Source organism: Anas platyrhynchos, chromosome Z, assembly GCF_047663525.1.
Source record: "Anas platyrhynchos isolate ZD024472 breed Pekin duck chromosome Z, IASCAAS_PekinDuck_T2T, whole genome shotgun sequence".
NCBI lineage: Eukaryota > Metazoa > Chordata > Aves > Anseriformes > Anatidae > Anas > Anas platyrhynchos.
This window is the reverse complement of record NC_092621.1, coordinates 59,878,271-59,950,359: the sequence shown is the minus strand read 5'-3', so window position 1 is coordinate 59,950,359 and position 72,089 is coordinate 59,878,271.

Genomic DNA, 72,089 nt, shown 5'->3' with positions numbered 1-72,089 from the left:
TGAGAAGCTTTACTTCACATTTGTTTTGTGTAATTCATAACTTTTTCCTGCTTCAAGTTAATATTTTGTATTTTGCTGAGTCAAAGTATATATATATATATATATATAAATATATATTAGAGAGAATAATGTATTCAAATGAGAATTATTGTACTATTTATAAACCTACTTGCAAACCAGAAAATACTATGAGAGCTCTTCATTATGATCTAGTTATACCTGCTTTGCAAATTCAGGTATTAGTAGTTCCAATCACTTTGGAAATGTATCTTTGCTTTACTTTTTTTTTTTTTTTTTTTTTTTTTTCCCAATAATAACTACGTATTTTAATCTCAGCACCTCTAAAATAATATTTGTTTTATGTAGTGCTACTCAGGGTCATGTTTGTGGTTCTGTTATGGCACGGACATTAAGAACAACAGACAAGAATCAATAATTTTCTACTGCCATACTAGGAATATATTGAAGTAAAAATTATCTGGCAAAGTATGTAATGAATCAGCAATGGAAACTGGATTTGGGGGAAAAGATATTCATTATTTTATAAATATGGCACAGCAGAGTCTCACAGGCAGCCATCAAATTTAGGATAACACTTTACTCCATCTAGCAAAAGTAGCAAACACTAGTGATGCTTTTCTCAACACAAAAATCCTTCATGTATGGGTATAAACTCATGTGAATTTAAAAGAGCATGGAAAGTGAGGTAGAACATTTTCTACAGTATCACTGATCACAATGACTAACTTCTTCCTTAACCTGATGATAGTTTTTGTATAACTGTGTTTGAAGTGTTACATTTGCTTCTTTAAGAGCTTTCAGCTCAATTATGATGTCTGCTACTAAGCTCTGTCTTTGTTGTAGGCATTGTAGTTAGAGACAAAAATTCACTCTGACTAGAAACTTAAAGTTCAACATAAACATTTGTTAAACATAAAACAAATTTCTTTCTAAAATTCAACATTTGATACCAAGTAAAGAAATAGTATGATATGTCTGATAGCTCCATCTTGTGACATCTCCAAGTTGTATAATTGGAGGTTTTTCTCTGGCATTTTTTTCTGAATGATCTGCTGCAAACGTTAAAGCTAATCATTGTTCACCTTTGGACTGAAGGTGTGCTTGGGCTTAGGGTGTCTGTTCTACCTATGAAAATGGAGTTTCAGCATCAAAGAATGAAATTCTCTTTTCTGCTAAGGTTCTTTTGTAAGATAAGCAATTGGAGCTGTAGAATGAATTTTTATATTATCAGTTTTATGTCTAGGATAGGATAGAATGGGATAGAACAGAAGAGAACAGAATAGCATAGCATAACATCAGAATAGCATAGCGTAGCATGGCATGGCATGGCATAGAAGAATAGAATAGAATAGAATAGAATAGAATAGAATAGAATAGAATAGAATAGAATAGAATAGAATAGAATAGAATAGAATAGAATAGAATAGAATAGAATAGAATAGAATAGAATAGAATAGAATAGAATAGAATAGAACAGAACAGTTCTGTTGGAAAAGACCTAAAATGATCATTGAACCCAACTGCCAGGCCACTGTAGGGTTACTGAAAAGTTAAGCATTTTAATGATGACATTGTCAAAATGCCTCTTGAACACTGACAGGCATGGGGCATCAACCAACTCTCTATGAAGCCTGCTCCAGAGTTCGACTCTCTTCATGATAAATAATTTTTTCCTGCTTTCTAGTCTGAACTTTCCCTGGAGCAGCTTTGTAGTGTTCCAAAGCATCCTGTCATCAATTATAAGGGAGAAGAGACTGTCACCTCCATCACAACTTCCACTTCTCAGGAAGTTTTAGATTGCTATGAGGTCTTCTCTGAACCTTCTTTTCTCTAGACTAGACAACCCAAGTGTCCTCAGCCTCTCCTCACAGGACATGCCTTCCAATCCCTGTACTTTTTTTTTAACTTTCTTCTGGATGCTTTCAAGTGCCTTACCATCCTTTTCATATTGTGGAGCCCAGAACTGGACACAATACTCAAGACAAGGCTTTAGCAATGCTAAATGTAGCAGGAGAATTACCACTTTTGACTGGCTGGCAATGCTGTGTTTAATGAACCTCACAATGTGGTTTGCTCTCTTGGCTGCCAGGGCACACTGCTGGCTCATGCTGAACCTGTTGTCAACCAGCACCCCCAGGTCCCTTTCTGCTGCTCATTAGCCACTCCTCTCCCATTCTGTGCCTGTGTCCATTATTACCCTGCTCCAGATGCAGAAGTTGTCATTTTCTTTTGTTGAACTGTGTGCTGTTGCTGTCTGTTCAGTGCTTCAAAATATCCAGATCCCTCTGTAAGGCCTCTCAACTCTCCAGGGAGTCAACATGTTACACCTTCAAGTTTAGGGAGTGCATTTCATTTCTGTAAGCAGATCATTGATAAAAATGTTGAGCAGGACTGGCCCTAGAACTGAACCCTGGTGAAGATTACTAGTTTTGGAATTGCTCTTTGTTAAAGCAACCTGGAAATTGTCCTGGTTATTTGCTCACAAAAAGATTTTTGAGTTTTCTGTTAATAGCCTTCCTTTAATTTGGGACGAGCTTGAATTACTGAACTTTGATAAATGAGACAAATATTTTGTATGTTTGTAGAGGTTAATATGTGTCAATGTTATCTAAAGAGAGGGGATCTGGCACTACATATATTATTCGTGACACTAGAAAGTCACACTCAGCTTAGGCACAAAAATTGTCAAATAACTCTATAACACTTAGGAGTGCAGTGTTCAACATATGAGCCAGAAGTGTGATCAGGTGGCCAAGAAGGCCAACGGCATCCTGACTTGCATAAGAAACAGAGTGGCCAGCAGGACTAGGGAAGTGATTGTCCCCTTGTACTCGGCTCTGGTGAGACCACACCTCAAGTGCTGTGTTCAGTTTTGGGCCCCTTGCTAGAAGAAGGACATCGAGGTGCTTGAGAGAGTCCAGAGAAGGGCAACGAAGCTGGTGAGGGGTCTGGAGAACAAGTCCTACGAGGAGTGGCTGAGGGAGCTGGGTTTGTTCAGCCTGGAGAGGAGGAGGCTCAGGGGCGACCCTATTGCTCTCTACAGGTACCTTAAAGGAGGCTGTAGTGAGGTGGAAATTGGTCTGTTCTCCCATGTGCCTGGTGATAGGATGAGGAGGAATAGGACAGTTGTGCCAGGGGAGTTTTAGGTTGAATATTAGGAAGAACTTCTTTACTGAAAGGGTTGTTAGGGTTGTTAGGCATTGGAACGGGCTGTCCAGGGAAGTGGTGGAGTCACCATCCCTGGAGGTCTTTAAAATATGTTTAGATGTAGTGCTTAGTGATATGGTTTAATGGAGGAGGTGGTAGTGTTAGGTCAGATGTTGAACTAGGTGATCATGGAGGTCTCTTCCAACCCAGATGATTCTGTGATTCTTTCATAGTAGTGAGTAATGTGCAAAGAATGTGCCTCTAATTTCTGGAGGAGCAGATGAAGGATGCAGGTTTGCAATACATGTTTGAAACTGAACTCTTGGAGAAATTAAGCAAAGTCTTAGATAAAGTATGAGGAAGATGAGATGTCAGATGAAGGAAAATTGCAAATTTAAAGGAATATTTTTTAACTCTTCTTGTTAGGAAAGTTCTCTATTAGCATGTATAATATGTCTAAAACAGACATACCAGAATGTCTGTTTTATTAAACATAAAGTTATTATTCTTAAACCTAATCACATTAAAAACAAAAAGCGTACTTTATGAGTACTTTGTCTTCTAGTGAAATAATTCCTTATTTGAATTACCTGAGTGACTCTTAGAAATGATAGATTGTTTCACAGTCTTTCATGCCTTTATAAATTACTTTAACAAAATCAGTTGATGAGCAATAGTAACACAATAGGATAAATATGATTGGAAAAAGATAATTTTATTTTATTCAAGCTGTAAAGTAATCCTGAATTTGAGATATATTTTCATACATTTGCTGTATATTTGCTGAAAACAGTTGTAGGAAAAAGCTGGAAACGTTCATGATATACATCTGCTTAGGAAACATTTCAAGTATAAGCATCCTTTTATTTGTAACAAAAGAAGAACAACTGGTATTTTTTGTATCCTGGAGAAATGTTGAGATGCTGGTACTAAGAACATATCAAATTCTTTGGATGAAAAGCATTTTAAAATTATACTTTCATTGATCTAAATCTGCATTGTTGAATTAGTGCAACTTTGCTATCTAGAATAGAATCAGGAAGACTTCTCTGCAACTGAGGTTAAGCAAAGGTTGTGATATTACAAATTAGAACTAAATAAGAGAATGATACTAAGAAACTGGAAACTTGTTAGCTATAATAATAGTGAAACAAGTCTATGAGACAAAGGGTCTCTAAGGTGAGGTAGCTGGAGTTTGAATACAAATGGCTGTATTATTAACACATCCTTTCATGAAAACAGGTTTGCAATACATATTTGAAACTGAACTCTTGGAGAAATTAAGCAAAATCTTAGATAAAGTATGTAGGAGGCTAAGATATATTTAATTGTCTGTAGCCACTTTAATTAAATAACTTGACAAAAGTGTATTTCTCCATGAGAAAATCACATTAAAAGAATCTTGTTAAGGCTGCAAAGTCAAACGCTGAAAAACTAGGAAAAGCAGGAAAACAAGATGTTTGATAACTTTAGTGTTGCTCTATAGCACGTGCACAATGGAACAGTTTCTTTTGATGTTAAATATTGAAGTCTTATGCCAGATTATTATTATTATTAATATTTTAATGATGGGTGATATCACTCATTGGAAAGCCATTCAACTTTTTATTTGTGTATTATAGAAGACTGTGATTTATTTACTACACACTCTCTAAATTCAGATTTGATGACCCAGTTTTTATGTCCCTCATTTCTACTGTGTTCTTCACATCAGCTGAAAACTTCACAAATATATTAATGAATTTAAGCTGATATTTATTCTGAAAAAAATATTTCCATGTATGTAGTGGCAGAGAGGCACAGGCATATTAAGAAAAACAGTATCTGTTAAATTGAGATCCATGGTAACATAGGATATATTGGATATATAGGTAATACAGAAACTTTTGGATAAGAGTCCCAAGTTAAGTAATATGATATGATGTCAAGGTTTTATGATGGATGTTGGAGTCTGGCTGTGACACAATTCAGTGATTGCAATTCACTCACAATTAATGTTTGTATGTCCAGCATGCCTGTGAATGTTTCCTGGATGAAGTAGTTTGAAGAAGAGGAGCTAGCAGGACCTTCTTTTTTCGTTCTGAATTGGCAAAACTATGAAGATAGAATATATGAAGGGATTAAACTCTTCTTGGTACGTTTAGTGCTAGGAAGTTGTTAGCTGTAGAAAATTTTAGTTTTCCAAATTCTTAGTTTTTGTACTGGTTATTGCTGACTGCTCAAGTTATGAAACTAACTTTCTTCATAGCAAGGTGTTGTGCTTTACATTTGTGTCTAAAACAGCATTGATAATATGCTAGTGCCTCTCTCTTCACAGCTCACTCTCAAATTTGAATAGGCTGGAGATGAGCAAGAGGTTGGGAAGAGATACAGTCAAAAGAGCTGACACAAACTGACCAAAGGGATATCCCATACTATATGAAATAATAAAAAATCAAAGAAAGAAAGAAGAAGAGATTAGGTTTGTAGTTATGGCATTTGCCTTCCCAGGCAGCTGTTGCAGATGTTGAGGCACTGCTTACCAGGAAGTTGCGGAACATCTCCCTAATAATGGGAAGCAGTGAGCTAATTCCTCTTTTTGGCTTACTTGAGTACATGGCTTTTGCTTTTCTAACTACACTGTCCTTATTATAATTAATGAGACTTCACTTTCCTTCTTATTTTTCTCTCCATGCCCTGGGAGAGGTGAGACAGTGAAAGGAGGGTTTTTCTGCTATCTGGGTAAAGCCACCACAATGCTTAAGATAGAACTTCTGCAAAATTTAAGCATCATAATAATTTTTGTTCCAGTTTTGGAGTTGAGGTGTCAAATTCTCACTTCTCTGCACCTAGATCTAATCAGTTTGAGTTAGGACTCAGTTTTCCATTCAAAATTAGATCTGTAAATCCATATTATGTACAAAAAACTAAAACAAACAAACAAACAAAAAGTTAAATAAAACTTGGCTTCTGCAATGCTTGAAGAACCCTTTTTTTTTTTTTCTTTTCACATTGCCCAAACAGAATCTTATCATTTTCACAAGCAGAAGACTGCTAAAGCCAGCAGTTACAAGCTTTTTTTTTCAGATGAAGAGAGTGAGCCAGCCACAGTGCAAATGAAAACACAAAAGAAGGTATATGTGGTGACATAAACATAACATCATAAGAAGTAGGTGGAATAAAATCTTTCACTAGAGAGAAAAATAGTTTATACATGATCCATGCTATGTACTATCAGTGTGTTGAGAATGTATGTTTTAACAAGGGCTCTCTTTATACAGGCTATGTAGGCAATCTCTCTTCAAATCCTAGTGGAACTCTTTATTCAAAAACTAGCCTTATTATCATACGTTCTCAAATTTCTTGACCTAGATATTCTGAATAATTTTATGGATTTAGAAATATTTTTATTTTTCTGTTATTGTTGTCTTAAAATATTATAGGATAGCTATATGTTAAGAGGTCAAACCTTGTTGTGCATAGCACTGTCAAAATATCTCTCCCCTTAATGCATGCTACTGAAATACAAATTTTAGTACACTACATTGGATTGCTTTAATGATCAATACTCTCACTGCTGTGATTCATATAAGCTAACTAATTCAAATTCACAGTGTTCTGCTTTAATGAACACTGTTTAAAATGTGAATCCAGAAAGTTTTTCTTGAAAGCATTCATTTAGTATTTTATATGCTTTTTATCAGAAGGTTTGTGACACTTGTATTAATATTAAACTTAGAATTTACCAAGATAATTTTCATTGTTTTTACTCAGGAAACATCACAATGCCTCACAATATGAATGTATAGGTCAACCTATATGAATGTAGGTTGCTCAGATGCTGTTATATGTGAAGATGTCATATATTGTGGCTGTCATTATGCAGTTTGCAAGTAAAGCTGAACAGAAACTTGCGTAATTACTCTGCTCATTAGGAGTACCAGGAAAATTATTTTTTCACCAGCTGTACAGTGTCTACTTGACCTACACAAAATAGATGGATTTTTCATTCATTTGGATGGCATAGATCTGTTCTTGCGTGTTTTGCTCTAATTCTGTGTGAGGGTGGGGAGAGCTTCAAGGTTAATAGTCTTTTTTTCTTTTTTTTTTCTTTTTCTTTTTTCTTTTTCCTCCTCCTTCTCCATTTCTCTTTGATTTTTGTTGGAGTAGAAGCATGGAATTAACTTACCTTTTCACATTTACCAGTGTAGCTGGCACGTAACAGAAGTGAGTGAGGATGGATCATCCTGCATGTTTCAACTCTGACAAGCTCATGAACGGGCAAATAAGATGAATCAAAGTTCAGTTTGCTCCATGTGTATGTATGGCATGATTCTGGACCCTGGAAGACCAATTCATCTTTTATCCCTTTCTGGGGGGAAATAGTTATCATTTGTCTTCCAATACTTGATTGACACTGATTGTCATCTATAGTTTACATATTAGTATTCTAACTGATATCAACATGCATAACTTCATCAGGAAATGTCTACTGTAGGTACTAAATTCTGTATGAAAATATTTGCTTCTCATCTTCAATGTAAAAATAGTTATGAAAAATTAGGTTATTTTACATGAACGGGCTCCAACATGCATTTCTTTCTCTGTAAAAACAGCTTCACATAAACTTGTTTACTTTAAATATATTTTGCATATACCTGTATGTATGTTTGAGAAGTGGATACTCAGACAAATTTTGTATAGTGAACAATTGATTAAGAATCAGATACACGTAAAGATTACATTAGCTAAATACTAAGTTTCTATATGCAGTCTATTACCAAACATATCTAAAAAAAACAGTTGTAAAAACTTTAACATTCATTCCTATATATATGTGAAGATGTAATTCATACTCTATGTGCAGTTGAAAACAGCCCAGTCATACATTTAGATTGGCAAATTACAGTGACATGAAGGTTAGAGGTTGATTCAAAATTGCATAGCCTGAAATGGTTCCTTTTTCAAATGAAGTATGACTCAGCTTTCAATTCTAATAACTTATTGCAAGTTTGCATCTGACAGATCACAGGTCAGATCTAAATGGTGATAGTCTAGAATGGACTCAGGAAAGCTAGGCCTGCATATTTCCTGATACTTGGAAAATGTTCCCAGGATAAGTTTAGAATCAACATTGCTAATTGTTCCAGGATTTAACAGTCACTTTGCAAAACAGGCAGATCTGTCATATAAATTTTCATTTATTTATTAAAAAATGAAAGCTTTCAGACTGGTGATAAACATAAATGAGATCTGATTTGTTTGCATGGAAACTGTGAATGAGGAATGCCATAATTGTGGCCCTGGGTCGCAAGGAATTATGCAAATTATTATTTTTTCCTATTTATGAACTACATGAAATGCGTAATATTTACACAATATATAACAAAATAATGTTTGTCTCTGTTTTATGTAATCTTTGTTGTCATCCCCAACCTTTGATTTGAGCCCATTTGATTTGATACTAATGGACATATTCCAGGATAACATGGTGGATGATATACTTACCTTCATTGGGTTATACTACTTGTAATTACAGTTAAGATCTCAGTAAAGAATTCAGTTATAGATATTGCATTGGAAAACTTTTTGATCTTCCATTTTGTTTCTGACATAATTCCCTTCACATTCTTTTCACTGTTTTGAAGAACTATGCAGCTGAAAACTCACACAACTGTAATGCAAACTATTTTGATAGGATAAAGCCATGAATACCTGACTTTCTGATCAGGAAATCCAAGCTGCGACATGGAGTCAAATAGACTACACAATGCTTTAACATCATGAAATGAAAACACACAATATATTGGGCATGTATTAACTTGTTTGAGCAATTTTTTGAGGTTGGAAACCATTAGAATATAATTTGTTCCCATTTTTAGTTTTGAGGATGTTAGAGCTTAATTGTAGTGGGGAGCATTCAATTAGTGATGAGCATCTGCCAGACATTAAGTGCTCTAGTGGCCAACATTCTCACAAAGCTTTGAAACACAGTCCGGGTTTGATAATGATTTGCTATCATTTGATTGCAGCAGTCCACAAAAAATAATAAAAAATATTTGTAAACAAAGTTTTTTATAAGTTAACAAAAACTTCTGACTCAAATATGGGCAAAATGTGCATCAGGGCAAAAAAAAAAATCTCCCTGCTATTCTTCTCTTTTGATTTTATGAATTACAAGCAAATTTATTTCTGTAGGTTTTATATACATGTGTTATATTATTCATATTAGAGTGAATTCTACTCTGGGGAGACACCATATGGAAAATTGCTTGTAGCATTTTTCTCCTTAAAAGATACCAACATTATGCTTTTCCTGGTGTCACAGAAAGCATGAATATCATATAAAATCACACACAATTTGTATTGCAAACTCAGCTTCTTCTGCCATTTTTAGAAAAAAAGCATGGATCAAATTTCTGTCTAATAGAGAGTTTGTTCTCTTCACTGGAAACACTTTTAAACAGCACAAATCTGCAACATAATACAGGAATTCTCTGGGAGTGATTTTGGACTATATGCAGAGGCATGCTCTTTACTGTCTTTTATAAGAAGTTTATTTTTTACAAAAAGTAAAAAACAAGTAAATGTGAAATGACTCAGATAACAGGATAAAAGCAAGTTATTACTCTTTGTGCTATATTTTATTATAGTCTACAATGTATTACCCAAAAGGTCAAGGAATATATCTAATATTTTCAGAAAAATGGAAATGAAGCTTTCCAAAACAATTCCAATTCTGCATGATGTCATTAAATCATCACAACTTAAAGAACTATTTTAAAATAATATATAAGCAAATATTTTTAAAAAACTTTGAGAATTATGACACTCCTTCTATTTCAGAGGAGTTCACTTTTAAGTTGCATTGTACAACCTTTCTCTTTTACTGTGGTTCACACACAGTACAGTTTCTGTGAAAGTCAGGAAACTGCTTGTAGAAGGACATTATAAAAATCAAGATTTCTGAGGGAATTAGCTAAACAGAACTTTCTGCCTCTGTGTTCTACCAATTCAAAGTATTGGAAGTGACACAGTAAGAAAAAACAGAGCAGTAGTATTATGCAGCTATAAAATCTGCCATCTTGCACTTACCATGCCATAACTATAAAACCTCTTGTAATTTATGTATCATATACAAGCTAAATATAAAACAGCAAACTGGTGGCACTTTAATATAACAAAAAAAAATTAGAAAAAGTCATTCTTATCTCAAATAATGTTCTGGGATGAGAAGATACGCTTTTTTTTTTTTTTTTTTTTTTTTTTTGATGTGTTTTTTTAACTATTGTAGCAAACTTTCTGTTCAGTCAAAGGTTTTTCATTTGTTCAAAAACACTTAAGTATTTTTTTTGAAGGACCTCATGTGTCTAGAGCTATAAAAATAACAGAGAACAGAAACCAGTTTTGTTTCACAGCTGGCTGTGAATTGATGAGACTGGGGCTAACATGGAAAGTACATGGGGAGGAAGGACTCCTTTCAGACTTCCTTTTTTTTCTGTTTTCTTGGATGTCCTACCCTCTCCCCACTGAGATTTTGTACAGTATTTGCTCTTAGGTGGTGGTGGTTGCACTTTTCATTCTTACTCATCTTCTTCTCACTCAAAATCAAGATATATACTAAATGAACCCTTATCACACACCTGTAGAATCCAAATTTTACATTTCATACTTTTTTTTTTTGTTTTTTATTTTTGTTTTTGTTTTAAGCATGAAAGCTAGATTTTTATTTTTTTTTCATAATTTGTAGGATGGTTTTGGTTCATCTTCAAGGTATGATGCCTTTTAGCTCCTAGACAAATTTTCTTAAATTTTTTTCCAGATGATGCTAGCTGGTTGCTGTTCAATTAATTTCATTATTATTTATATTTACGTTTTCACACGTCATTACAGAACTGTAGTTCATAGAATCATAGAATCATAGAATATCCTGAATTGGAAGGGACTCATAAGGATAGAATCATAGAATCATAGAATATCCTGAGTTGGAAGGGACCCTTAAGGATCATCAAGTCCAACTCTTGACACCGCACAGGTCTACCCAAAAGTTCAGACCATGTGACTAAGCGCACAGTCCAATCTCTTCTTAAATTCAGTCAGGCTCGGTGCAGTGACCACTTCCCTGGGGAGCCTGTTCCAGTGTGCAACCACTCTCTCTGTGAAGAACTTCCTCCTGATGTCAAGCCTAAACTTCCCCTGCCTCAGCTTAACCCCGTTCCCGCGGGTCCTGTCACTGGTGTTAATGGAGAAAAGGTCTCCTGCCTCTCGACACCCCCTTACAAGGAAGTTGTAGACTGCGATGAGGTCTCCCCTCAGCCTCCTCTTCTCCAGGCTGAACAGGCCCAGTGCCCTCAGCCGTTCCTCGTACGTCTTCCACTCCAGGCCTTTAACCATCTTCGTAGCCCTCCTCTGGACACTCTCCAACAGTTTCATGTCCTTTTTATACTGTGGTGCCCAGAACTGCACACAGTACTCGAGGTGAGGCCGCACCAGCGCAGAGTAGAGCGGGACAATCACCTCCCTCGACCTACTAGCGATGCCATGCTTGATGCACCCCAGGACACGGTTGGCCCTCCTGGCTGCCAGGGCACACTGCCGGCTCATATTCAACTTGTTGTCTACCACGACCCCCAGATCCCTCTCTTCTAGGCTGCTCTCCAGTGTCTCATCGCCCAGTCTGTACGTGCAGCCAGGGTTTCCCCGTCCCAGGTGCAGGACCCGGCACTTGCTCTTCTTGAACTTCATGCGGTTGGCGATCGCCCAGCTCTCCAACCTATCCAGATCCCTCTGCAAGGCCTTTCCACCCTCATTCGAGTCCACAACTCCTCCAAGTTTGGTGTCATCAGCAAACTTGCTCAAAATACCTTCTATTCCTACATCCAGATTGTTTATAAAAACATTGAAAAGTACCGGCCCTAAAATGGAGCCTTGAGGCACCTCACTGGTGACCGCCCGCCAGCCTGATGCAGCCCCATTTACCATAACCCTTTGGGCCCTGCCCGTTAGCCAATTGCTCACCCATCGTATGATGTTTTTATTTAGCTGTATGGTGGAGATTTTGTCCAGTAGGATCCTATGGGAAACTGTGTCAAAAGCCTTGCTGAAGTCCAAAAAAATCACATCAGCTGGTTTCCCTTGGTCCACCATATGGGTGATCTTATCATAAAAGGAAATCAGGTTAGTTAGGCAGGACCTACCCTTCACAAACCCATGCTGGCTGGGACCAATGACTGCTTTGTCCCCCAGGTGCGCCTCAATAAGTTCGAGAACCATCTTCTGCATGATTTTACCAGGCACTGACGTGAGACTGACAGGCCTGTAATTGCTAGGGTCTTCTTTCTGACCCTTCTTGAAAATCGGCACAACATTTGCCAGCTTCCAGTCTACCAGGACCTCTCCAGACTCCCAGGATCGTTGAAAAATAATTGAGAGAGGTTCCGCGATGACGTCCGCCAGCTCTTTCAGCACCCGGGGATGAATCCCATCCGGACCCATGGACTTGTAGGGATCCAGGTGGAGTAGCAAATCCCGCACACGTTCAGGATCGGTTGGGAGTTTGTCATCCCCACTGTCCCGGTCCTCCAGCTCAGGGCACCCTGGGTCCTGAAGCCCATCATCGGCATTGAAGACAGAGGCAAAGAAGGCGTTAAGCGTCTCTGCTTTGCCTATGTCATCGTCTGTGAGAAGACCTTCCCTATCAAGGAGCGGCCCTATGTATTCTTTAGTTCTCCTTTTTCCATTCACATATCTAAAAAAACCCTTTTTATTTTCTCTCACAGACACAGCCAGCTTCAACTCTAGGTGTGCTTTAGCCACACGAATTTTCTTCCTACAAACCCGAACAGCATCCCTGTATTCTTTCCATGACATCTGGCCCTCCTTCCAGTAGCGAAACACTCTCTGTTTCCGCCTAATCTCCATAAGAATGTTCCTGGTCAGCCACGCCGGCCTCCTGCCCCACCTGCCTGACTTGCGATATTTAGGAATTGCCTGATCTTGTGCTTCTAGGAGGCATCGCTTAAAGAATGACCAGCACTGGTGGACATCGAGGCCTTCAAGAGCAGTTTCCCAGGGGACCTTGCTGACTAGTTCCCTGAGCAGCCTGAAGTCCGCTTTCCCCATATCTAGGGATGAGGTTTTGGTGACACTTTTCCTTCTGTCACCGTAAATTTTGAACTCAACCACTTCATGGTCGCTATGATCGAGGCGGCCACCAATCACCACATCTCCCACCAGACCCTCTCTGTTTTCTAGCAACAGGTCTAGGAGGGCACCTTTCTTAGTTGGTTCCGTTAGCACCTGCACCAAGAAGTTATCATCTAGGTGCTTCATGAACCTCCTGGACTTGTTCGTGTCAGCCGTGTGGCACTCCCAGTTAACGTCTGGCAAGTTGAAGTCCCCCATAAGGACAAGGGGAGTTAATCTCGAGACCTCTCTTAGTTGTGTAAAGAATAATTTATCAGCGCTATCGTCCTGGCCAGGCGGTCTGTAATAGACTCCCACAACGACATCCCCTTTATTCGTTCGTCCCTTGATCCTTACCCAGAGGCTCTCAACTTTGCCATCGCCGACTTGAAGTTCCACACAGTCCAGCCCCTGCTTCACATACATCGCCACCCCACCACCTCGCCTATCCTGCCTGTCCCTCCTGAAGAGCCTGTAACCATCTATCGCAACACCCCAGTCACAGGACTCATCCCACCAGGTTTCGCTTATGCCGATGATGTCGTAGTTGCGGGGCTGGGCCAGGACTTCTAGCTCATCCATTTTATTCCTCATACTGCGTGAGTTCGTGTAGAAGCATTTCAGGTGCGTCTCCTTACACTCAGCACCTTGTGGATCTGACCGAAGGACGTCACTGACACACAGCCCCTCTGATTCTAGCGTACCATCCCTTATTTCAAACCACTTTTTCATTTTTTTAAAGGTGATTTTAAAAATTACTTAACTCTCTAGGTGGCTACATCCAGCACAACTTCAGTATGTCAGCACATATAATAAGCAGATCCTGTAGTGTATATAAATATCTAGCTTGATATTTACATGCTTGATATATATAAAGCAGGCTTGGACCGAGACCAGATATGCAGGAGATATATTTATCCTTTCCATTTGCAGAAAAAAAAATAAAATATTGATACAGATTTCTTTTCTTCATCTTGCTTGGTAATTATTTTCCACTATAGTTTATATTTTGCCATAGTTACTAATGAAAACTTTGAACAGAGCTGGACTTTGCATGGACTACTGAAGAAACTTTGTTCATCCTTCCTTGTTGACATTGAAATTTTAACAGAAGCTACGTAGGCAGCTGTTACCCAGTTTTGTACCCTTACCTAGAGTATGCTTTCTTGACTTTCTTCTAGAAAATCATGTGAAACCACAAAAAGACCTTATTAAAGAAAGAATATGTTATATAATCTAATTCTCTGTAATCTGAAAGACCTGCTTCAGATGGTTTGCCGTGATTTGTTCTTGATTTTTCTTTGCCTTGACTTGTCCATGCTTGCTGCCACTAATATTACCATTATCTTCCATGTAGTTGTTCCAGAGTTTCTCAGAAACTGAGTTAACGTGGTCTATAATTCATAACAGCTGTAGCCAAGACTTCTTTTTTTTTACATAAAAATTAAATTTTTAATTTTTAAATTAAATTTTAAATAAAAATTAAAACTAGTCATCCTGTATAATTTGTATGTTAAATATAAAGAACTACCTGCCTTATTTTATCAGTGGAGATGGACACTATTTCCAGCAAATGCATTGGACCAAATAATGTCTGAGGTTAATTTATGAGTGAACAGCCTTTTTGTCCGTTATTTTCCTGTACCTTATTATTTGGTCTTGCCTTTTCCCAGCTCCTGGATTCTTACTCTGTGAGTGCTCAAAGGTAATCAGATGTTGCTCCAGGCATCACTCCACATAATCTGGAGCTGCTTCATTAAGCATGGATAGGTGGAGAACTAAAAACTTTATGGATTTATTTTCCTTCTTACTGCCTTCTGTTATTGATATTTAATTGTCAGATTAAAGCCAACCTTTTAAGTGAAAACTGAAAGAAAAAAGGGCATTACGCATGTCAGACTTCTCAACATCATTTGTCATTAGCCTCCAGTTCCTACAGTGACAAAGACCAATGCTTTGCTTGGGTTTCCTTCTAATCTAATTGTAGAATGCTTTATTGTTGCCCTTTATGTTCCCTGCTACTTGTATCTCATTTTGAGGCTTGACCTTTCTATTTTTGGGCCTATGTGATTCTGATTTTTTTTTATTTTTTTTAATTTATTTTTTTATTTTTCTAGTTTGCCCTTAATCTCTTGGCTTTTCATTATTTATTTATTTATTTATTTATTTTTGGTAAATCTCTGTGCTTTCCTGGTTTTCAGGACATGATACAGTTTGTAAGGACATTTGCTACACTTTCTGTCTTGTTTTGGCTTAGGAAAATTTGTACTTAATATTTAGCATACAAGCCTACTAGCCATTTTGTAAAAGAGCTTCCAACTTTTAAGGAATTGCTGTCCTTCCCCACCCCCTTCCCTCCCCCTCTCCTCCCCACTTGATTCACTTCTGAGGTCCTCTCTAGAGATTCTCCTGTGGTATATTTTTCTTGACTTTTGTCCTGTACATCTCATCACGCTTTTGAACTAGTAATTACTGGGAAGAATTACCTTATATTGTATGGAAGAAGTCTCCTCTAACTCATTTTCTCTGTTTTCCCTTTTTTTCCCAGAGAACACACAAAAGTCTCTCTGATATATATGCATCTGCATTTCCCAGCAAAAGTGTAGATAAAATTTATCTTTAACACTAACCAGTATGCTTTTGACATTTTTCATAGTTGTCAGGCTTTCACATTTTAAGAATTCACAATTAACTTTTCCTGGTTTGTTGGCTTGCAACAGTCATCATTCTGAAATGATTTTGTTCTCTTTTATAGAGACTCTACTTTTACTGCCCACTGCAGTCTGAATTTAGGACTGTCCTGCCTATCCTTCCTGAACATTTAGTTCTCCATGCCCCACTTGTTAACGCTTAAGGAGACAGTGGGTAATTAAGGACAATTAAGAGGCATTACACACTAGATGGATAGATCCTTATAGGTGGAAGGTATTCAGGTCTTGATTCTTTTTCATTTCTGTTACAGTTCATTTTATCATGATACTGTATGGGATTATGTATACAGTATACAGTATACAGATTATGGGAGTAGATATAATTCTTCATATCAGTAGATGATTACCACATCTTAATGCATGTCCTTATCTCTTTCTTTACCTAAATTACTGTGCCTCACTCTTCTCTAAATTCCTTCAATCTCTAAAAGACATGTGCCCATAAAAATATAGCTATTTTCTTCCCTATCACATCATTTAACTTTTTGATCTTTCTTGCTTTCTATTCAATTAATGATACACCTTGGAATAAAATAATGTTTCTACATTAAATATCTGAAATTTAAGATGTCTGAGAACACATCACTGAAATTTCTGAGAACTCCAAGTTTCTTGTTTTGTGTTTATATAAGGAACAGTCACAAGACAAGAGCTAACATATAAATATATCATTACTGAGTAGTAATTAATGGCAGCAGTGACACATTTTTCTTATGCTTTGGCTTTCAGCCAGTCAACACTCAGGGACTTAAATAACTGAGAAATGAATTCACAGTTGTCAGCTGGACACTCTGCACCATCATTGAGTCCTGATTAACTGATATAATTCATTTTATGGTTAGAACAGGTCATTAGTGGGTGTAGTCTCATAACTGTGTTAAACTAGACTGAACTTTCTCACATCCAGAAAAATGAGGCAAAATTCTGTAACTAAGGAGCTACCATTTTGCAAATGCTTTTACTTTTTATTATTACTTTATTTTTAAATTTTATTTACTTTATTATTATTTATTTTTTCATCTCAGAAAGGTTTTTTTTTGGGGTGAAACTTGCTTATATTCTGTATTCTTTGAAAATAAACGTAAGACTGGTCTTCATTTCTTAGTAGGTCCTACATTAACCATTAGGAGCCTGACTCAGTTAGGGTGAGGGTTAGGTTTGCACTTCACAGTACAAACACTTCTAAATCTGTTCTCATTTAACATGTTGCATTGTTAGAGCTGGATATTTAACTTTTCTATTTTCACTGGAATCCATAACATACAGATAAGTTAGCTCACAGGTACTGAAGATAGACAGGGCATGCTTCCATAAAGAGGACAACAGTTCTCTAGCAAAGGTGGACACTTAGAGCCAGATCACTCAACACCTCTCTATCATTTCCTTGGTTTGACAAAATTGAGCTGCTGTCAACCTGTGGAAACATAACAGTTTTCTGAAATGGAGTCATGGGTTAGGCAGAACTGTAGTTTAGAAATGAGACATAATTTAGAAATTAGATCAACCATGGTTTAGGAACATTCTAGCAAGGAAGGATTAGAATTTTGATATAGAATCTCAGGATTAAAAACATGAAGCCCTCTTTAAGAGAAAGAGCAACATATTCTCTCTCTCTCTCCTTCTCTCTTTCTCTTTCCAAAATGCATGTTTTCAATTTACAAGCTGCCTGCAATATCTGAAACTATTTTCTCATGTGCTTTTTTAAATCTCATCACATTTTATTAGTTTCTTTGAACACTGCAATGAGATGCAACAGAAGTTTAACAAAGAATCTCATAGAAGAGAAAAATAAAATCTTTCTTTGCTGTACTGCAGTCTTATTAGTTAACACACTTATTTGAACTCATAATGTACATTCTAAATTATTTCGGAGAACTGAAAACACAAGTAAGTGTCACTTGCTTATAAAAATGTGTTATGTTATATACTGAAGCCACTTTAAACACTGCAGGAGGCATTCATGTCTTGCAATCATTACAACGATACTGAAAGTCTAAGAAGGCTATTAGTGAGAGAAACTGCTGGGTCCATTGTAAAATGAAATTATGATATTATTATAGTCTGTTGCCAATGAAATGCACCAAAACAGAAAGGGGTTTTCAGTTCCTGTTTAACTGGAAAAGCAAAATGAATTGTTTTGGAATGGTTTTCTATTCTCTAAATGAAAAAGAGTGTTCATGGAAATCTGCGTGAGTTTTAGGTTCAGCACCATCATCTCAATTGCAAATGTAGAATAGCTGCATTCACTATGATGTGTCTGTTACAAACATCTCAACTTACATTATGAACATCAGAATATACCAGCAATTTTCATTATAAAAACGCTTAACTTTTATACATACAGAGGGATAACTGGACAAATGATTTTTTTTTTTTTTTTTTTTTTCATAGATTTTACAGCTGTGGTTAGAATTTGTTGTAAATCTCAGTAAATTTATTTAATTGTTCAGAAATGATAAGGAACTATAGTATGATACATTTTTGTCATGTATAAATATACAGAGTAGTATCTCAGATTATGTTCAAACAAATTATTTGCACACATAGCCCAACAACTTAACTTGACTTAAATAAGTGCTAGCAACTTCAGAGCAGAAATGAATTCATTATAATGGATATTCATGGAGTGAACTAAACTTTTGTTCCAGTGGCTTATAAACACTGAGTTTTGTTAGCCTTTTTTTTTTTTTTTTTTTTTTTCTAATTTTATTATTTTATTTTATTTTATTTTTATTTGTTATTTGGCGTGTGGGCATCCTCTCTGAATGTTTCCAAGCTCCCTGTCTGAGTTACATATCATGTTGTTGAGTGGTGTAAAACTCTACTCAAATTCTGTAAATAGGGTATAATAGTGCATCCTGGACTATTTCAAGTATGCTAATGTATTTTCCCAACTTGTTATGTGCCATTTCTATGTCACAGAAAGCAATACTTTGGATATTTTTAGAAAAATAAAAAAAAAATAATAAAAAAGAAAGAAAAAAAATTCTTCTATGATGTCTTACTTGTAATAAAGGTGTGCCTTTGGACCTGTGTATATAAGAAAATTCATTGTGATCACATTAGATAAATTGTACTCTTGTGCTACAGTAAATATGATAACCTTTTCATAATTTAAAATCTTTTCCAGTTCTTCAAAGCAGTAAACATTTCTTACCATATTTTAAATGTGAACTGAGAGTTGTATACAGGTGTGAATAGAAGTACCTGATCATCTATCCCAAACTATTCATTTCTGTTCAAGTAGACAAGTAGATAAAGTAGATAAGTCAAGGGCTTTTTTTTTTTTTTTTCTTTGTTTACACAAGTTTCATGGCTTTACTCCTAAGTAACGGGTTTAAACTTGGATATTTCGTATGGTAAAATGGATCAGTATGTAAACATAAACCATTTTGTAACAGAAGTTATGTTTCTTTCCAGGTAGGTTGTGTACTGACAGAATTCAAATCCTAAATGACATATGGAACAGAGGTAGAAAATCCGATGTGGCAGGAGTTTTATGCATACTTCAAAATAATGAAAAACACTTATTGGGAAAATGTCATGTACTTACAGCTTGCTCTACCTGCTGAATCTAATCTTATTTGTACAAGTATGTGAAAAATCCACTAACAACACAGATCATCTTCTCTTTTGTTAAGCTATGATCTTAACATATCTTAAGTCAAGGTTGATATGGAAACTCTGAATGGCCTTAAATACAAGTATACAAAAATAATTCTCAACCAAGAGGATATGGAACTCTCTTTTCTCTTTTCTAATTTTGGTATCACAGTGGAAGAACATCAATAATAAGAGTGATATAATATCAACAGCATATGTTGTTACAAATCTAGGATTTTAAATATTGAATTTAGAATATATTCATTTGGCATTCATTTTTCTTTTACTAATGTTTTTCATAAAAAAAATGTGACTTTCCTTTTGTGTTATATCATCCTTCCACCCATTGCAGAAAGCTGTGTACACTGCCACTGTTCATTAAATGATGGTAAATTGATTTCCCACGTCATTTGTTATCAAAAGTATTACAAAAGAAAAAAAACACAAAAGAAAAAAAAAAAAGTGACCCCAAATTCTTTATTCAGTGTTGGTCCTTTGAAAGAAATAGGAAAAATAAAGATGCAAAATTAAACAGATCTTTTGAGTAAGTATGAGGATCTCTGTTTAACAGATGAAGAGGCCACTTTATTTATTCTCAAACAGCTTTTATCATCTTTAATACAGAAGGGTTAAAGAATAGTGTGCATTACATCTCTGAGTCAACAGTCTCTCTGAAATTTGTCACTCAGCAAACAATGAAAATGTTCAGATGTGGTTCTGAGTCAGGTGGCCTTGGTTATGTTCTAAGGCACATCAACTGCCAGCAAAAAGTCCATGATTAACAGATATAGGACAAAATAATTGAATAACTCAAGTGCATTAATTTATATTTGAAATAGGAAGATATTTTCTTTTATTCATCTTTTATTCATTTAGTTCTAATTAGCTTTCACCAAATGAAGGAAGTGCAAGACAAAAATGGCATGTTTAGTACCTTAGAAAATCAAAACAAAAGAAGACCAATGCAAAAAGTAAAACAGTACCTTCTTTCATCCAACTTGTTTTTAATTTAAAAAAGAATAAAATTCAAAAGAGACAAAGAGATACAAGTAAAACAAGTCAAAATGTAGGCAGAGTGAAGGGGGGAGGACTGGCACTTGTGATATTGCTGCACTGAGTAGAATGGGCAGGTTATATTGTATACAATAAACCCAGGTTTACCTGGCAAGGTTTTGTGAGCAGAGCCCAGCTGCTGCCCCATGTCAGGGAAGAGCCAGTTCCAGACAGATGCAAAAGTGACCTGTTGCTTGGTCACAGCTGAGACAGGGAGTGACACTGGGTGGGCCTCTGGGAGAGGAGATTAAAGGAGGGAAAAAAAACTGCTGTGCTACAACAGGGTGAGGAGTGAGAAGCAGCCCTGCAGCCCCCCAGGTGAGTGCAGCAGGAGGTGCTGCAGGCAGGCAGCAGCAGTTCCCCTGTGGGCTGTGCAGGGAGAGGCCCCTGGTGGAGCAGGCTGTCCCCCTGCAGCCCATGGGTCCCCCATGGAGCAGGTCTCCACGCTGCAGCCCCCCCATGGGTGGAGGAGCCCCCGGTGGAGCAGGTGGATGTGGCCTGGAGGAGGCTGCGGCCCATGGAGAGTCCCCGCAGGAGCAGGGGGTTTTGGGGGGAGCTGCCACCTGTGGCATCTGTCTGGTAAGAAGCTAGATTGCAGAGGTGTCTGCTGAGGGTAGGATGTTAGGAGGGATTATTTTCTCCAAAGAGCTCTGTTGTATTGCTGGTGTGGGAACGCTGGTGAGTATTACAGATGTAGCCAGACTAGCTCAGTATATGTCCAGAAAACCGTCCAAACAAGCTTTTCTTCTCACAGGCAGGAAGTGTGGCAGCAATGTTTTACATACCACTCTGGGTATAAAGATACCTAGCTGAAAAGGACAAGCTATGAATTTTGGTCACTATTTACAGATCTGTTTCTTGGACATGTTTTTTTTTTTTTTTTTTTTTTTTTTTTTTTTTTCTAATCCATCTGTAATTCATTGCCATACAATACCTCTTCTGCTTGTTTTTTTTTTTTGTTTGTTTTTTTTCTTTTTCCCAGTACCCATAAATTTTGCTTTGTTTTCTGTGCAATGGCACAAAAGAAAAAAAAAAAACATCCTGTGGGAGGGTTTTCTTGCAGGAAAGGGAAGACAGCAGCCAGTTGCACACCCTCATGCCCAGGGGTGCATTTTCCATCCAATTTCGGTTTTCCAGGGAAGTGCTGTAACTTCTGGGCAGATGAATGAAGTATTAATATCTTTTCTTCACATGATCCTTCACAGACAATTACCCCATATGGTAAATGTTAAGTGTGATACGAACCTGCACAATCAAGAAAGCCTCCTGGAGGAGGGGAATGCATCTCTGTCTCGCCCACATGTGGCTGGGCTTCAGCAGCAGGCTATGGGACTTTGCTCGTGAGTTGCAGTAGCCCTGAGAAGGTGAGGCAGTAGCATTGTGAATGCCTTGGGAAGTTGAAGAATAAGCAGAAAAGTGCACTGCAGCTTTGTTGGCCCCACAATTTGATGAGTATGAAACCTAAATCCCAAATTCTTACTCTTACTGACTGGCTCTTTAAGACCTTTCAGCTTACTGAGCTGGTTTTGGGATCCAGACCACCAATGCTTATCTTTTACTTTTCCCCTGAAGATTAGGTGATGAAGGAGTAAGCATAGCTTTGCTCTGTGTTTTATTTATTTATTTTTTCTTTTTCTAATGATTAAATATGAAAAGTCAAAAGTTGAACTTTTGAGAATCTGTTTTCCCTTTTTTTCCCCCCAAAAAATTGTTCGGGCATAGTATAAATTGTCTGGCAGCCTCTCATTGACAGTGGAGGTTTTTGGAATGGGATTTTAGGATATATTAGGAAATGAGCTGGAAGACTTTGGCATGGTTAAGGAGCAAGACTACCGTGTACCTATCTTGTTTTATTCCACTTGGTCAGTGTTGCTTATACCTCCCTATCCAAGAAGCAAATTCTCTTAGAATCCAGAAGAAATACCTAAAACATTTAACTAAAGAATACAGAAAAAAATATAAAAGAAAATACCTCTGACAAAATGCTCCCAAATGCCTTACTGTTGGCAAAGGGTTGGACCTAAAGACCTCAAAAATTCACTTCCAACCAGTTGTGGATTAAACCTGGTAGGCAGCTCAGCCTACCACACAGCTGCTTGCTCACTCAACCCAAGCGGGATGAGGGAGATAATATGAAAGGTAAACATGCAAGAGCTTGTGGGTTGAGACAAAGGCAGTGTAATAGGTAAAGTCAAAAATGTGTATGCAAGCAGAGCAACAGATAGAATTCATTCACTACTTCCCATCAGCCGGCAGGCGTTCAGACACTTCCAGAAAAGCAGGGCCCATTATGTTTAACGGTTTCTTGGGAAGATAAGCACCATTACTCTGAATGTTTCCCCCATTCCCCTCCCTTTTTTTCTCTAGTCATTACTGCCGAGCATATTGTATAGTATGGGACCAGTCTAGGGCCAGTCAAGGGCCAGATGTCCTGGCTCTGCCCCCTCACAGATCCTGGTGCAGCCCCAGCCTCCTCTCTAGCAAGGCAGCACCAGAAGCTGAAATGTCCTTGATTGTGTTGAGCAGTGCTTTGCAACAACTAAACACATCAACATGTTATCAACACTGGCTTCATCCTAAATCCAAAACACAGTACTATATCAGCTACCGTGAAGAAAATTAATTCTATCCCAGCCAAAACCAAGACACAGCCTAAACTATTCCGTGATTGGAACTTCAGTATCAACACAGTAGTAGTATTAACATTTGTGAAGGCACAATTTTATGCAGGTATTATAGAGGCAACTTCACTGTCAAAGAATGGTTGAAGCAGACTTTGTTGGTTGTAATGATACAGGTAGATGACCGTGATATAACAACCAGTTCCAGGTTGCAACTAAAGATTGCCAAAGAGTTGCAGGGGATTTCATACAATTTTAAGGAAGACACATGGTTAAATACTTCACAGTACAATTATGGAGCTAACCTGCCAAGAACATAAAATTTAGATAGTGCAACTGAAATTTAGGCTAGGCCATTATGAATAAAATAAATGCACCATCATTGGTAACTAAGAGTCTGGCTGTATAGCTCATGTAAATAATTAGTGTTGTGGTTTCTATTAAAATGTTGCCAGTGATGAACATAAGGGAACAAATGCCTGATGAAATATTTCTGAGATATGCTGTGTTTAACAGCATAATATGGCAGCTATGGCAGACAGAAGTCACAGTTTTGGTATCACTGAGGCTACCTTTACAATGTCCATTTTATGGAATGTCTGTCTACAGTTACACAGATGATTGGCTAGACAAGAACAACATATTTTGACAACGAGTGAAGATTAGTAATTTCTGGTGGTAGAAGTAGGAATAACCCATCAAACTATTTTAAGGGTTTGTTAAGTCAAGTGCGAGCAAAAGGAAATGGTATATCAGGGCTGTGGTATGCACTTGGGATTGTGACCAGTGCGTTGAACCCCCTGAAGCCCGATGTCTTCCTTATCCTCAGAGCAGTCCCTGCATGTACCTGATGCAGTGGTGCTTCTGCAATAAAGAATAATAAAGCTGGCACATTTACTGGGTAAATGGATGGAGTGGCTGAGAACAAGGCTGAAGTTCCTGCCGTCTTTCAAAAGTAAGGGTGCAAATTGCTTGACCTCTAAGAAAAGTGCCAACCCCCTCCTTTGGCAATAGCTACTGCTCTGATGCCCTGAGAAACATACTACTGGCTTCTGCAAGTAAGAAGCTGCATTTGCTTGCTTGAGTATCCTGTTACTCTCTAGGATAAGATAGGTTTTCTTTGTTGAGGTACTTGACAAAATCTTTGCCTTAGTCTTCACTGCCAATCAGGCTTCCCAAGTATTTTCTTTCCCTGAACCTGCAGACGGAGGCTAGAGGAGCAAAGTTCCTCCAACTATAAGTGAAGACCAGGTTTGAGAACACCTGAAGAAACTGAATAGGTACAAGTCTATGATGCCTGATGCCTCAGGACCACTGCATCCCAGGGTCCTGAGGTAGCTGGCTGACGGGGTTACCAAGCCTCTCTCTATCCTGTTTGAAAAGTACTGGTAGTCAGCTGAAGTCCCTGGTGACTGGAAAAATGGAAATATCACTCCCATTTTTAAAAGAGGTAGAAAGGAAGACTCAGAAAACTGCACTGGTGAGCCTCACCTCTGTGCCTGGCAAGATCATAAAAAAGATCCTTCTGAAAGCAATGTCAAGGCACATACAAGACAAACAGACAGGCAGCATGGCTTCACCAAAGGCAAATTGTACCTGTCCAATCTGTTGGCTTTCTATGATGTAGTGTCTGCATCAGTTGTCAAAGAAAGACCAACAGATGTTATCTATCTGGACATTTTAAAGTAAGGACTTTAAAATGGTCCCACATGACATCCCGGTCTCCAAATTGGAGAGATATGGATTTGATGAGTGGACCATTCAATGGATAAGGAGTTGTCTGGTGATCAATGGCGCTATGTCCAGGTGGAGGCTGGTGATGAGTGGTGTCCCTCAGGGGTCTGTCATGGGACAAGTACTGTTTAATATCCTATGTCTTTAATAGATATTATCCCAAGGAGATAGTGGGATGGAGTGCACCCTCAGCAAGTTTGCAGATAACACCAAGCTGAGTAGTGCAGTCAATACAACAGGAGGAAGGGATGCCATACAAAGGGACCTGGACAAGCTTGAGAAGTCAGCTCACATGAACCTAATGAAGTTCTACAAGTCTAAGTGCAGGGTGCTGCACCTGGGTTGGGCAATCCCAGATATAAGTACAGACTGAAAGATGTCATTGAGAGTTTTATAAGTTGCCCCCTTAATTAATTTTCAGAGAGCATTGCATTAATAATAGAAAGGAATTTATTGAGTAAGCAAAAGCAAGCAAAACAGCGCTGGGCGGCCGGGGAGTCTCGGCTCCACCAACGGCGCGCACCTCACCCCAGCCAGGGTCCCTTTTTATATCTTGGTAATTCCAGGGTTTCGCAGCACATCCTGGTATATTCTGCGACTGTGCGCACTGTTGCTAGGGGGTCGTCTCTGTCCCTCTGTCCTTCTGGTGGTTGTGAAGATGAAGGCCGTAGTCTTCCTCGGCGTTGTGGTTCAACTTCTTTTTTTTTTATTTGGTCATGTTGGCCCAGCGTGAGACAGGAACGCAGGATGTTGATACACTAGGTTAGCAACTTATCAGGAGATGGTTACACGAGCTTTGCAGCAGGGTCTTTGAACAAAAGAGGCAACTGAGATGCAGAAGGAGAGAAGGGGAGGGGGTTCTCTTTTTTTGTTACATTAAGCAAAATAATTTTCATAGTGTCTAGCCAAGCATTATACAGCTTCTTACTTCAGCAGGGAGTTTTCACAACTCCCGTTCCTCAAACAGAACTCCTTGTTTTTATAATACAAAGGACAATGAACAAACATTTATTGTGTATTACAAGAGCAGCCCTGCAGAGAAGGACTTGAGGGTTCTGGTGGATGAAAAGCTCAACATAAGCCAGCAGTGTGTGCTTGCAGCCCAGAAGGCCAACTGTGTCCTGGGCTTCATCAACAGAGGAGTGACCAGCAGGTTGAGGGAAGTGATTGTGCCCCTCTGCTTTGTCCTCGTGAGGCCCTACTTGGAGTGCTGTGTCTGGGACCCCCCAGTACAAGAAGGATGTGGATCTGCTAGTACGGGCTGAGAAGGGCCACAAAGAATAGATGGCTGGAGTACTTCTGCTGTGAGGAAAGGCTAAGAGTGCTGGCTGTGTTCAGCCTGATGAAGAGAAGGCTGTGAGGAAGCCTTATTGCAGCCTTTCAGTAATTAAAAAGGGCTTATAAAAAAGATGGGAAACAACTTTTTGCTCAGGCAGATAATGTTAGGACAAGGGGGAATGGTTTAAAAGAAGGAGGATTTAGGTTAGATGTTAGCAGGAAATTCTTTATTCTGAGGGTGTTGAGGCACTGGATTGGGTAGCCCAAAGAATTTGTGGATACCCCATCCCTGGAGGTGTTCAAGGCCAGGTTCGATGAGGCCCTGACCAAAACAAGAACTGGAGTTGTTGAAATTAAAGCCAAAACATAGAGAAAGCCAAAACATAGAGATAAAATATCATTTAAAAGATGTGGATTTTTAAAAACAATCATTTTATAACATTGTACATTTCAGACTTGCTTGTTGGAGAAGTAAATAGTATTTAGCTGCTGCCCCAAAATACAAATAAAATATTGTAAACAAAACATTTAAACCCCAGATTGACAGGGAGTCACACAGTGGCAAAACTGTTTTTTACTCTACATAGGCTCAATTTCAGTAACATTTTCTATCTATGGAAAATATGGACTATTTAGAGATGAATGATGGTATTTTATAAAGCTAAAGAATTCTCCATGGCTATCGCTTAAAGAAGATTTTGGCTTTACTCCTATTGTTGAAACATGACTTGGCAGATAAACATTTCTAATTTAAAGAACCGAAGAAAACACTAATTCTAAATAACATGGGATGGCTCTGACTCAAGCAGACATTTATTGTTTTGCAGGCAGTCATATTTTTAAGCCTTTCATTCATTATCTGTGGGAAGAAAACGCTGAAACACTTTTATGAGGAAATATTTCTTATTCAGCCATGCATAATTTTGAAGAACACATGTATCTACCTCCTGAAGCTCATGGTTGAATTCTTAAGTTTTACTACAAGTATCTTCTGGCAAAGAAAGACTTTCACATAACTCAGTATTGCTGTGATGTGTATGACGATGATGAGAGTAGGATGTGTCTAACTTCAGAATGTGGTTATTTACAGATGTGCAAGAGAGGTGATGAAGATAGCAAACTATTATATCACAACACATTTGTGAGGCTGTTCCTACTTCCTTCATTAGCTTTATTCCTCTTTATAGAGGAATTATTGCTCTTAATAGTATCAAAATGAGATTCAGATCTTAAACGCCTTCATTTGAAGGCATTGTCTTTCTTCACAAACATCCATGTTGTGATCTCAAAGACAAAATAATTGAATCAGCTTTTCTCTACCATCTAATACAGGACCAATGTACTTGGTGTGTGTGGTTTCTTGCAAAAAGTAGGAAAAAATGAAAAAAAAAGATAAGTTAGCTAAAGCTAGTGTCACTGTACAAGTTATATGTATGTTATAGACTATAAGTCTAGGACTAACTAGAAAACTAGATGAAAAATACAGAGTTTAAAAAAAATAAACTTCAACTAAAATTCAGAAGAGAATTACAAGTTATTTAAATAGTTAATTAAAGTATTAAGTTACTAAAACTAGTTAACAAGTTAACTAATTATTACTTTTTTGAAATCCAAGTAACTTCAGCAAAAATATATTCAGCAAAGGACAAAGAACTGTGTAGAAATATCTTTAGTAAAATGTAAAAGCCGATGGCAAGACTGAAGACTGCATTAGGAATTATTGTTTTAATTATGGAGGCACATATCTAATTAACTGTTGCCCAGAATTCTTTCTTTTGGTATCTGTCATGACAGAGGTCATATATAAATCTGCGTTGATAATTAAAACTGCAGTCAAGGAACAATCTGAATTTCGATTTTAAGGGCCTGCACTGCAGTATACTAGTTAGAAGTCTCTAAATTTAGTTATCTGGTGTATCAGTTACTAAATAGCAGGGGAATGAACATGAATGAAAAATAATTCATGTATTTATTTATCTCACCTGTTAAGGATTTGTACTGTGAGATACTGTTCACATGTAGAGTCAGTTAAAGAATACATGTATGTCCATTATGCCTTAACTGAGAAATTCGTAGAACAGTTCCTGCCATTGTCAGGGCATGCTTCCTTTGTTTGGTTCATATAATACATAACTACTGCATTTTATGGGTAGTGGGAGGAAAACATTCCAGATTACTTGATAAACCCATCAAATATGGCTTTTTTAACTTCTTGATTTCTAAAGTTATGTTGTTCTCTCTCTCTCATCCTTAAATAAATTCCCTTTATTTATTTTCACCATTCCAAGCTTATTATCTTGGATGTTTCTTCTAATTTTCAGCTGATGTTAACAACCATATTAACCCAAGAACATTTATTCTTCTACTCACATTCCATATAGCAGAATAGCACAGTGAAAAAGAGAGCATCTCCTGTCCTGAATGAGTAAAGTGCTGTATGAGTTGCATGAGCTAGATGAGTTGAATGTGTGGGTATCTGAAAGGAGGAACATCAAGGAGATGGATAGCTTCATTCTCTGTAAGCTGCTTTAGATAAACATTCAGGCAAGCAGACAATGGGAGTTTTCTTACTCATTTAAACAGAGAAAAAAAAAAATCACTTCCTTTGCCATTCTTCATTTGACAGCCAGGACTATAATAGCCCAATGGTACTGGAGGGTAAGAGTTTTAGCTTTGCGCTAGTTCTCAGGATTCTGTTTCACAGTTGTGAGAGTAGCTTTTCTTCCAGGGTGTCCCAAGATGGGTGTAGTGGAGCAGAATATCTTGGGACTCTGGGCAGGCAGGGTAGCTCTGCATTTCCTTCAGGGTCACAGTCTGCTGACTTTCTCAATGTGGTACTGTAGTTGTGTGGTTAGGATTTACAGCGCTGCTAGTGTCTGACTGATCTGCAGAGATACACGGAGAGATTCAGGGTGAGCTCCTGACAAACCAAAGTCACAGAATCACGGAATAACAGACTGGTTGAAGTTGGAGGGAACCTCTTGAGGTCATCTGGTCCAGCCACCCTCTTCCAGGAGGTTGCCCAGGATCAGATGGCTTTTGAAGATCTCCAAGGAGAACAACACCACAGCCTCTCTGGGCAATCTGTACCTGTGTTCAGTTACCCACAGACTGAAAAAGAATTTCCTGATAATCAGAGAGACCATCCTGTGTTTCAATTTGTGCCCATTACCTCTTGTCCTTTTGCTGGGCACCACTGGAAAGAGCCTTGGCTCCCTCCTCTTTGCAGCCTCCCTTCAGTATTTGTACACATTGATGGAATTCCCTCTGAGCCTTGTCTTCTCCAGAGTGGTGTGTCCCAGCTCTCTCAGCCTTTCCTCATAAGAGAGTTGCTGCAGTCCCTTCATCATTTTTGTTTCTCTTGTATTGAGGATCCCAGAACTGCGCAGGTGTACTCACCAGTGCTAAGTAGAGGGGAAGGATTGTCTTACGTGACCTGGAAGCAGCACTCCTCCTAATGCAGCCCAGGATACCATTAGACTTTTTAGTTTTCCAGCTGGGTGGCCCGCAGTATGTCCTGTGCCTGAGGTTATTCCTCCACAGGTGTGTGAATTTGTATTTCCCCGTGCTGAACTTCATGAGGTTCCTGTCAGCCCGTTTCTCCAGCCTGTCCAGATCCCTCTGGATGGCATCATGAATCTCTTTCATCGGCCAATCTAGTTTTGTGCAACCTGCAGACTTGCTGAGGATGCCCTCTACCCCCTCATCCAAATCACTAATGAAGATGTTAAATAGGACTGGACAAAGTATCAACCCCCAGGGTGCTAGTTACTGCACTCCAACTCGAATATGTGCCACAGACTACCATCCTCTAGGCTTGACTATTCAACCATTCACTCACATAATCCCCCTGACTGCTGTTAGGGGAGAAGCCATTCATTTGTAGTCTAAGTTCAAGGAAATTTTCATATTTTCCAGACTAATAAGCGCTATTATATCAAATTTCAAAATGCCTGACACAGGTGTGAATGCAAAGTCATTTTTAAGCATCCCCTCTTCTTTGTAAACTTTATTGTAGGGGAATGGAAATTTGAGTTCTAAAATGGCCCAGGGAAAAAAAATCTGTCAATTTTTCAAATACCATAGAGCAAATAAAGCTCTTTTTAAAAACTCCTGAAATGCTGAAGTCTGCACTACGTGAAATGAAACTAAATGAAACATAAATCCACACAGTTTTGCTGTGAAGTGCTAAAAGTTATCTTGGATACGGTCTACTTTGTGATCTCATTCTCCTCCATTGGTACTGTGTTATGTATACACTACATCTGTAAATACAAATAGACAAATTTTCAGCTTTCAAGTTCATTTTTCATCCCAAGTCTAACGCATGAACCAGCAGTATATGTGAATATGTGCAAAGTCTGCCAATCCCTAAAGGGTCTAACTGTAGCTGTAATTTGGATAAAGAATATATAATCAGAGAAAAGCATAATTCAGTAGATTGCATATCTAAATGTCATATCATTTCGTATTTGTAACTGAGACACTACCTAGCCAAAAAGTTTACTGCCTGGAAATATTTTTTTAGTTATTTTGACAGTAGTCCAGGGTTTGTTTCTCTATTTGCATAGAAGCGCTCAGATATAATCTCTGTTTGTCAGCTCCAGTAATTCCTTATTTGTTTAAAAGATCTCCCCTAAATCTTTAAACCCAGCCATGAATCAAAAACTCAAGTCCTACATAATGATCTGAAGAACATGCTGAAACTGCTCAGCTGTGGGAAGGGGTGAACAGAGAGCATAAATTTAAATAGACTTAAACTGATCAGATAATCAGAAGCTTAGATAATGAGTTTACTATTTATTTCATATCCTGTTAGAGAATTGCATGTTATGATATATTCTTTAATTTTAAAACAATTATATTTTTGCCTTTTTTGGGGGGGTGGGGAGGCGGGGAGCGTGGAAGAGTGGAGGGGGAGTGCATAAGAGTAATCCATCTTCAAGATATGAACTGTTATATGAGATCTCAGAAATCATCGTGGACGCTAGGAACATATGACTTAGCCAATGCAGCTTAGTGGGATGTCAAAGCAGATGCTCAATAATTGTAGTCTAAACCCCAATATTGTTAATAATCTTGCTGCAGACATTAGTAGTGTATCTAAATTTGCTTATATAATAATCCTAATCATTGAGATAAAATGAGATACCTTTTTTCCCAAATTATATCTGGCTTCAAGTTCCATCTTCAAGTCTGAAGAAGGGAGATACTTTCTGGTATCAGCTGGCTTAATAACACCAATATCTTTCCCAGTATATCTTGTTGTACTTACTGATTTTGATTGTTCTAGTAACAGTACTTGTTTTGTTTTTTGTTTTTTCTGTCTGATGTCCAGCATGTATCTTAGGTACTTGTGAGCGTAGCTGCGGCTCAAGTAGTATTTCTAGCCTGCTGCACTAGATGACAGACTGAATTTCTGCTTGTCATCGGACAGTGACAACTAATAACATTTCTAGATCCTCCTCCTGATTGAGTCAGAAGTAATACAGGAAACTGCCTGTTCAGAACAACAATCTTGGAAAAGCAAGTTATCCAAAGCAAACCAAATATGTCACTTTTTTATTTTATTTTATTTTATTTTATTTTTTCCTGTAGGAAATTCAGGTGGAAAAGCACTTTGCTTTTTTTCTTGTTTCCACAACTGACAGGTGCTAATAGTGTGTCTGGCATGGTGGAGCTTTATTTGTTCAATGGTATTTGGAAAATTGACAGATTTTTTTTTTTTTTTATTTGGTGATCTCAAAGACCACCAAATGCTGGGAAGAAAATCTTTTTAGAACTGTGTCAATTCTAACAACTTTTAATTGCTTTTAACTCCTCCATGATTACCAACGCAAATTCATAATTACTGAGAATATCTTTAAATCCTAGACAGTAGATGTCTAAAAATGTCTACATTGGCATGAGTCTTCCACATACCCTTTACAAGTCCTCAGTGTTTGTTATGTGGGTTTATGACTAGGAGAGAGCAAATATTTGAATTTTAGATTAGCAGATTGTTTTATTGACTTGTTTCTTTGGGTTCCAATATTATTATTTCCATTTGTTATTTATTTTGAAATGCAGTGCCTTCCTATTTTATTACTTGGACCGGACCTATGCCATGGGAGTTCTAGAAACATAATTTTGGGCTCTGTGCTTGTGTGCTCCTTTTTGAAAATTCAGGATTTAGCTGGGATGGGTTTCCAGGCTGAGCAGTCAATGACTGCTCCCATTCTTAGAGCAGCCTGCTTTACACTGGAACTCGATTAATAACAATATGCATCTCAATTACACTTTTCCATTAAATGCAACTAATTATACTGCATCTACTCTTCAACAGCTAAGCAAAGTGTATCTATAACATCATTTAATGCAGCAGAATTTGCCTTAAATGTAACTTCAGAATTGCCTGTGTAAGTAGGAGAACGTTGAATTAATGACACTTTAAAGTAAATTCTATGTATCTTCCCATTGTCATTGAGAAGACTCTGTCTTGGCAGAGTTCAGAAAATCAGTGAAGGGATGAAAGCAGATTATGAAAAAAACAATAATAATTAAAAGTACCACGTTGTCAGAGTTTCCTACTTTCAGAAGCTAATTTCGAAAGTTAAAACATTACCCTGGTTCTATTTTTTTGCTTTGTTTTGCTTTGGTTTAGTTTTTAAATAAATAGATACATTCATTACCTTATTACAAAACATTACAGTCTTACAGGAAACATCTGCTTTTAGGATTTTCCATAGAGGTATAAAATAAGATTTTTCAAATAAATTGATCTAGATAATTTATTTAACCATTCCTGTGACAGTACACTTCATCGAATAATCTTTTTTGGGCTTTTAGATTATGAAAGTGAGTTCATTTGCCAAAATACAGCAAAAGAGTTGAAAGCATGTTTTTCAGTTAACTTGGCCTTCATCCTGAGTAATGATATGTTTACAGGTCTGTTTTGGTTGGTTGTATTCTTAAATTCTCAAGGCCTGTGTCTGGGTCTTTGTTAAGCCATTTCACAACAAATAATAAAAAAAAAGAGAGTTACATTTAGGTTTCTTGTACTGAGTAATATATATATATGACAATATGGCAATGATGTCACTGACACAGCCCATCCTGCTTCTGTTGCAAGTGTATGTTATTTAATGCATTTCAAAAAGTTTAATGTCCTGCAAAAGCTGGCTTCTGAGAAGAAAGTAGCTGTTTTGACATTGTTTTCTTCACTGATAACTGCTGGGTAAAACTACACAGTCTTTGTGGATAGTCACCTCTCTGGAGTAATGCAAATGAGATTAGGACTGTTCCTTTCCTACAGTATTAGGACTGTTGATGAAATTAGAGACTGTATGAGATTAGGACTGTTCCTTTCCTATGTGTAGCAATATGTATGAGTGATGATCCACGCTAAGATGAGTCGTGCTAAATATGTACGTATATTTAATATGACTGATAGATTTTACTCTTTCTTTTCAAAGATGACATATTTTCCTTTTGATTTTACTATTTGTGTATTTCCTTCAGATATTAGTGTCAATTGAACTATAATACTTTTCTGTGAATACTGAGAACATTACTGTGCATTTAATATTCCTAAGTCACTTTAAAGTTAAGACACATAGCATATTATGCACTGTATATTAATGCTTTATGTAAAAAAAAAGCTAAGATGAATCAGTGAATCTAAGATGACTAATTCATTGCCAATTTGGTCTGTTCTTCCTGACTGAACAAAACAGAATTACTCTGAGTGTATATGCATGACAAAATTGTCCCAAAGACTGAGTCTATATTGTTTAGAAATCGTATCAAATTCTCCTTCTGTTAAATACATATACTTAAATATGTTTTGAATTTTTCAGTCTGTTGAGCCACTGTAGATTTGCCTCAATAGCAAATCACAATGGTGTGTTGGATACATTTTAAATTAAATTATAATAAAAAAAAATGGTGTCTTTACATTAAAAAAAAATAAATTCAAGTGAAGAGCCCCATCCTGCAAACACTAAGCTGGCCAAGTAATGGTTTAAAATGATCACATTTGATCAGAAGTAGCTTTCCCGCTGTCAGGACGTGAGAGAATTTTCATCTCAATGTTTGCCCAGATGCGTCTTCGTCTTACAAGCTGATGGGTCACTCAGACCTGGCTTATTCATGTGATGATGAGGTGGCTCTTCTTTCTGGTGAGGCTAAACTGGTTTGGCTATTTTCCAGTATTATCTCTGCCACTGTGTGGCCGGTCTTGTTCTATTACATCCCATAGCCATAGTAGCAATGAGAAACATTTGCAGCATCTGGAATGTTGACAATCTAACATGTTCAAAACCTATATTGGTTGTACAATTTCTACATTAGTGCCACTTCAATTGCTCTCTGCTCTGCCAAAGAGTTTATAGAACCTGACTGCTTTACTCTTTTCCTTTTCCCTCTCTCTCTCTTTTTATTTATTTATTTATTTATTTTTGTATGTGTGTGTGTCCAGGTTCTCTTTTAGCTGCAAACTGAATTCATGTGTTGCTTTCCAAAGTTAACTTTTGTTTTCTTTGATCTGTTAAATATTACGGCTTAAAGACCTCTATAGTCTTACAAATTTTGAATTGCCGTGAGGTCTTGGCTCAGGGATTCTACTTCTGTTGCTGCTAGATACAAACTCTCTCAAAATACATTGTAATTTGGAGGGAGCCTCCATCAAAACATGCACTGATATGTGCCAAAATATATAGTTTATGGTCCTGCATATATACATAGGTGGTTTAATCCAGAAGGCAATGAAACACCACACACACAGCCATTGTTTACTCCCACCCCAGGGGACTGGGGGAAAAAAAAGGGGTGAAAACAAAAACAGCAACACAATTCATGGGTTTCGATAAATACAGTTTATTAGGAAAGAAAAGAGGGACTCCCCTTCCTCCTCTTCCCTCCCCTCAAATACCAACAACAACAAAAAAAAAGATTGTACAAACCAAGTGATGCACAATGCAATTGATCACTACCAGCTGACCAGTCCTCAGCTACTCCTTGAGCAGCCCTGCCCCTGCCAACTCCCCCCCATTTTTACTGCTGAGCATGAAGACATATGGCATGGGACATCCCTTTGGTCATCTGGGATCATCTGTCCTGGACATGTCCCCTCCCAGCTCCTGGTGCACCCCCAGCCTCCTCACTGGAAGGGCAGCATCAGAAGATCCAAAGTCCTGGGTTCTGTATAAGCTCCGCTCTGCAACAAGCGAGACATCAGTGTGTTATCAGCTCTGGTTTCATCCTAAATCCAAAACACCATACCAGCTACCATGAAGATTATCAGCATCCCAGCCAAAACCCAGGGAGAGTACTAACTTTTGCTGTCACAGTCATTAAGTAGAGCAGTATTGTACTCTCTTCTGATACACTCACTGTATGTGCAGAGTCGCTACATAAATTGTACCAATTTTTAAAGTTGAGGAACTGATTACCAAGAAACTACACTGTTTTGCTGGTATTTGTAGCTCTTGGAAGGTATATTGGTAGTCTTGATGTTTGTTTTCATCAGGTGCCAGTGAATGAAGAAGTGTCCTAAAAACTCTTTTTTGTCATATTACATTTTACTTTTAATTTTAGACATGCCTAGGAAAAAAGAGAAGATTCACATTTCTGTTATGAAGCTCCTAATTTTCTGCAACAACTGAATATCAAAGATTCAAAAGATTTCCTGCATCTTCATTCTTCCTAAAGATGTAAATCTTGTTCTGTTGATTCCAGTTTGGCAGTTGTAGAATCATTTTAAAACAATATAATTTGTTACAAATGCCCAAATCCACGCGTTGCTCCTTCCCTGTATTTTTATATCACTGTTAAAAAAACAGTGGCACAGGATAACCCTTCATTCTCTGGCCTATTGTACTGAAAAATGAGTGAGTGAGAGTCTTGATTACCTTACAGATAAATCTGGTTAACTGTTATATTAATTAAAATGCATGATTTTGAGGCTATTCTGAACTATTTGTATGTGATTTAATTCATATCAGCAGCTAATTTGTATTTAATGCAAACTAATGGGTTTTATGTAAATGGAGCATGTGGCAGTCTATTTAAAAAACAAATTATCTGTAGTTTCATTTCAGTTATTTTAATTAAATTTAGAGCATGTGTGCAGTGGGGAAGGATAAAGGATGTGTTATATATGAAGTGTTGATGATTAAAACTAATTTAAATATATAGAATAAAAAACAAGTGATTCTCTTAGCAGAAACACTGATTCATTTTCTGACATTTGCATTTACTAAAAGAGTAGACATGAAGACAGGCTAGGGCATGTGCCTGGTGGTTTTTGGACTGGAGTACAAATAATTCCAGCAATACTGTGGAGATTAACTAGTTTGCATTTACAAAATGCTTTGAAATTTATGGGTGAATTACATTCTGAGTGTACCTGAGTGGTGAACTTACGAATATGGCATCTCTTTATGTCAGATTGATTTCCTTCCTAAAAATACTACTATGCAAGTTCCCCAAACTCCTGTTCAACCAGTGGAGCCTACTGTGCAACATGATGTCTGTACTGGTTGTTTTAACATCAGCAAGAGATTATTTCAAGATGTTTAGGACTAGTGCAAATACCACTTAGCAGTTTTGAAACCTGAAGTATCATATCTCATGCCCTATTTACTCATATTTGCTGAGCATGGTTGAAGAAATGGAGTCCTTATTTTCCACCGTTCTCAGGAAATTTTGTTCAGCATCAGCTCAACTGCTTGATGATTTTGTCTCATCCACTTTTAACCAGTCTGACATAACTTTGCAGAAGAAATGTAATAGATGAAAATCTTTTTCAAACATTTATCACTTCCAGTGTTTCAGGGCTTTGGCAGGACATGTGCCCTCAGATACTTTTGTTCCTCTGTGAAGTTGCAGAGGTTAGAATATCTTTTCAGGAATTTAGCCTGGATATTCATCAACAATTCTGGTATAGCCCAACAGCTTGTATACAATGTCAGTCAGCTGTTAAACTTAATTAATGTTTTAGTGTCATCAGGGATGGAGATGCCAACTCAAAACAATTGTTTACTAATGTTAATCCTAGTTCCACTTGTTATCTGACAGTTTCTCTAATTTCAGAGGCTGTAGTGGGAGTTTTAACTTTTTTCCTTGCCGAGATTGCAAATAATATGACTTCTGTAGATTCCTCAGCGTGACAGTGCCTGGTCAGCTGAAATGGCAATACATTCTTGGAAGCTTAAGTACTACAGCATTGTTAGGAAACAGGTAATCACATAAAAACTATTCATATATGTTTTATTCCCAAGATACTTTATGGTTCAAATGGGTTATTTTAATAAAAAGCACTTAAAAACTGTGTGATATATATCTGTGGATATATATCTCCACTGACACAGAGACACTGCACAGTCGTAGCATGTCTTCAGTTCAACAAATGCCATAAACTGTTCTTTTACTGAAACAAGACGTAAGCGTAGGATTTGATGAATAAGGAAGATTTAATTCCATTATCAAAATTCAGCAATTGCCTCTGTGATCTGCTGAATCAGGACAGAGATATTGGCATGTTAAACTCTGACTGAATGAGAAAGTTACACATAATATGAAGTAAGAGTGACCTACCTGTTAGAATGGTTATTTACAAAAATCAATGTTCATTTTCTGTCTCTCATATGCCAGCACCAACTTGGCTTTTCCAACAAAGGATGAAGTTATTTAAACGTGATGCTGGAATAATTGCACAGGTGACTTGTGTGATAAATAAGGCAAAACTGGTCGCTAATCAGTGAGATCTTGGACAAAAAGCCAAAAAATGTCAAATAAATAAATAAAAACTATTAAAACAAATACAATATATTCCTCAATGAACTTGACCGAAGCAATGACCTTGGAAATCTCCTACCCTTTTTAATCCTCTCTAGTCTTACTAGTGTAAAATATCATTAGCCAGACGGGTCTTTCTACAGGAATCTGAGCTTTTGCATTTTCTAAAGAAATTTTTTAAGGTCGTATATGTTCCCAAAGCTCCAAATAAAGGAAATCTTTTTAGAAATTGAGAAGAAATCAGTAATCCAATAATGTATCTATGAATTGTGTTGCTTCTGCTGTAATATAGTAAAAAACAGTTGCCTAGACAGATTTTTTTTTTATAATCTCACTGACTACTTCTCACTGACTTCTGCTTGTCCATTCCCCTTCCCCTTCCCCTTCCCCTTCCCCTTCCCCTTCCCCTTCCCCTTCCCCTTCCCCTTCCCCTTCCCCTTCCCCTTCCCCTTCCCCTTCCCCTTCCCCTTCCCCTTCCCCTTCCCCTTCCCCTTCCCCTTCCCCTTCCCCTTCCCCTTCCCCTTCCCCTTCCCCTTCCCCTTCCCCTTCCCCTTCCCCTTCCCCTTCCCCTTCCCCTTCCCCTTCCCCTCTCCCCTTCCCTTTTTCCTTTCTTCCTGCTTCCCTTTCCTTTCTTCCTGCTTCTCCTTTCCCTTTTCCTTTCTTCCTTCTCCTTGTCCTCCTTGTCCTCCTTATCCTCCTCATCTTCCTTCTTCCTTCTTTTTTTTTTTTTTTGTTTGTTTGGTTTGGGTGTACTGCAAAAGGCTGATCTGTTGGAAGCAAACTTATGTTTAACCCAAATGTTTATTTTGGATGTTGGGATTTCTTGAAATCATGCAGTATTTCACAGATTTGCCATCCACACTGAGAAGGAAATACAGCCGTCTGCAGTTATATTTTTGGATTATTTCATACCGCCTTTGCTGACTTGTTTCCAGGGAGATCTTTAGTCATGAATGGGGAAAAAAAAAAGTTGGTTTTTTTTTTTTTTTTTTTTTTTTTTAGATTATGTGTGCATGTATCAGTGTTTGTGAACATGTAGAACAAAGCCTTACGTGCTGTTACACATCTGAGGTCACTGTTTCTACAGCTCATATACTCCTGCATAACTGCAGAACTCCTTAACCCACAGACATTTTTATTTTGTCTGTATTAGACTGTTGTCCTCAGAAAGTGGAGTCTAAGAATTAAACTTTTACTTGGACAGTTTGTGTGTCTTGGTCCTAGCAAAACCACATGGCCAACCCATCTGTATTAAAATACTTTATTTGTATATCTAAATTATTTAAATACTTGTTTCAAATGTAATGTGATAATCGTAGTATCAGAGAATCAGAGAACCAGAGAATGGCTTGGGTTGGAAGGGACCTCAAAGATCACCTAGTTCCAACCCCCCTGCCATGGAAAGAGACACTACCCACTAGATGAGGTTGCTGAGGGCCTCATCTAACCTGGCCTTGAACACCTCTTTCTCTTAGTTTATTTCAAGACGGTCACATATGCTTTTATGACTTTATTTGCACATATGTTTGTTGTATGTATGTTTTTTTTGTCATCTACCTGGATTTCTGTAAGACCTTTGACATGGTCCCACAGGACATCCTGATCTACAAATTGGAGAGATACGGATTTGAAGAGTGGACTGTTCAATGGATAAAGAATTGGCATGACCATCAAAGAGTGGTGATCAATGGCTTGATGTCCAGGTGGAGGCCGATGACAAGTGGTATTCCTCAGAGATTTGTCTTGGAACTGCTGCTGTTTATTATCTTTATCAGTGATGATAAATCAATCAGTGGGATTGAGTGCACCCTCGGCAAGTTTGCAGATAACACCAAGCTGGGTAGTATAGTCAATCCCATTGTCTATGTCACTGATAAAGATATTCACCAGAAGGATGGGATGCCATACAAAGGGACTTGGATAAGCTAGAAAAATGGGTCCATGTCAACCTAAACAAGTTCAACAAATCAAAATGCAAGGTGCTGCACCTGCCTAGGGGTAATCCCAGACATAAGTACAGACTGGGACAAGAACTCATTGAGAGCAGCCCTGCAGAGAAGGACTTGGGGGTTCTGGTCGATGAAAAGCTCAACATCAGCCATCAGTGTGCTCTTGCAGCCCAGAAAGCCAACTGCATCCTGGGCTGTATCAACAGAGATGTAGGCAGCGGGTGGAGGGAGGGGACTGTCTCACTCTGCTCTGTCTTCGTGAGGCACCACTTGGAGTGCTGTGTCCAGATCTGGGACCCCCAGTACAAGAAGGATATAGGGCTGTTAGATCTGGTGCAGATGTGGGCCATGAAGGTAATCAGAGGGCTGGAGCATTTCACCTATGAAGAAAGTCAGAGAGAGATGGGCCTGTTCAGCCTGGCAAAGAGAAGAATCTGAGGAAGCCAACTTTTTGCTCAGGCATATGACGATAGGACAAGGGGAAATGGTTTTAAACTAAAAGAAGAAAGATTTAGGTTAGATGTTAGGAGGAAATTCTTCATTCAAAGGATGTTGAGGCACTGGACCAGGTTGCCCAGAGAAGTTGTGAATGCCCCATCCCTGGAGGTGTTCAAGGCCAGCTTGGATGAGGCCCTCAGCAACCTCATCTAGTGGGTGGCATCCCTGCCTATGGCAAGGGGGTTAAAACTAGATCATCTTTAAGATCCCTTCCAATCTGAGCCTGTCTATGATTCTATGAATCTATAATACAGCTGTTAAGAGGTGTTGGCTTTGAATGTATTTTTACAGTCAGTATACTTGTATACCTTGCTTGCCCTTATTTCTGGGATGTGGAATAACTATTCTTACCTAGTGAGAGATGTTTAAGAAAATCAGTAGTTTTACTTAGTCTCATACACTGGCTGATTTAAAAGAACTGTTATTGTTGTAGCTGCCATTCTGTTCAATTGGAGTTATGCCAATTAAAGACCTTAAAATTAGTTGAATTGTAACTTAGTTGAATTATTAGTTGAATTGTAACTTAAGTTGAATTAGTTGAATTGTAATCAATTAGTTGAATTGTAACTGACACAGCTGATTAGTGAACCTACCAGGGGTGGTGCCCTGCTAGACCTTCTCTTCACAAACAGAGAAGGACTGGTGGAGGATGTGATTGTCGTGAACAGTCTTGGGCAGAGTGACCATGAAATGGTGGAGTTCACTATTCTTGGCGGGGCCAGGAAGGGAACCAGTAAAACCACTGTATTGGACTTTCGGAGGGCTGACTTTGGGCTGCTCAGGACACTAGTTGGTGGAGTCCCATGGGAGGCGGTTCTGAAGGGCAGAGGGGTCCAGAAAGGCTGGGCGCTCTTTAAGAGGCAAATCCTAATGGCGCAGGAGCGGTCTGTCCCCATGTGCCCAAAGATGAGCCAGTGGGGAAGAAGACCAGCCTGGCTCAACAGAGAATTGTGGCTTGAGCTTAGGAGAAAAAAGAGGGTTTATAATCTTTGGAAAATTGGGCAGGCCACTAAGGAGGACTATAAGGATGTAGCGAGGCTGTGCAGGGACAAGATTAGGAAGGCCAAAGCTCATCTGGAGCTCAATCTGGCTACTGCCGTTAAAGATAACAAAAAACGCTTTTATAAATACATCAACACAAAAAGGAGGACTAAGGAGAATCTCCATCCTTTACTGGATGCGGGGGGAAACTTAGTTACAAGAGATGAGGAAAAGGCGGAGGTGCTTAATGCCTTCTTTGCCTCAGTCTTTAGCGGCAAAACCGGTTGCTCTCTGGATACCCAGTACCCAGAACTGGTGGAAGGGGACGGGGAGCAGGATGTGGCCCTCACCATCCACGAACTGGTTGGTGACCTGCTACGGCACTTGGATGTCCACAAATCGATGGGGCCGGATGGGATCCACCCGAGGGTACTGAGAGAACTGGCAGAGGAGCTGGCCAAGCCCCTATCCATCATTTATCAGCAGTCCTGGCTATCGGGGGAGGTCCCAGCTGACTGGCGACTAGCAAACGTGACGCCCATCTACAAGAAGGGCCGGAGGGCAGACCCGGGGAACTACAGGCCGGTCAGTTTGACCTCAGTACCAGGGAAGCTCATGGAGCAGATCCTCTTGGGAGTCATCATGCGGCACTTGAAGGGCAAGCAGGCGATCAGGCCCAGCCAGCATGGGTTTATGGAAGGCAGGTCCTGCTTGACGAACCTGATCTCCTTCTACGACAAAGTGACGCGCTGGGTGGATGAGGGAAAGGCTGTGGATGTGGTCTACCTTGACTTCAGCAAGGCTTTTGACACCGTCTCCCACAGCATTCTCCTCAAGAAACTGGCTGCTCTTGGCTTGGACTGGCGCACGCTTCATTGGGTGAGAAACTGGCTGGATAGCCGGGCCCAAAGAGTTGTGGTAAATGGAGTCAAGTCCAGTTGGAGGCCAGTCACTAGTGGCGTCCCCCAGAGCTCGGTGCTGGGGCCGGTCCTCTTTAACATCTTCATCAATGATCTGGATGATGGCATTGAGTGCACCCTCAGTAAGTTTGCAGATGACACCAAGCTAGGTGCGTGTGTCGATCTGCTCGAGGGTAGGAAGGCTCTGCAGGAGGATCTGGATAGGCTGCACCGATGGGCTGAGGTCAACTGTATGAAGTTCAATAAGGCCAAGTGCCGGGTCCTGCACCTGGGGCGCAATAACCCCAAGCAGAGCTACAGGCTGGGAGATGAGTGGTTGGAGAGCTGCCAGGCAGAGAAGGACCTGGGAGTGATGGTGGACAGTCGGCTGAATATGAGCCAGCAGTGTGTTTGGGTGGCCAAGAAGGCCAACAGCATCCTGGCTTGTATCAGAAACAGTGTGACCAGCAGGGCTAGGGAGGTGATCGTCCCCCTGTACTCGGCTCTGGTGAGGCCGCACCTCGAGTACTGTGTTCAGTTTTGGGCCCCTTGCTACAAGAAGGACATCGAGGTGCTTGAGCGGGTCCAAAGAAGGGCGATGAAGCTGGTGAGGGGCCTGGAGAGCAAGTCCTATGAGGAGCGGCTGAAGGAGCTGGGCTTGTTCAGCCTAGAGAAGAGGAGGCTCAGGGGTGACCTTATTGCTCTGTATAAGTACATTAAAGGAGTCTGTAGAGAGGTGGGGGTTGGCCTGTTCTCCCATGTGCCTGGTGACAGGACGAGGGGGAATGGGCTAAAGTTATGCCAGGGGAGTTTTAGGTTAGATGTTAGGAAGAATTTCTTTACTGAAAGGGTTGTGAGGCACTGGAACGGGCTGCCCAGGGAGGTGGTGGAGTCACCATCCCTGGAAGTCTTCAAAAGACGTTTAGATGTAGAGGTTAGGGATATGGTTTAGTGGGGACTGTTAGTGTTAGGTTAGAGGTTGGACTCGATGATCTTGAGGTCTCTTCCAACCTAGAAATTCTGTGATTCTGTGATTCTGTGATTCTGTAAGCCAGATGATGGGATATGCGATATATGATGAGATATAAGATGTGTTTTTGAATGGTATTTTCAGTAGCTAATAAATATCAATGATGATTACACCATTCATGCAAGATATGAACAAGAGAAAAAATTGTCTAAAGAAGGGCAGAATGTTACCTTTCATTTTTAGCACCCATTAACTCTTGATAAAATACTGGAAATGTAAAGACTAAATTAATTATTTTCAAAGTTAGGACCCCTTAAAAAGGAACTAACCGTTACTGAAAGCACTGCTGTTATGCTGGTCAGAAATATACAATGAACTGTTTTCTAATACAGTTTCATTTCATATATGAATGCAAATCTAGTTGTCAACTGAAAGAGCAAATCCCTGTAGAAGCTGTAGGTCCAGTGTGATGCAGTTGTTTTACCCTGCTGGACAGCTGGACTCCACCACAAGTCTCTCACTTTTTCTTCTCAAAGGAAAAAGGGGAGAAAATATGAAGGGAAGGGCTCAAGGGTTGAGACAAGGACAAGGAGGTTGCTCACCAATTATTATCACAGGCAAAACAGACTCAACGTAAGGGAAGTTAATATAATGTATTGACTATCACTGCCAACCTAGAGCAGCGAGAAACTAAAAACAAACTACAAACACCTTCCCACCATCCAACCTCTTCGATGTCTTCCCCCAAAGCAGCGAAGGGGAACAGAGAATGGGGCCTGTGGTCAGTCCCTGACACTTTGTCTCCGCCGCTCCCTCACGGTCCCTCTCTGCCCCTGCTCCCTGTGGGGTCCCTCACATGGGATGCCGTCCTTCCCCAACTGAGCCTGTGGGGGCTGCACACAGGCAGCAGCTCCTCAAGAACTGCTCTAATATGGGTCTGGGGTCCATGCTGCAGGAGCAAACTGCTCCAGCACAGACCCCTCATGAGCAGCAGCTCCCTTCAGACCTCCTGCTCTACCATGTGATTCTCCATGAGCTGCAGCATAGAGATCTGTTCCATGTGGGACCCATGGTCCAGTCTGCTCTCCCAGAGACCTAACCAGTGTCACTCCCTGTCTCACTGCTAGCTAGCAGCAGATCCCTTTTGTAGCTGCTGGCACTGGCTCTGTTCTGACATGGGGCAGCTGCTGGGCTCTGCTCACAGAGGCCACCCCTGCAGTCCTCTGCTACCAAACCCTTGCCATGTAAGCCCAATATTTACATCTCAGTGCAAAGTACACCATTCCGGTATGCCACAATCTTTTCATGATGTGGGGAGAGATTGTCAGAGACATTCTGAGTACTGTACCACAAGTAAGATTAAGACTTCTGTCCTGGCTTGATCAGATTTAACAATACGAAGAGAGTAGAATGATGCTGTATGTGTGATGCTAGAAGTGAAAATACACAGTTCAGATCATGTGCTCCACAAATGTGATCGTTTTCCACTGGAATGGTAAAATTATTCAAACTTGTAGTTGCTATTCCACTTCTAAGGGGCTCAAGCAAGCAACAGATTGAGGATAGATGTCTGCAGCAGAGCTGACTGACAGCTCTAAAGTACAACCACAGTATTTATTATCATGACTGTCACTATTTGGACTACCAATGGAGACAACACTCACTGGGGAAAATATTATAGGTGGTTTGCAACATGCTTATGACTTACAGATGTGGTTCACCACTCCTATTTGTAGTTCCGGTGTTCATCCAGGAAAAAAAAAAAAAAAAGGTGGAAAAGCTGCACAGGTAGGATGCTAATTCCTCACTTTGCTATCATGAAAAAAAATCAGTTTCCAGTGAAGATCAATAGGATGTCACTTTACTAGGCGGTCAAGAAAATATATGTGATTAACTTTGACATACTGGGATTTCATTAAAGCTAGTTATGAAACAGGAATTAGGTAAATTCAAAGAACCAGTTACAGAGCAAATGGATCTACAAAATAATAATAATTCACAGCCTGAAGGAATTTCCAACATAATTTTGAGACTTCCATTCCAGTTGAGCAGTTATAGATTTAGAATTCAGCCCAAATTGTATGCAGCGATTTGCAAGTGACAATTTTGTGTCTGTAAATGTTCTTTTTTATGTTGTTGTTGTTATTCTTCTTCTTATTGTTGTTATTATTATTACTTCTTGGGATTCACCGATGAATAGTACAGGCCATATTTTAAAACCACAGTCTTAAAGAGTTAGTTTCTGTCAGTGTGGTTGAATTCCTCCTCCTGCATGATTTTCTTTCATGTACTTTTGACTTTACTGTGTAATTAATGATTTCCTCTAAATCAAAGTCCAATCCAAACTATTAAATATTCAACAAACTCCTTATTGTGCTTAGAAGAAAAGGTACATTTGTCACTTAGCTCTGACATAAAGGGGAAGAGAATCCAATGACTTGCTTCTGTAAATTTTATTCACACCATTTACAATGAATGCATATTATTTTCCTTTGTATAAATGGTGTATATTGAGAACTGGGTAGAATGGGAGTATACTATTAATTCTTTACAAAACAAAACAAAGCAAAAAAGTAATTTCTTCCCTTTGTACATACACTATTTCTTTTATAAATTGCTCTGTGGTAATGAAAGTTGTGTAGCATTTTTTTGGTTTTAATTAAGAGATATTGGATTAAAGAGTGCGTCACTGTATAGACAGAATTCTGAACTATATTGTGATTTCAGTCTTCAATAAGATTCATGTTGCACCTATGTTAGAGTCTGCTATAAAACTTTCTCAATCATAAAAAAGGAAAAAATGATTCCTGTCACAGTATTCATTTATTTTGTTTGCTTATTCCCTAGAGAAAACATCTAAAGTATCTTGTTTTCTTTTACTCATATTTCAAATAAATTAATGGTTCCATACACTTTTTGAAGATGTACATTGAAGTTCTGCTAAAATAGGTAAAACTCTGTTTTCTTGCAATATATTTCTCAAGGACTTTCTCTTTGCATCAAACATAGTTACTATTTGCAGAAAGAAGGGCAAGATGTGATTATTTCCTTCATTTATAATGAGGATTTGCACACAAAGTAGAATGACTGCTTTGTCTCTCAAATTGAGTAGTATATCTGCTCAAAGTGAGTACCTTTGCATATCCTTTGAAGTAATTCTTGCCTGAAGGCCTTGCCTGTTGGTATCAGACAAGACACAAGAGGCTGGAACTAAATTTTATTCCACAAATAAAGGTGGTATCAATAGTGTCTTCCAGTCTGATGTAAAAAGAAATATCTCTTATCTTTATTTTAATCAGATTAACTTTCTTCATTTAATCATTAGCTTTTATTGACAAAGAACCATATATGCTCGTTAGGTGTGGGGAAACAGAAAAGAATCAATTTATACGTTAAATTAAAGGGTAGGGCCTCTAGATATTTAGACTAAAGATAAAGTAGTAACCTGTCAAATGCAAAGGTTTATTGATAGAGAATAGTAATTCCCTCTAGCAGGCACATTCTTTTAGCAGATTTTCATTTACACAGAATCACAGAATCACAGAATTTCTAGGTTGGAAGAGACCTCAAGATCATCGAGTCCAACCTCTAACCTAACACTAACAGTCCCCACTAAACCATATCCCTAAGACTTCCAGGGATGGTGACTCCACCACCTCCCTGGGCAGCCTGTTCCAATGCCTCACAACCCTTTCAGTAAAGAAGCTCTTCCTAACATCTAACCTAAAACTCCCCTGGCGCAACTTTAGCCCATTCCCCCTCGTCCTGTCACCAGGCACATGGGAGAACAGGCCAACTCCCACCTCACTACAGCCTCCTTTAAGGTATCTGTAGAGAGCGATAAGGTCGCCCCTGAGCCTCCTCTTCTCCAGGCTGAACAAGCCCAGCTCCTTCAGCCGCTCCTCGTAGGACTTGCTCTCCAGGCCCCTCACCAGCTTCATTGCCCTTCTTTGGACCCGCTCAAGCACCTCGATGTCCTTCTTGTAGCGAGGGGCCCAAAACTGAACACAGTACTCGAGGTGCGGCCTCACCAGAGCCGAGTACAGGGGGACAATCACCTCCCTAGCCCTGCTGGTCACACTGTTTCTGATACAAGCCAGGATGCTGTTGGCCTTCTTGGCCACCCAAACACACTGCTGGCTCATATTCAGCCGACTGTCCACCATCACTCCCAGGTCCTTCTCTGCCTGGCAGCTCTCCAACCACTCATCTCCCAGCCTGTAGCTCTGCTTGGGGTTATTGCGCCCCAGGTGCAGGACCCGGCACTTGGCCTTGTTAAACTTCATGCAGTTGACCTCAGCCCATCAGTCCAGCCTATCCAGATCCTCCTGCATAGCCTTCCTACCCTCGAGCAGATCGACACACGCACCTTACTTGGTGTCATCTGCAAACTTACTGAGGGTGCACTCAATGCCCTCGTCCAGATCATTGATGAAGATATTAGAGAGGACTGGCCCCAGCACCGAGCCCTGGGGGACACCACTAGTGACTGGCCTCCAACTGGACTTGACTCCATTTACCACAACTCTTTGGGCCCGGCTATCCAGCCAGTTTCTCACCCAACGAAGCGTGCGCCAGTCCAAGCCAAGAGCAGCCAGTTTCTTGAGGAGAATGCTGTGGGAGACGGTGTCAAAAGCCTTGCTGAAGTCAAGGTAGACCACATCCACAGCCTTTCCCTCGTCCACCCAGAGCGTCATTTAAGATGGTGTCATTGCTTCCTGGAGCAATGTTTAGGTTGGGCAGAATATTGACTTTATCAGAGCTGACCAAGTTGGATAAAAATAGTAATTATGTGTAGATTTTGAAAGGAACTCTGTTTTGCATTTGGCAACACATTAGTTGGTGACATTTAACTTTTTAAGTGACTTCAGGAGTTATGCAAAAACACTGTCTACTTGAAAGTCATAAAAAAAAAGTGAGGAAGTGATTTTTTTTTTTCTTTACAATTCATAAACTATTTAACACCTGCTTGTGTTTGGCATATCTAGCCGATGCTAAGCTGAACACTGCTTGACTGTATGCTGCTACCATTTAGCTGCATATAGCGCATTATCTACCTCTGCTTTCATTTGACATGTCTCTTTAATAGCATGTTCTTGGTTACTGTTCTGTGCTATTTTCCCCCAGAAGCTGGGCAGAAACAGGTGTAAATCATGGAGTCCTGGAGCACACAAATGTCCATGATCTATCTCCTATCAGTTATCTCTCACCATTTTCAAGGTCAGCACTGTGACAGTGGTCATTTCAAATGAGTTGCAGCTTGTGGAGTCATATTTGATATTATGTTGACAATCAGCCTTAGCCTTGCCTGCCAATACCACACTACCAAGAAGCTTTTGCAGAGGTTTTGGCAGCATTGCCAGTAGATAAATGCCTACAGCTGTGTTGGGAGAACAATGAGGAGGATGAAAAGGACACTCACCAGCTGCTTAGATCAGTTTCTTGGATTGGTTTCTCTTCGTGCAGCAATGTTTATGGGCTAACAGAACAAGTATTGAACCAAGCAAACGACAGTGCTTGCAAACCAGTAATATGTACAACATTTTAGGAAGTTGAAGTGAACATTTTTTTTTTTTTTTTTAAGATCTGTACACTGATTGTTCCAACAGTCTGATGTGTGTGGACATGTTAGCTTGGAAGACTTAACCCCAGAAATACTGTCGTTTGAAATCTGCCATTTTCCATTGCATCCAGCTCAATAACTAACCCATTTGTTGTGGGCAAATAAACTACTGGGGCAGTTGCCATAGAGGCTATTGCATGGTTTAGTAAGGAAAGGTAGTCCCTATGTATATCAAAACCTGCCAGGGTTTTGGAGATTATAGCTCTCCACCTGAATAGGACACTACATGAATGGGACAATAGATAGAATCCATTTAGAATCCATGTCTGCTCTATGCAAACCTTCTGGCTTCAAAAACGGGAAAAGATAATTCTTTGTTGTGGTTCAGAGGCTGTGGCTTGGTTAGGAATGTTGATATCAGTTCATGCTGAAGGGGTCATGAGAACTTGGGTATATATGCTTACATATATGAGTTAAAATTAATATATACTAAAAGTTTTACTCCACTATCCCAGCAAGAGAATTCAATTGTGCCCACCTGTCCTGTGATATCCTGGGACAGAGGTTATTTAGTTTTATTCTGGCTAATGGGTTCTATGCCTCAGAAAGAAATTATTTGCCTTCCCCTCCCAATGGAAGGTTGCTTGGGGATAAAGGAATCAAAAGGAGATGTGTGTCATGGTTAGACAGCAACCTGGACAATTCTTGCCTTGAATAAAAGCTGTTGTCTGTCTAATACGCAGTTTTTGTAAGAGAAAGGGAGATTCTCATGAAGGATTGGTAGAAGTAAATTCAGAAGATTTTGGAACCCATGCACCAGAATCCAAAATAACAGTACACTGTGTATTTTAGAGACATCCTGTCCACTTGAGATATCTTCTTCAGAATGGCAATATCAGGGCAAATATGATCTAGGATATTTTCTGTTACTGTGACGAAGCTAGAGTTTTATTGTTTTCTTTTTTTTTTTTTTTTTGGTTGTTGTTAGTTCTGTTTTAGTTTTCACACCTAAAATTCAATGAACATATGGTGTTACTTGTGATATATGTAATATTTTTGTATAACTTCTGGAAATATAACAAATTACTCCATGAAATGCTGTAAATACTAACAGTGTAATTTCATTATGTGCAGTAAGATTTAATCATGCTTTCCATAAGTGTTTTCCTTTTTTCTTTTTTCTTTTTTTCCTTTCTTCTGCTGTTTCTGGGAACTATACTTTCCTAGTCATATCACATGGAATACCATTATGTTACTGCTGGTGTTAATCAAGAATATTGTGAATTGTGAGTACTATTCATCACCGTTGATTAGAGTCACTCTTTTAATTAAAATGCAACCAAGATAACCTAAAAAATTCTAGTGTTTTAAGTAGAACTAACCTTGAGCAGTGGCAACAGTGCGATGGTTTTATAAAACAGTTTAAGCAACAGTTTGAAACAAAACATTCAAAATGATCAGCTTGGACTGTCTCTGTATAATATGGTATTAATATTGAGAGCAGGAAAGCTGTTCATACAGCACTAACACACTGTGGTTGGTCATTTCAGCAATGGTCTCTGAAGGATTTCTTTTTCTGTGGGAAGGATCTGTGATCAGGTTTGTAGATGGAAGTACAACTGGGATGGTGATGAGATGTAGATTTTACCATGACAAAACAATTCACCATTCAATGTTAAATACTAGTGTGAGCTACAGTGAACCTTGCTCCACCCTCTGAAGCAATCTTTTCTTTTTTTTTTTTTTTTTTTCTGCTAGACTTTATTAAAAACATCTGTCCTTGGTAAGTAAGGTCCTTACAGTTTGTACTCAGAGATGTTTGACTATGGTCCTGAGTCAGAAAAGAAAGAGCAGATGTCTAAGAGCAGATTTTCTGGGAAATCTGTGTCTTTGCAAAATGCTTTTTGGTATTTTCTGTGGGCCTGATCTTTATGTGCTTGGGAGCTTCATGGCTGTAATGATGTCTTTCTTACCATCATGACTTACCTTCCTGTCTGTATCTCTGCCCTGAGAAATTTCCACCATTAGTGAGAATCCAACCTTGATTTTACGTACTACTCATGCATGTCTAAACAGGACTGTTCAATACAGTATATATCTTCTGCGAATAGTTCTTAAAGTATATAAAATAGACCTTAGACATTAACCCAGGTGATGCTCTGTATATATGAGTCTGGACGATTTCTGCTGCCTGGGCTAGTATCTCCCAGATGGCTCAAAGTGAAGGCAGGTATTCACAGCTTGCATTGAATGGTGTAGACATATTTGTCTAATATTTCATAACTTTTTTCCTCTGCCTTTCCCATCCAAGTTGCCTGACACTGATACAAGCAGATAGCACGCATATTTGGAAACGCTAAAGGGAATCCTGTAAGATTTTTTGATATTACTCAGCTGAATGGGCCCACCTGGTATTCTTCATGCCTGACAGGGCATTGTGACTGATCTTGGAATGAACAGCAGGCCAATTCCTCCTTCCAGTGTCTGAGCCATTAAAAAAAAAAAAATAAAGAAAATGCTCTCTACTGCTTAGGTATGCTGAAAGTGTGTAGCAAAATAAATGGAATTTTCCAAACACTTTTTGGGCCATCTGGGGTTAACTCATCTTGCACCTATTTGACCTTGATGATTGCCAAGAATTTCTATTTATTTCTTAAGCCAAATCTCTCTGCTTTCATGATGCTAGATTTTCATGGGAAAAATATCCTAAAAATAACTATGGTTAAAGTGCCTCATTTTGTCCTCTAAAGATATCTGTAATATGGACAGTGTTAACGTGCTTTGAAGTGTACTACATAAAAAGTTACGAAAACAAAACTTTCAGCAAATTATCGAAGGGGAGGGAGGAGGGAGAGAAAAACAAGTAGGGTTGAATATACTGTGATGGGTACAGGAAATAATATATTGTCCTTTCTGCCTTGCATCCCAGAATTACATATGTGCGATCTGATTTTACTTTGTCAGGTCTGTTATCTGAATGGAAGACAGTGTCTCTCTGCTGTGCATGCCAAGGAATGAAGGATGTTGCTACAATTGGTTGGGAGAGACTGCCTGCAAAGAAATGGGAATACGAAATGGGAGAGAGGTCTTTTCTGACTAGTACTTCCAGTTCGGCCTAACAACACTATGACCGCAAACTGATTCTAAGTCACCCAACACTGTGAGCATCATTCTCACAATAGTAAGTCCTGTTTAGCTGTTGCTGAGTCAGTACAGATAATCCAGTTCAGGATGCCACCTATTGCAAAAAGTGGGGAAAAGGTGGGGTAAGGCAAATCTAGAGAAGACCGTGGTGACTGGTGTTTTTTGGTTATTGGTGCTGTGTGTGAGTTGTCAGAGGTGCTAAGACAAAGAATTGTGATAGCCCTTGGTTCCCCATCAATTCCTGTCAAACAGCAATAGTTGCTACCACAGCTACTGTTTTGTCCTCCCATAGCAGAACAATCAGGATAAGTATGAAGCATAAATATCAAATAGCTGAAAGAAGAATTGAACTGTTTAAGCAGTATGCAATCCTTGGCATTTTTTTTTTTTTTCTCCCTCTGTTGTAATGGTCTACTTCAGCCATTTTACATGCATAGAAAGACAGTACAGAATATAATGCATTACGGACATGTCAGCTGAAACACACTGTTGTAGTATTCAGTATTCAGTGGAGCCTAGCTTCAAGCAAACTAACCAAGGCCAATACACATTGTTATCATAACAGTCTGGCAGTGTGACCCAGTAGTGGAAGGAGCACAGAGGTAAGCAGAAGCATCCTGATAGGATGCTAAGCAGCAGGGGATAGCAACTTGAGGACTGTCAAACATTATGCATGATAGAGCTATGCCCAGAGAATACCAGTATGCATTGATTTCTAATGCAGTGGACTTTCTTTTCTTGTAAACAGAAGCTAGAAATCTTTAACATGAGCACACATTATTCTGCTCATTCATTTTTATCATATGAAATAAACCATGAACATGGATAAAAGCTGGAACATGTTGTTTAGAGAGGTGTAGTAGTTCCTTGCAGACAGTTGAAACTGTCAACACAGCCTTAAGTAACCTGCTCTGTTTGGATCTGTTTTGAGCAAGAGATGAACTAGATAACCTCTGGAGTTCCCTACATGATTCTTCTGTATGTCTACCAAGAAATATATCACTTGAATAATAACTTGTTAAAATTCACAGTGACTACTGAGTTTAACCAAGTCCTAAGAGGTAGACATATTCTACAGGGCACCGTGGGCTCATTAGGTCTATATACAGGCATAAAGATAAGCTGAAAGCTGTAGTTGGAATTTGGCAGGGTTTTGGTATGCTTACCAAAGTGTCATGCAACACATGACAAAAACATTGCCCCTGAAAATAGGATTTGTAGAGTTCATTAAGCTAGGAAAAAAAAAAAAGAAAAAAGAGATGGCTATAGAGGGAGGTACTAAGTGTAGAGAAGTGTTAACAATTGAGCTGAGCCTGCTGAATAGTGCAGTCTAGAGGGGCAGGAGGTACAGAGCCTGTCTGAGAATCACAACCATGTATAAGCTCAAAATAAACTTGTGAGAAGGGTGGGAGCAACAGGGCCTAGTTAGTTTGGCAGAGACTCAGCTGCTACTAGGATCTGAAGGAGCCAGAAATGTCTAATATGGGATGTAGCTGAAATGACAGCAATTATTATTATTATTATTTTTTGGATTTACTCCTAATTGAACATCTGTAGTAACATCTGAGCAATATTTGATATTCACTTTCCTTGTGCGATTCATAACAGATACAGATTATTCACTTTATTATTTGATATGCTAAAAGATGAAAGGGTTTTCATGGTTGTATCTTAAGGCTGTTTTTACTGATTAGCTCAGAGATTTTAGTCAATTAATTATAATAAAAAGACATAACTATTGTCACTAAGATATAACTCAAAGAACAGTAAAAGACACTGTGTTAACTTGCCAGTGGTTAAAGAGGAGGATACTTTTCCTCCCTTAATAATTCTGTATGCTAAGCAGACACTGTTTGTTCAATTCAAAGAGTTGATTTTTTTCTCTCTCTGATGTGGTGCTCTTCCCCACCCCCCTTACTACTCTCTCTCTGGACACAGAATGTATTCATGGGGTTCACTTTCAATGCATTAACATTTGAAGTCCCATTTTTTTTTTCCTACTTACTTCTCTAACAAAGCTGTAATCCCATCATTATTCCATTCTATTCTCTTTTGAAATGACCCACTCTTAAGCTTCATGAAAAGTCTATCAGTACTATGAATTTGGTTTTCTTTAATATGCTGGAATCATCTTCCCATTCCCTTTGAGAATCTTAATCTAGAGCAACAGTCCAGCTGTCACTTAGTGTAATTCCCTTTTCTCTCATCCAGCCAGAGTACAATATCATTCTGTTACTCTTTATTGAAAAACAAGATTGTTCTGTAGAATAATTATCTATGTAAGAGTTATCTTTAGCAAATCAGTGTTTAATAGCAATGTTTGTAATTTGTTTGAACAATTTTGTACATATTTTTGGACAAGCTGACAACCAACCAAAAGTTCACACTGAAACACCATGCAGGGTTTTCCGGTATTCTAGATATTACCAGTTAAATTACATGTTTTGTTATATTCCTTCCCTGCAAAACATATTCTATGAGAACAATATACACCATTGCATCTCCAAGATTTTTCTTCCTTATGTTGTTACTGTTTGTGTTAACTGCAGTTCAGGACAAATGGTTGAAAATAGGTTGGATGTGAAGGGTTTTTTAATCACAGAATCACAGAATTTCTAGGTTGGAAGAGACCTCAAGATCATCGAGTCCAACCTCTGACCTGACACTAACAGTCCCCACTAAACCATATCCCTAAGCTCTACATCTAAACATCTTTTGAAGACTTCCAGTGATGGTGACTCCACCACTTCCCTAGGCAGCCTGTTCCAATGTCTAACAACCCTTTTGGTAAAGAAGTTCTTCCTAACATCCAACCTAAAACTCCTCTGGCGCAACTTAAGCCCATTCCCCCTCGTCCTGTCACCAGGCACATGGGAGAACAGGCCAACCCCCACCTCACTACAGCCTCCTTTAAGGTATCTGTAGAGAGCGATAAGGTCGCCCCTGAGCCTCCTCTTCTCCAGGCTGAACAAGCCCAGCTCCCTCAGCCACTCCTCGTAGGACTTGTTCTCCAGGCCCCTCACCAGCTTCGTCGCCCTTCTCTGGACCCGCTCAAGTGACAGAACATTTTATAAATGAATAATGGAGAATGGTTCTCTATATCCACCTTTTCTTTTCAAATGTTAGTTGTTTTGGCTTCAAAAATATGCTAATGCATATACTATACAACCAAGTTTTGTGCAAACGTTTGCTACTTATTTGGCCTCCTTATGAATTCTCTCTTTTACTCGTGTGTGGAGAGAGAGATTAGTGGAGGAATCTGATTTCACAGAAACATGGAATCGCTTTTTTAGAGAAAAGTCTGAGAACTGGCTAGTTGTTCACTGAACATGGTATACAAATAACATTTAGCTGACAGCTTTATCTTGCCTAACATTAAACTTTCAAAAGCAATAGCTTTCAGCATATCTGAAAACTTTTTAAAAATTGTGTATAAATTAGAAGACCACCAGAGCTTGCCAGTTTGCAGTGGTGGAAAAAAATCCTTATATATCAGAAAAAAAAAAGCACAAACAAAAACTCAGTGCATCCAACACAATGAAAACATAAGTCTGACACTGTAGGTATGGAAGGAATATAAAAACAGCATATGGGAGTTAAGGTTATTTAAAAATCAATAAGGAAAACTAAAAAAAAAAAAAAAAAAAAAAGAAAAGAAAAGACAATGAAAGCAAAAGATTTCAGTCATTCAAGTTTTCTCCTTCCTTTATTTGTGCTTTACCATTCGATACCTTAGGCCCTAAAACAGAAAACGTCAAGTGTTTTGTATTGCTTTTACAAATACGCAATGAATGTTACATTTCTGAATGTGTGCATAGTGTATTTCTTCTGAATGTAATTCCAAGGCTGGAAATGGGTGTAGTATTTACATGTACTCTTTCTACCATAATCATAGCAAAGTCAGGGAGGCAACATCTAGTATACTTTAGCCTGACTGATATTGGAAGAAAGGTCACGTTATCCCTGTTTGTTCCCTTGCCTGGGGGTAAATATCACATTAAAATATGTCCTGTGTTAAGTCCCATTTGGTTCTACTTCTTCCAAGATTTTCTTTTTTTTTAGTATGAACACCAGAAGTTGCAAATCTTTTACTCTTTCAGTGGTGATAATTGAAACAGTTCATATGACTCAGTGGTGGCTTGCATTATATCTACATTTAGAAAGAAATTGATTGATTGGTTTAGATTGATTAGTGAGAGCTCTGAATCTCTATAGAGAAAGATAAAAATCTGCAAGTACTTCAGACTCTTTTTGTATTGTCTATAAAATGCTAGAATTCTTTCCCTTCCCTTTTCCTCCCTTTCTTCTCTTCTCCTTTCTTTTCCCCTCTCTCCTCTCACCTCTCTCTTGATTAAATTTACAAATGGCAATAAGATAGGAGGTTAGTAGGCATGGTAAAAGATTGTATTATACAAAAAAAAGATTTGAAGATATTAGTCCATAAGGTAAGATATGCAGGAAAAGACATGAGGTATACAACAAACAGAATAGAGAAAGCATTCAAGGTACAACAAAACAAGCCCATTCTCTGAAAATGCATCATAAAGACAGAACTCTGTCATGAAGTGTCTGGGAGTGGAAAGCAGAAAAGTCAGGAAGCCAAGAATGTTATATAGCATGTTCCTGATGCTGTCAGAGCCGATATCTTCCATGTATTTGCTTCCATAACTTAATAACATTGTCTGCCATTCAAAACAAAAAGCACAGATTTAGGAAGTAGGCTCTCTTCCTGACTCACTCAATAGCTTTTTGTCTGTGAAAAACAGTTCAGCAACAGATTTTCAATTTGTCCTGTAATAAAAATATTTTTGAGCCAGTAATTGTCTTTAGGTGTTTACATCCCCAATGAAAAACTATGCCTTTAAATTAACAATAGAAAAAATAGAGCTCACTTAATGAAGTAAGTTTGGTGACATAGCTACCAGTACTTGAATTTCTTAATTTGCCAAATGGAATCAATAACACTTGTAATTCAGAATAATATTCCATATGCAAGCAAGACTTGCTGTTCAATAATATTTGGAATGATTATTTGAGATTTTCAGATGAGAACTGTTGTTTAATGAAAAATATTTTCTACTTGTTTGTACACTCCTATAAATACAAGATATAAGAGCTAGGTGAGAAAACACATTTAAGAATCGCATCTGCTGTAAATCAGCTGATCTCTGCAGAAATCAACAGGATTTAAGCATGTGCCAATTTATGCATGATTTTGTCTCTTTTCAGAATCAAGACCTTAGGGTGAAATTAACCCCTACGAACTTCCTGGCTATACCGCCTCCATCCTATATAAGCCCAATTATGAAGATTTAAATCAACTCTGTAAATGGATTTTATAGGACTCCTGCTGGCCCTGAAGACAAATGTATAGTTGACGTATGCTAATTATGCAAATCCAGCATCTACAACTGTTATTGTTGGGACCTTCATAGTTATGAACAGATTTACAGTTCTAATACCAGTTTCTCTGCTAGGTTGAGTGACTAGTTGCACAAAAGGATTCGATAAGGTTGGTTATAGACCTTCGTAGTGATTATCTATTTTGATGCAAATCCCGAAATAGAAGAAATGATAGGATTAGAATTGTTTTGGTGTTGGAAGTACAATGACTATGGAAAGGTGTGGAAAAATATTTGAGACTGTCAACATTATGTTGATGTGGTAATATACTGGCAATTTTTAAAGGAATTTTCATATTTATATGTATAAGAGTACTTATAAATAATAATGTTGAAAGTAATTAAAGTTATTAATGGATTTAATGGGATGTTCATTTGAACACCTGCCTATTAGAATACAAAGTATATTGCTTGCTTATAGAGTTCTCCCCCACCAGACAACAAACAAAATAGAATGAGCTATTGCCTTACCATTCTTTCTTCTATTTAAATGTAATTTACTAACACCTGAAACACAGTAGTAACTACCAATTACTTCGCTAGAGCTGTAGAAACCTGTAGAAACTCAAGTTGCTACAAAGCCACTAGCAGTATGACTAGAAAATTAAGACTGTACAAATGGATAAAGGATAACACATCATAGTCTCAGAAAACAGCAAACAAAAGAACTAAATGAATGTTGAACTCATATCTTTAGAAGTATTTATCAATCACCTTCTCATTGGCTTGTCAGGAGATATGTTTACACGAATCTTCCCCTGCTTTTTTTTTTTTTTTTTCCATCTTTGGGTATTGCATGTTTATAATATACTCCTTAAATTGGTAATGATCTCTGAACTCTACTGTCCGTATTTTATGGCATCCCTGCTATGAAGTAACATCCCAGCTATCCCAATCAAGATATATCCAAGGTTATTTTTTCCCTTTCATAAGTGTTCAGGGCTGTTCAAAACATCTTTTGTTCTTCCCCTAGGCAGAAACTATCATATTCCTTATCCTTTTAGAAAGTGCTTCAGAGTGCAAAAACAGCTTGAAAAGAAAATATTTCAGGAATTGTTTTGGGCTCTTCACCGCTTCACAAGGAACAGCCAGCACATAAGAATAACAAATTCTTATGTGTCACGTATGCTTTTCTCAGGACACATTTTCCTAAGAGTGCTTGATCCCCAGGGTAAATCTATTCAGTGTACAATCTGTTCTTTAATTCACATATATCTTGTGATGTTTATTTGGATTTCTCCCAGCTTGATACTCATCTGAATATTCATTTGAATCTTTCAGTACAATAATTTGTCAATAGTTGTGTAATATTAGTGATATTTTCTTCAGGCTGCTTTCTTTTGAAGTGTATGCATACTGAAGTGGAGTTGTAAGTGTGGAAGGCAAATTCACACAGCTACTCTTTCCCCAAACTTGAGAAGTTTTAGATTTCTTTGAGGGTAAATTCCTTTCAGCCACTATTAAAGTTTATACCATGGATGTTCTTGTTCTTGCATATTCAGCATTCTCAGCAGTTTTTGAAGTAAGTCCTGTGTGTGCTGCAAGAGTTAAATAGCAAAGAATGAGTCATATTTCATTTAGGTCAGAAAAGTAAACTTAATCCTAATGTGTAGTCCTAATATCTGATGTTTTTGGCGAGGAAATGCAGGTGCTCAAGTTGTCTTTGATAAAATCAAGCTGGGCATATGTTTTGCACATGACTGAAAGACCAGAAAGTCTTAAAAGAGCTGTATTCATGAATTGTATCTGATGGATAAAGTACACCACACCAAATATTTCAAAAATAACTATAGTATTGGCATCAAAAGACCTATAATCTGCAGGAAAATCCACATACCCTTTGGGAATGCCAAGACATATCTATCATTTACCTGTAGTCTGGAAGTTAGTGTTTTAGGTAAGAATTATATATACCTCATATACTTCTTTTAAGCTGATCAATATAATTAAAACTACTTTAGAAACTGCCCCAATATATTAATGAGGGTAGGTAGATGATGTTCATGGTCTTTAAAATACTTTGAAAAGTTCTGTTTTTAATATAGAGAAAAAAGGCCCAGAGTCCAAATCAAACTGCTGTTTGCTAGTAACTTATGTTCTCGTGGTGTTGGTGACAGAAGGAAAATTAGCCAGGAAAGTTGATAATTTCCTGCCATCTTCAGTTAGAATTGGTAAGAAGTTTCAGACTCTTTGTCTGTTAGCATGTGAAGGTGTTTCAAAATGGGAACCATCCAAGATTTGAGAATCAATATGGGGTATTGACGGGTTGTGAGATGTAAACCTGAAGAAAAAATAGCCGCTAATAACAATGGAGGCTATTATAACAGATATTTTTACCAGTCAATCAGACTAGATTTCTGTTTTGCAACCCCGTGACTGTTTTTTTTTTTTTTTTTTTTAATTTCTGAGTAAACAATGAGAGGTAACAACATTGTATTTTTCAAATCTTCTGAAGAATCCTGAAACACACTAAAGTACTATTCTCAGGAGAAAGATGTGTTGTTGATCCTTATGCCATGTCTCCGGTACCAGTCTGTCTGCATTTGGGCTGCTATCTCTGGCATACAACTGACAGTCCTGCTTCCTGAGGTGCAGTTGCCACTCAATTACTACTTGGGTCATGTGCAACATTAAGAAACCTGGAAGGATTTAGTGCTGCAAAAAACTTTAGACTCGTACTTGAAAATTGCTTTGTAAAGGATTTTATATAGTTATGTCTTGCTCATTCACTGCCTCTGAATGTGTGTGCATTACTACCAGTCTCCGAAAACCTACATAACACTATTTAATTTGTAAACCTACAACCACTATTTTTGTCCCTTGGGTAACTATAAAAGTGCTACTATTATAGAGTTTGGAAGGGACCTTGAGAGATCATCAGGCCCCACTCCCAAATATGATGCTTGCCTAAAAGAAAGGTTGGAAGAAGGACCCGGGGAACTACAGGCCTGTCAGCCTGACCTCGGTGCCAGGAAAGGTGATGGAACAGCTCATCTTGAATGCAATCACACATCATGTGCAGGACAACCTGGGGATCAGGCCCAGCCAGCATGGGTTCATGAAAGGCAAGTCCTGCCTGACCAACAACCTCTTCGCCTTCTATGACTGGGTGACCCACCTGGTGGATGAGGGAAAGCCTGTTGATGTAATCTACCTAGACTTCAGCAAGTTATTCTCCTGGAGAAGCTGTCAGCCCATGGCTTGGACAGGTACACTCTTTGTTGGGTTAAAAACTGGCTGGACGGCTGGGCCTAGAGAGTGGTGGTGAATGTAGTGAAATGGTGTAGTGAAATGGCTAGTGAATGGTCATGTGTGGTATTCCACAGGAGTCAGTGTTGGGGCCCATCCTTTCTTATTGATGATTTGGATGAGAGAGTTGAGTGCACCTGCAGTAAGTTCACAGGCGACACCAAGTTGGGAGAAGTGTCGATCTGTGGGAGGGTAGGAAGGCCCCGCAGAGGGACCTGGACAGTATGGGTCAATGGGCAGAGGCCAACGTGGTAAAGTTCAACATGGCGAAGTGCTGGGTCCTGCACTTTGGCCACAACAACCCCATGCAATGTTACAATCTTGGGGCAGAGTGGCTCAAAAGCTGTGCAGAGGAAAAGGATCTGGGGCTGCTGGCTGAACACTCCCTGAACATGAGCCAGCAGGCCCAGCCAGCGGGCCCAAGAAGGTCAATGACATCCGGGACATACTGGCTTGTATCAGGAATAGCGTAGGCAGCAGGAGCAGGGAGCATCCCCCTGTGCTCTGCTCTGGTGAGGCTGCACCTAGAGTACTGTGTTCAGCTTTGGGCCCCTCAGTACAAGAAAGACATTGAGGCCCTGGAGCATGTCCAGAGAAGGGCTACAAAGCTGGTGAAGGGCCTGGAACACAAGTCCTGTCAGGAGCGGCTGAAGGAACTGGGGGTGTTTAGTTTGGAGAAGAGGAGGCTCGGGGGAGACCTTATTGCTCTCTACAGCTACCTGAAAGGAAGGTGTGGGGAGCTGGGTGTCACCTGCTTCTCGCACGTAACTAGCAATAGGACAAAAGGGAATGGCCTCAAGTTGCAGCAGGGGATGTTTAAATTGGAAATTAGGAGACATTTCTTCTCAGAAAAGGCAATCAGGCATTGGAATGGGCTGCCCAGAGAGGTGGTGGAGTCACTGTCCCTGGGGGTGTTCAAGCAAAGGTTGGACATGATGCTTATGGACATGGTTTAGTGGGTGATATTGGTGTTAGGTGGATGATCTTGGAGGTCTTTTCCAATCTTTATGATTCTATGATGTAAACCTGGTGACTAGTAATGAATGCAAGTAGAGCTGTGTTTATTCCTTTTAGCTCCTATGGTAATTTTCACAACAGTCAAATTCTCCAATTATATCATTTGACATTTGCTTAGGAATGCTTCTTACCTTGGAAAGAATACTTAGTATTTATAGGTATTTTGAATACATTTCTGTTTGTCAAACTATCCTTCCTATTGCAGACTGGTAGTGGTGCCTGTTTAGTTTCAAATACAGTGTGTCAAAAGACTATCCTGCTAATGTGCATTACTTGCATTTTTATTAGAGCAGTAGTCAGAAGTACAATGTTCTCCCATCGTCATTTTCATAGCAGTCAAAATGCGATGTCTGGAAGGATGAAAACATTCTGTAACTTTTCTTGGTCAAAGAAATTTTGCTTAAAGCTTACTTTTCTCCTTAATTCATATATAATTTAAACCAACAATTTCAAATGATAAACAGCCAAAGCTCTACACAAAGAAGGAATTAATTCTTTGAGATATCTGTTAGTAGGCTATATGTGGAAGATAAATGGAAGTTATATTTTTAAAAGAAGAAAGGTTTAAATAAGATAAAGATTTAGGTAAGCAAACTCATGAAAAAGGCAATTCAAAGAGGAAAATTTCACAAGCTAATAACATGCTCAGTAGGGTGTAAGTTCAGACCTGTAAAACTGGCATGTTTATGAACATGTTCAGAGCTGGAAAAACTTTTTGGTAAAAACATGTGAATAACAGCTTCAAAAATTCCAGATTGTTTCAGAACTCCAGTCTTAGTCATGCTTCAAGAATTTGAAGATCAAAAGAACCAATGTTGTATGAATTGGATACTCAGCTGGCATAAATCAGGATTGATCTGTTTAAAACAATGAGACTACTGAGCTACACCAGCTGTGGATGTGGCACATATTTTTCATGCAATAGGAGAATTTACTTTGTGCTATATTCCAAACTGCAGCCAGTGTATTTATTGATGCCATGTTTGACTACTGGGCCATAGCTTTCCTGCTGGGCAGGCTGCTTTCTGGGCAGAGACTCCTCCAGGGCTATGAGAAAGAAGAGCACTTTGCACTCCCCATCATGAGGGAGGCAAATTCAACATGCCTTCTGGCTGACATAGGGAAACAACATCATATTGCTACGTTTTTGCTCTCATCCTGTTTCCTGTTTATGCCTTAGGGGTACCTGGGAAAAGAGGCTGGGGAAAGAACATTGCCAGCTTGACAGAAATTCACAGAGATCATCATAATCTCCTGGAAATCTTGATACGAAATGACTGATGTTTTTATTGATCAAGTTGCAATCTTCCCTGAGCCTTTTCCTTTCCATATGACTGCCCATACACACTATATAGAGTGGAAGGTGTGCCATGACATTTTTCTGAAAATAATGTAAATGGGAGTGGACTTCCTCCCTTGGTGACCTTAGAGAAGTCTGGTGGGAGAAAGCTAACAAAAATGTTTTGGGAATCTATGTATAGCTCTCTGTCCATCCGCTGATAAACCTTTATCAAGGATGATGAAGGTAAATAAAAATAGATTGTTAAGGTTTTCAAGGCCTACTTAATCTGTTATTCTTGACTGAAATTAGATGAACATTGGCAGCTATATAAAGGTGTTTTCTTTTATTTTTTCCTAAAGTGATCCAAAATTGAGTACTTCTTTCATTGGCCAATGTAAGGCAGTGCTTTCCAGCACTTGCAAACAGAAAGGTTTCATTGATGGACTGCCTAAACATTCCTTTTAAAATTACCACTAATACAAGCATAAATGTAGAGAACAACATTGTTCCTTTCATATTTTTGCCAGTCTGTTCCTTTTCCACTCTCAGTATTCTTTTCTAGAGAATAAGCAAATCCAAATTTTCTCTCCTTTCCTCCTCCTTTTCCCTCCCTCCCTCCCTTTCTCCTTCTCTCTCTATAGAGTGAAGCTAACTCCTTTGCAATGGAAATTTTAGATTTTTTTTTTGTTCTCAAATTCTTGCTATGGTTCTGTTAAATAACTTAAAATTTTGCCAATTCCACTACTTTTCATAATTTTGATTTTTGCACTTGTGTATTATTTGCATCTACATGCAGCATATCAGCTCCATTGTGTATCAGGATAAGACAACGTGGGAACCAGAAGGAGAATTCTGAGTGAGCTATATGTTTCTGAAAAAGCTTTTTAGTTTAGATGACAATTTTTATAGATAATTAACTTGGTAATACAATGAGCTTATAGAAAGAGTGAACAGTATAAAGTTTCTTTGGTAGATAACTGCTCGTCTTCCTCATTTGTTATATAAATCAAAGCTAAGACAAATATCTGCCTTCTTTTAGTTAGGCTCAAAGCTTAATTTGAAATAAGATGTGTTTTTCTTACAGCAGTTATATTTTAATTTATTCTGTTGTTTACCAAAAAAAAAGGGGGGAGAGAGAGGAGGAAAGAAGGAAAAACAGAGATGCTATTAGTACTGTTAAAATGTTCTAAAAGCTTCCAGGGAAGCAGATAGCAGTTCACAAATGTGACATTTCTCATACTGCTGAAATAATGGAAAAGCAAGTTGTGAAGCTTTTACTTTATGAGTGCTTGTGGCAGTCCACAATAATAATTCCTATTAATAAGATATATAATGTTTCTCAACATGTGTCCTGATCTGCAACTATTATGTCAATAAACATAGCTAATCAGCTTAATGTGCTTTAGGGTGAGACAAGCAGTGAATACCAATACATGGATAATAAGAAAGGAATCTCTTTTATCATTTTCACTCTGATAGGACAAGCCTGTGCATCCATCTGTGGTCTATTCTTTTAATGAATACTGATTGAAAAAATTCTGAGAAGGTGGATTTTTTACATTAAGAAAAAAAAAAAAAGATATTTTTAAGTGAAGAGAGACTATTTCCCCCCCCCCCTTTTTAAATTTTTTTTTAATTTTTTTATTTTTTAATAGAATCGTGATATAACTGTAAGACATTAATGACTGTTTTCAAACTAGGCCATTTTTATTACAACTTGGCATTGTTTAATAAACAATGATTATGCTTTGATTTTTTTTGGAGGAAATTGACTTTTTCAGGGTCAAATATTAAAAAGTAAAGAAGCTATAATTCGGGCTAGTTTTTACCTTGCACTGAGCTATTCCATGCATTTTCACTGTTGTAAAAAATTGTCCTTAATCTTCACTTCTACCTGTTCATTAGTACATTTTTTTCCAGACTGGAAAATTTATCTCTGCCTTTCCAAAACATGCTTAATGTTGCGTAAGAACTGTCTCGAGAACTCTTATATTATTATAATTTCAAAATGATCTGTTACTGTGCAGATTGAAGAAACAACACAAATGAGTAGTGATGCTGTTATTTGAAAGGAGTATACAATTTATGTATTTTTTAAAATCAAATCTCCAACTTAATTTTGTTTCCTTGCCTTGACTACTACACATTTAACTGAGGGGATAAAGCATGAATAAACAGCACCAGCAGACTTTGACAAATACTGCTGTGACTTCATCTTTGTAAAGCGAGGAGGCCCTGCAGTGTGTTGAATTTCTGGACTGTTTGAATGGATAGATAGTTTGTACATCTTGGATAGGAAAAACAAAAACAAACAAACAAACAAACAAACAAAAAACAAACAAAAAAGCATGCTTTTCAAGAATATCAAAGACAAAAATATTCCTTTAATAAACAGAAGTGAGCTATTGAAAAGCTGTGGACCAAATTCTAATCTGTGCGTATTTCAAATATATTTCATTGATTCTGTAGTCTTACAGAGCTACATAAAAACAAGGAAAAGAGAAAAGGAAAAGACCAATTAGGTCACCTAGCCTGTCCCTCAGGGGGTCAGTAAAGGATTGTTCCCTGCAGTGTACAATAATCATTTCATCTAATTATACAACTCCTAGGAACAACCAATCAATTTAATCTCTCAATTAATGAAACATTCTGTGAGTCTTTTTCAATAAATAGTGGTACTTTGGATTCTAGATAAATGACATATTGCAGTTGAAGGAAAAAATTAAATCTATGTGCATAAAAATAAGATTTTTAAACAAATGTCTGGCAGAAGTAAGGTCTTTGTTGCCATTCTTTGTGGGTGCCATGACAGAATTGCATGAAGCAATGCAGCACAGGCTAGCCAAGTGTATTAGGGTAAAGGATTACGAGGCAAATGAACAACTAGCATTTTCTTTTCTCCTGTCAAATGGGTTTTATAAATTATATCTCTGAAGACAAGAACCCTCAGTTCTGGACAGTTTGATTTTTAGCCTCTCCAAGCTATCACATGGAGTCACCACAATTCACCGCAAGACTTTTCTTTCTCTATATATACTTTTAGTAAACTGGTAGACAACATGAATTAAATAAGTACACTTTGTGCCTGTCACGAATCATCTTTTGTCCCAACTGAGTCTTATTAACTGTCCTGTTGACTTGTTGGCTTCCAGCTGAGTCATACTCTGCTTGCTCATATTTCAAGTGGCAGCTTTTCTTTCAACTGACTTTACTCTAACCTGAATATTTGCCTCCCAGTTAAATCAGAATGTGAAGAACCTATTTTTTTTTTATTTTTTTGGGGGTATTGGATGGCTCTTGAACCAACACTTTTGCTTTTCAAAAGGTGTTACTTTTTTTTTTTCTTTTTTTTTGTGATTTGATGAAGTTTTCTCTTCTAATCAGATCTTTTTTTCTTTTTTTTTTCTTTCCTTTTTTTTTTTTTTTTTTTTTTTTTTACTTTCCCCTTGATTCCCTTGGAGAGCTCTGCTGAAAGAACGTTTCTCAGCCATCTAGGTTGACAATCTTTATCTTCAGTCCTTAAATAAACCTCTATATATTCTTTCCTACTAACATAATTGGGAGTTTTGTCTAAGTAAAGATGAAAGAATCATTCCATCAATATTTACTTTATTTCCATGGTGAAACCTCATTGCTGTGTATACACATAGCCTGCTAATGTTCATAACACAACTTTAAAAACAGAGCTACAAGTCAAGGTAATGCTTGACATACAGAATCTCATGAGATCTCTCACCCTTAGCAATTGACATTGTACCTGCTTCTGTGAGTTTTAGTCTGTGTTCACCATTTATCTGTTTGCTTGACTGTAAAAAGATTAGTTATTACAATAATTTTCATTCTCTATATCATGTGTGTGGATGGCGGAAGAATTCCTGGCAGTTTGACAAGGCCTGGCCGTGTGAACTGTTGCTGAATTAAAGACTTGCTTTTCAGCTTGAAGGTCACCACAGGGTGGATACTTGAAAAACTAGGAATAAAATACTTAGATGTATTTTCCTCCTTAAAGATTCTGAATATTGTGCAATAACATTTGTTTCTGTTTTCTTATTTATTTCATTATTTATGAGTTGTTTTAAAAATCTCCTAAGCTTTTGATTGGGAGAGTTGAGGCAACTAGTTGCCACTCCTGTGAGCAACCATCACCGCTAGTTCTGGCAACTACCAAATACATTCCCATTGAGAGATTCTAGGTTAATTACAAAAGTAGATTTTTTCTTTCTGCTTCCATGTGGACTATAGAATAAGGTACTGACTGGCAAAAAAAAAAAAAATAATAATAAAAAAAATCTAACTATGACTGCTCAATTATAAATGAATGTTGGAGACACTTATCTGGCTGTTGCAATTTAGAGTAGCCTTGAGGCTTATTTGTGTTGCATATCTCAAACAGACAGGCATGTCGGAATGCTGCAGATGGGTTAAACTTCATTAACCCTTGCAGAGCTGCACCATCTGGAGACTAGAAGGCTATGAATCTCTGGCTTTTCATCTTCATGGGATTTTCTCCTTTACCTATGCAATAAAGCCAGGAAAGTTCAAGGGCACCTTTTTTCTAGACTCGTTAGTTTAACAAATTTTTAAAATTAGCAGTTACTGTTTTCTGAAAATGTCTGAGTCTTGTACTCCAGCTTACTCTAGCTTTTTCTTCTGTTTGCTTAAATTCAGAGGTAATTATAATAGTATGAGTCCATTGCTGTAGTATCTCTGACTATACTATTAAATTAGACAGTGCTAGAGAATGGTCCTGGATACTGGGGCATGGGCATTTATACTGCTGAACTGTTAGCATAGTCACTGGCATGGTTTACAAATAACCCTTTCTGAAACTACTTGCATCCTATCCTCTCAGTGAATAACCTTTTCCTAACATCAATCCTGAAGCTCCCCTGATGCAACTCTATGCTGTTCGCTCAGCTCCTGATGCTGTCACTGGAGAGAAGAGATCAGCACCTCCCCATCTGCTCCCCCTTGTGAGGAAGCTGTAGGCTGCCATAAGTCTTCTCTTCTCTAGGATGAACAAACCAAGAAACCTTAGCTAATACTCATATGTTTTGCCCTCTAGAACCCTCAGTGTCTTTGTATCCCTTTGGTCACTCTGATAGTTTTATGTCATTGTTATACTGTGATGCCGCAAACTGCACACAGTGCTTGAGGTGAGGCTGCACCAGCACAGAACAGAGTGAGACAATCCCTTCCCTCAACCAACTAGCAATGCAGTGCTTGATGCACCCCAGGGTACAGCTGCCAGGGCACGCTGCTAACTTACATGCAACTTGCCTTTGACCAGAAACCTCAGACCCCATTCATAGTCTCTCAAAATATACTACTAAGAATGTTCTTTATGAAGATGAGAACTTTTGCTTTAACAATTTGTGGTTATGACCGTAGTTTCTTTCTCTGTCTTCCTGTTGTTTAAAATCCTGAGATGTGTCAGCAAATCTATATTTTATTTTCTACTTAGGTACAAGTTACTTAAAGTTTTTTGGCTATTGAAACTGAAGCTGCTAATATATTTTTAATTGGACCTATAATCTGTAGGGTTAAGATATCAAGCACATTAATGAAAGTTCTTTTTTTTTGTGGCTGACACTTTCATTGTCAGTAAAATAATTGTTTCCCTCTGTCACTTCTAGTGTGAGTGGTAAGGGTCAATTTTAAGAGTCGGATTTGAACTTCATGAGAAATAAAACAATTATTTCCTCAAAAACGCATTATATTTCCACCACAGTATTAAGTTTTCATAAATTATGTAAATTTAATATCAGGCTTATGAATTACATGTCAGTCAGTGTTCCATGTTTTAAGTACAAGGAAGTAGTCTATGGTATGCTAGAATCATCTGTTTTACTGATGATAATAATTCTCTTGCAGGAAGCTTTTACCTACTGCATTTTTAAATGATTTGAAAGTCCTTGATATGATCCAATGAATGATTAAATTAATAGAAAAAAATGCAGTAATCATCTGATCAGAACTCTTTTCAAACCAGAAGACTTCCAATAGACAAAAAACAAGTTATCTAACAGCTGTAGTACAAAGGACATAAGAAGGAGAATTTATTTGACTTGCAGTGTCTGTAATGATAAAGTAGTGATAATTACTTGCACAGATCATTTGAGATCTATGCTAAAACTTATTTTTTTTGGGTCCCAAAGCACATTCAATCACAATTAGACACAAACACACAAAAGAAGAATATGCACAGAAATCTATGTACAAAGAAGGACAATTTGGATTATGCAGTGTTGTTACAGTTTGAACAACTCAACCTGATTAGCTGGTAAAATATTAGTTATGCTAGATTATAGGAGGTGAGAACTGTTTTGCTAATTAAGAGCTTCAATTAAGGCGATCTGTTCATCTGTAGTTTGCAGATATATCTTATATTTATGGAAACTGTGGCTAAATATCGAGTGATTCTGGATCAATTTTGTGAATGTTTGGTGAACATATTTTTCAACATCTTTTAAAAGTTACATATCCCTTCCCTTCCCTGTCCTGCCCTGCCCTGCCCTACCCTCCCATCTCCTCCCCTCTCACAAGAATTAGGAGAATCAGCTACAGGTAAATATTTTAGAACTAGGAGTAGGAAACTCTGGAAAGGTAGCAAAGAACACCTGACTGGGATTTTGCTTGGGAAACTCCTACCTTTGATGTCAGCTAGCATATGCATAATTCTTTCCTGTCTCTGAGGTACATATAGTTGTGGATTAAACTAATAATAAATTTATATTTGTTTTGAATGATATGGTTTATAAATGAGTTTTACGAGGAGCGGGTGAGAGAACTGAGGCTATTTGATCTAGAGAAAAGGAAACTCAGAGGAGACTTTACCGGTCTCTACAACTACCTCAAAGGAGGCTGTAGCAAGGTGAGTGTCGGTCTCTTCTCCAAAGGAAGAAGGACTAGAGAAAGTGACCCCAGGTTGTGCCATGGGAAGTACAGGTTTGTTAGGAAAGAATTATTCACTGAAAGGGTTGTGAGGCATTGGAAGAGGCTGCCCAGGGATGTGGTTGAGTCACCATTCCTGGAGGCATTCAAAAGATAGATAGATATATTGTTTCGGGACATAGTTTAGTGTTAGACTTGGCAGCGTAAGTTTAATGTTTGGACGTGAGGATTGTAGAAATCTTTTCCAACCTAAATTATTCTATGATTCTGTAAATTATAGAATCTCCAGAGCATCTATAATAAAACATTTTGTTGAATGAATAGAAATATTTAATAGGAGATAAGAAATCCTATATAAAATAGAAGTATAAAAATCATTCTCATAAAATAGACACCAATACTTACTCCGCTTATATTTCTTCTGAAGTTTAAGGTCTCCACAATTATTTCTTTCCATTTCTCTCTTTTTTGATTTTTTTTTTTTTTTTTCATTTTTTAACTCTTTGCATACTCTCTGAGTCCAGCTGCTGGTGCAGGTGTGAGAAAGTGTGGTGTTGTATGACTTCCAGTTCTAACATAGACAGAAAGTGGGTAAAGATTTATGAGACCCCGGGAATTCTACCTTTATTCTGGAGGTTCAAGAAATACTGCTCATAAAAGTACTTACTGGTACTCAAAATGACCAGTTCACAGAATCACAGAATCACAGTTCTGTGAGTATTCCCCAGAATCTGGGATCAGTTGCAAAGGGAAAAAAAAAAAAAGATAGATAAAGTTGTTCATACTTTTTAAATTAAAAAGTTGTTCAAACCCCGTAAGTTTACAATCAAGAAAATAGTTTAAAGAACTGTTTATTTCCACATTGAACAAAAGCATCTAATTGAAAAATTCAGAATCATCAGTTTCAGTGGTACCCTTTTAAAATTAATGGGTTTATTATTTCAGTGCAAATAAGTATAAGTGAAAGAGAACATTTTTGCATAATGCAGTGTCAGTAGAGGTTATACAGTACAAGAAATGAGAGCTGATCAGGATGTAGTTCTCTTCAGATTTTTTACCTTTTATACTAACTAGTTCTAACTCTCATTAGGGAGCTGCCTTCAAACTACTTCTCACAGTCAGCAGAAAGGCCACTTTTGCCTTACAAAAATGTCATGTCCAGATCTAATAATTCCATGGCAGAGTTAGGTGTGTTCCTGTACTCTAATATGCAGATATACTGAAATAATGCTTCTGAAATAAAATAAACTCGATATTTTATTTAGTGCTAATACTGTCGCATTATCTTCCACACTATGCTTTCCTGATGTCATTTAGATGCTGTGATTTCTTTTGCTTAGGTCATCCTTTTTCCAGTGGAACACGCTTGAAATCAGTACATGTTGACTTGATATAGTCTGTAGACTTCAAATTATATGAACAAACGAACGAGAAAATAACAGGACTATTGGCATGCTAAAAATACAAGTCAGAGAAGTTAGGAACATCTCTCAGTGCAGTGAATTTTGTGCTAAGTGTACGCCTTTTTCAGTTAAGATTTTGCATCAAACTGTAATTTATAAGGCAGGGAAAATGAGAAAAGAGAGAAAAAAAAAAGAAGGTAAGTGAAAGAAAAAAATATTTTCTTGAAACAGAATTTAATCTGTTTGAAAATGTCAGGTGAAGGAGAATGTGAATTAATATTGTGATAGCGGGCCTTAGCAAGAGCAATTAAATTCAGGAGGAAGATGAGAAGTTAAGAAAGTTTTACAGGTAGTAAATGAACTCTTGAGTAGTAGATGCAGATGAGCAGTGGTTAGAAATGGATAGATATATCAAACTTGTAAAATCTTTTGCAAAAGCTGTATGAAAAACTTACTAGATTTGTGAATAACAGAATTTGTAGATACTGATTCCTAACAAATTCTTCAGCAAATAGTATAAGCATTCATTATACTGATGGAGAATTAATCTGTTGCTCACAATGGGGAAAATATTTTTCATTTATTCACTGTGAATTTAGGCTGTATTTATAGACATATTATTGTAAGTTTCAGAAAGTCACTTATATGTTACATTTCCAAAGATAGTAGTATTAAGCTTCTGTAGTCCAGTGTTTAATTTAGCAAAGGACAAATTGATAGACACAGAT